General features: G+C 43.6%; 1 protein-coding gene across 8 annotated transcripts; it reads left to right on the top strand.

The window, feature by feature from the left end:
- The first annotated feature begins 4,375 nt into the window (after positions 1-4,375).
- Positions 4,376-47,283, top strand: pgpep1 (pyroglutamyl-peptidase I). Of its 8 annotated transcripts, none has more exons than XR_011883198.1 (6): positions 4,376-4,505; positions 13,712-13,764; positions 36,255-36,371; positions 39,770-40,002; positions 41,739-45,311; positions 46,732-47,283. XR_011883198.1 is itself a non-coding variant. In XM_072243872.1 (5 exons), exons 1-5 carry the CDS (start codon positions 4,472-4,474, stop codon positions 41,929-41,931), a joined length of 630 nt encoding a protein of 209 aa, XP_072099973.1. In that variant the 5' UTR covers positions 4,376-4,471; the 3' UTR covers positions 41,932-45,509. The 8 variants fall into 8 exon arrangements, 2 of the variants coding, with proteins under 2 accessions (XP_072099973.1, XP_072099974.1); XR_011883201.1 differs by having other exon boundaries at positions 41,739-42,505; positions 46,732-47,275; XR_011883202.1 differs by having other exon boundaries at positions 41,739-42,479; positions 46,732-47,275.
- Positions 47,284-72,089: the final 24,806 nt, after the last annotated feature.

A 72,089-nucleotide genomic window follows, 5' to 3' on the forward strand; every position in this document is an offset into this window, starting at 1 on the left:
TTCCAGGATTAGTCCCAGCAATGAGGAAGGATAATACATTTCCAAGTTGGACGAATATGCAACTTAGAGGACAGTTTTCTGGTATTGCATTCCTCAAGGAAAAAAAAGCCCTTACCATTTGAACATTAAAAAACTGTTGCTTTTCCAGAAAAAAATGCTGAACTTAAAAAAATAAAAATGAAGATAACAGATGAAAAATTGTGGAGGTTAGCTCAGCTCAGTCAGAATCCACCAGACAAAGTCAAATCAGTGGTATTGGTGGTGTGCTGGGGCACAGATGATGCCAACAGGCTCCATAAACCGTTTAGAAAGGCTGGCCCTGTTATAGGAGTCAAACTGGGCACACTGGAGGCTGTGGTTTGAACAAAGGACCTTACGGAAAGCCCTGGCAATTCTAGACAATGTTTCTCACCCTCTGCATGCATCCTTGGCTGAACAGAGGAGCACTTTCAGTAACAGACTAAGAGAACTGCACTGCTCCAAAGAGCGCTATATGAGGTCATTCTTACCCTCGGCCATTAGGCTCTATAATGAGTCAACCTATAGCCGAGGAAGTAATGACGTGTTATACTGCTTGTGGTAACTTTTTTTTATTCTTTCTACTTCTCTTCTAATATTTATATCTGAGCACTTGTAATGACACTAATTTCCTTTGGGATCAATAAAGTATCTATCTATCTAGTCGGGCAGAATCAGTGAGAGAGTGACAAAGAAATCTGCTTGATGTCCCAGCATTGTTCCTGAGTGTCTTTAGGGATTGTAACTTCAGCAGTTTATAAACCTCCGTAAGGTTGTTCCTCATTCTCCTACTTTCCAAGAAATCATGAGTTAGCCTGGCCAACCTTTCCCTATAACTCAGGCTCTCTAGTGCTGGCAACATCCTTGTAAATCTTTGCTGCACTGTTTCCAATTGAACCATGTCTTTCCTTTCACGGGGTGACCATAGTACACCAAGGGTGGCCTCATCAATAACTTTAGAACTGCAGCATGATGTCCTGACTCCTATACTCAGTGCCCCAAATAATGAAGGCCAGCGTGCTAAATTCCTTTTTCACCACCCTGTCTACCTATGACACTGCTTTCAATGAACTATGTAATTGTACTGTAATGTCCCTCTGTTGCACTCCCTAATGCCCTCCGGTTCATACTATAAGTCGTACACCGGTTTGACTTTTCATAATGCAGCACCCTACACTTAATTGTATTCAAATCCATTTGCCACTCCTTCGCCTACTTCCTTAATTGATCAAGATCCTGCTGAAATCCATGTGACCTTCTTCACTATTAATAACACCTCCTAATTTCATGTCATCTGCAAACTTACTGATCAAGCCCTGTGCATTCACATCCAAATAATTTATATAAATAGCAAATAACAATGCTGACCCTTGTGGCACATCACTAGTCACTGGCCTCCATTCCGAGAAACAAATTTTAAATGCCACTCTTCACTTCCGCGTCTGAGAGAATATTGAATCCACCTATTAGCTCTCCTTGGATTCCATGGCACCAAACCTTCCAGACCAGCCCACCATGCAGGGCCTTGTTTAAGGCCTTGCTAAGTCCAAATAGACAACATCCACTGCCCTATCATCACCTACCTCTTATAGTTACTTCTTCAAAAAACTCTAAATGTTTTGAGAGCCTGAACGTGTGCATTCTTGGACTTTGAGGGAGGCTAGAGAGGAAATTACGTAGGCCCTTGCGGAGATACTGCGTCACTGTCCTGGCGTCTTTTCTGTGGCCACAAAACATCCTGTCTGCCTATCGAGTTCCCTATCAGTCTTCTGGTTCCCTCTAGGTTGGTGGAAGCACAGCCACGCAGTAACTGAAATGCTCTTGTGCACATAACCTTTGTTGCCACGCAGCTGGACTTTTCTTTTATATAATGTTAATATAATGTTGAAGTTTATGTTGATATAACTGTGAAATACCTTGTAATTAATTATGTATTAATGATTATAATCCAAAAATTTCTAAATAATAAATGTACCTCAACCTTTACTTTGAAACATTTTAGAGCAGCGGTCCCCAACCACCGGGCCGTGGACCGGTACCGGGCCGCAAAGCATGTGCTACCGGGCCGCGAGGAAACCATATGATTTGGCGATAGGAGTCAGCTGCACCTTTCCTCATTCCCTGTCACGGCCACTGTGGAGCTTGAACGCATGCGAGGTCATTACCCACGTGTCATCCATGTCAGCGTGGCAAGGAGATCAACTCCTCGAGCTTGCAAATGACGATGGGCTGAAAAGTATGTTTGACACAACATCTCTGCCGGCATTCGGGATCAAAGTCAAGGCTAAATATCCTGAGATAGCCACGAAAGAACTGAAAACATTGCTTCCATTTCCAACATATTTCTGCAATGAATGTAACGAAAACTAAATTGCGGAATAGACTGGACATAAGGAAACCCCTTCGAGTATCGCTGTCTCCCATCACCCCTCGATGGGACCATCTTGCTGCAGGGAAACAAGCCCAGGGCTACCACTGATTCAGCAATATTGGTGTGTTGCAATGATTTTATATGTTCATACGGGGAAAATATATGCTGTGTGTTTAATATCCAAATGTTACTTAAAATGTTATGATGCTATTGACTTATAAGTGACTTATATAACCATATAACAATTACAGCACGAAAACAGGCCATCTCTGCCCTTCTAGTCCGTGCTGAACGCTACTCTCACCTAGTCCCACTGACCTGCACTCAGCCCATAACCCTTCATTCCTTTCCTGTCTATATATCTATCCAATTTTTCTTTAAATGATAATATCGAACCTGCCTCTACCACTTCTACTGGAAGTTCGTTCGACACTTGCTTCAAGCTCTCCTGTCCTCCCCTGATAATTGACTTATCACTATATTCATGCGAGGAAAATTTGCGCTGTGTCTTTAATATTAAATTTGTTAGATAAAGCCTTTTAGAAACGAAATTGAGTGTATTAGCCACCTATCACCCATATTCCGGTCGTGATTAACACCCCCCCCCCAAACAGAATCGCCAAAAACGATTTGTGGGAAAAAAAATCGGCACGTATACGCATGCGCACTGGTGCCTGCGCCAGGTTTCATGGTCATTGTAGTCTTTCTCGGGGTAAACACAACGTATTTGACTGCTACTCTTGTCCGTTGGCAACCCTAACCTCCCCCCAGCCCCACCGGTCAGCCGGTCCGCAAGAATATTGTCAATATTAAACCGGTCCGCAGTGTAAAAAAGGTTAGGAACCCCTGTTTTAGAGCTTCAACTTATTTACATTGTCAGTGTTTGAATTTACACCACTATTACAAATTGTAACAATAGACACAGAATGGAAGCCGGTAGCTCATTGTTAATAAGCTGCCGGCCCGCTGAACGCTGACATAGTCTAAGTTTCAAAGTTTATGAAAGGTGAAAGACTTTCTTTGTTGTATTGTATTTCATTATACCCTTCAATTAACAAATAAATCAAAAGTATGTGACTTTACAATTTTCATTCTAAACATTTATTGTATGCATGTTACAAAACATCTAAAGTGTTGCACAGTTTTCGGGCCATGTAACGCTTCCTACTCAGAGCAATGGTTCATCAGTGCAGCTGTTTAAAAAAAAAGGAATGTTGAAACTATGCTGTCTGACAGCACCCTTACTCTTTGAGACTCATAGCCAGTCACAGTGCCACACGTCTGACTACTGCTAGTTCTGATGGAAGATCTTCCTGATGTTCTGATGAAATGTCTTTGACCTCAAACATTTCCTGTTTCTCTTTCTCCCTTCATAGCTGCTGCCTGGCCTGCTGAGTTTTTTTTTATTGCAGACTTATAACATTTACAATTTTCTGACGTTAAATCCTTGCCAATTTTGTGATACCAATAAATCATGTCCCAGAGGTGCCGGATAGCAGCCAGCCACAGGGATTGATTCAGACGGCTTCTTTGCCTTCCCTCCGTGGTTGGCTGCCCCGATTTTGTAAGCCTTCAGAGACCACTACCCCACTTGAGGCTTTCAGCGATCGGCATGGGCGCAGGCGCAGGCGCTGCGTTGCTCAATTGGAAAGGAAATATTGGCCGCAGTTGTGTGGTCCTGGCTCCCAATTTGGGACCTCGCTATGAAATGGTCATCTTAAATTTGTTAACCTTTTAATTGGGTTATTGCATTTGGCACCTAGAAGACAGGACAGAGTGCCAGTGACCTATGAATTGCTGTTCAGGATATCGCCCGAAATCATAAAAGACACGCGAGGCCGAAGAAAGGGCAGACACCGGAATCTGAGCGGAGGACACCCGACCGGACTCCGGGTCGGGAGCGCCGGCGGGGGCGTGGCCGCTCGCGCGTTCGGCGTCGTCATGCCGTCGTCGCGACGTGCGTGGGATGTTGACGCAAAGGTGGGTCTGCTCAGTTGCCGACTGAGTGAGGAAGAGGAGAGGGGAAAGGAGGAAAAAGAAGTGGAGACGAGGAAAGGGAGGAGATTGCACTGAGTTGGGGAGATGGAGAGGAGCAGGAGCACGGTGGTGGTGACAGGTAACTGGGTTGGACGCGTTGCCACAGTGTCATCTCCACTTTTGTTATAGCAATTCGCAGCCAGCTGCTGCCGGGGACCTTCTGCCTCTGCGGCTCCCAGCAACTTGACTGAGAGTTTAAGGGTTGGGATACAGACCTCCTTCCCTCTCCTCTACCGAACACACTTCTTTGTGTGCATGTCGCAAGTTTTGGACTGCCTTTGACAGCTTTCATTTCCCTTGTGCATGTTTTTGAAAGATAGCGTTACCCTGCTTGTGTAAAAAGTTCTCCTTCAGCATGACGCCGGTGGTTTAAAGTTCAAATATAAACACCTGTTGCAATTGGTGTTAAATTTAAAATAATGCAAATTACAAAGCATTTTTAGTGACTTGCCACCAACAAACCGTCAACAACAACAAACTTTGTAATGGCTGCATTGTTAGGAAAGGTTACTAATGCTTAGCTCTTTGCGTATTGCCATAATAAAAGGAAGTTATAGTAATCTGAGAGAGAACAGTTCTTTGAGTCAGTGAGGAAAATAAACTGCAGAACGGGATGGAGAACGTTATAGTTTTTTTATTGCTGAGTCGGGGAGCTATTGTGCTAATTCTGCTGTACTGCATGTGATGCAGAGCTCTGCTAGACAAAGGGACAAGGGAGTTGGTCAGACAGGGGCCGAGACTGGGGCCAGACAGTTACATTAGGCAAATGAGACCAAGCATGAAAGGCTTGGGATTGTTGAGTGTCTGCGAGCTTGGAGTGTTGTGACGACTTGCCTGACTGCAAATAGTTAGGGAATACAGAGCCCTTAACTAGTTAAGAAAGTAAAATGGGTCGGGGGTGGGGTGGGGGGTTGCAAAGCGAGAGAGAAGGGCTCAGACTGAAAACAGACATTTGTGTTAAATTTAGTTTTAAAAGTTGGAGTTGACATTCTTTGAGTGATTGCAGTTATTTTTGTTTTTGAAAAAAGTTTACCTTTGCATTCTGGAAAAGTTTTTAAGTATCAATGAAATTGAGCATTTATTAGAATGTTGATGTTTGCATTTACCTATTATTTTGCACTGTCCTGTACTCTTAACGAGGAGAGGGGAGATTAATGGAGTAGCCAATGCAGGGACAAGAAAGTGAGCATAATCTGCAATTACAGCACCTATAGTTGTAACAAGGCTTTCTATTTTCTAAAATATCAGAAAAGAAACAAGGTTGTTTCAAGTTTTGGTTGTGTGACTTTTGGTGGCTCTTTTTATGGCCTTTAGGTGGCCCCATGCATTTTGCAGTCGCTGAAATGCTACTTGTGCAGTCGCTGTTGTAATGTAGCAAGCTGAAGAACATAGTAAACTCCCACAAGCAGGGAGGTGCTTATAACCAGATCATAATAACTGTTTTAATAATTGTTCTTTGAGAGAGAAGTTTAGGCCTGGGGACACCAGGAATTTGGGGCTGCATCACAGCTATACATACTTCCCACATAATGCCTGAAGTTGACACTGTACCTGAAATGAAATGCCTTCTTGGATTTTGGCAATAACCATCTTTTTTTTAAAAAAAAGTCTTTGAAGTATTTTATCGGAAACACTTGGTTAATTTACAAATATCAGAGGTGTAGTTGGATACATGCTTTGATAATAAATGAACCTTTAACCTTTTTAATTGTAAGTAACTTTGCAGGGTGTCAGTGATCTGTAAAGATTCTGGGATTTTAAGGGAAGGCAAGGGAGTGAGTGGAGGGACATTTTTGTGGGGTGGCTGTGGCCCAAAATTTAGCATGAATTTAAGAAATTTGAAATTACCTTTGACGACTGGTCACATATAAAACATTAAGCAAAGGTGTCATGAATATACAAAAATTCTTCCACTACCTCACAACATGGTGAACCTGGATTGTGTGGAGCTGAGCGTTCTTCCTTTATTCCTAAAGCAGCTTTTGTATTTAATCTGTAAAACAGAAATTCAAGAACATTATTTTTTTAAAAGCTACATATTCACGGGCAGGGAGGTGGAAAGCAGTAACTAAAGACGACAAAAAAAAAGTTTTGTATATAACAAATGGTTAATCAGTTACTTTGATTATAAAGTTCTTTTTCTGACATGCCTTAAAGTGCTAATAATAACCTTCACTTGTATTGTGTAAACTGTCTGAATAAGTATCCGCATCCGAGACATTTTGAACCAGTCACACATGTGAAGTGGTGTCATCACAATGTCACCAGCCTGCTGTGTTCACAGAATGACTAGAAGGGCATTCAGCCCATCATGCTCATACTGGTTCTTCAAAAAGAGCTCTCCAATGTATCTGAGTCATGTGCCCTTTCTGCATGATTATTCTTAGAAGCAGGTCACAATTGAGATGTCCGTTTATGTATATTTTAAAGTTGGGTCAGTTTGTTCCTCTCCTATTCTGGCTGGGGAAAGAGGACTGCTCAGGATTTGAGTAGCGCCCCAACCCCTCTGCAAGCTTCTTGGTGTGGCGACAGAAGCCCTGCTACCACACTAGGTGCCACATCCGTCCCTGCTGCTGCCCGTTGGGCAGCTCAGATAGTAGCTGTGGGTATCAGGCTGTGACCTGCACTGCCCTCCGCTCTCTTGAGTACGGGAAGAGCTGTGTCAAGTCAGGAAGCAGCCAGAGAATGACAGAGGGAGCTGATTTTGAAACCATCTTTCGCATCCTTACAATGACAGAAAGAGCCACACATCCAATGAAGTGATTTTTTTTCGAGGAAGGGCAGTTGCCCTTGTAGGAAATGCGGAAGACAATTTGTGTTGGGTATTTTGAGCGCATCGCAGGAAGCTTTCATAAACCACAGTACCATTATCGGATAAGAAGAGATGTACGCTTGTGGAAACTGAGGAACTCCCAGACTTAAGCTGTGGGATCTTGTGCATTTGAAAGGACTGCTGGAGCTTTGAGTTAATTTCATAATTGAGAGTATAATTTCTCGGAGCAGTTACGCACTCAAGTTGACCTTGCACTTTATGATCCAGTTTGAGCTGGCTCTTTTGAGGTGCCCATTTTCTTCAGATAGGAGTACCAGGCCATGTTCCAAAGTATATGCCTTAATAGATTAACTGTGAATTTATGAAATTTGTGGAAATTTGCTTTTGAATTCCTTGCACTACAAGAGTGAAAGCTCAAAGGGGTAATGAGGTGGAAAGGTGACTGATTAATTGGTCAACCAATATGTTCCCTTTCCTTTGAGCTTCTGTGTGGTTGAATAGTTCGTGGCACATTTCACAAATGCAGCTTATATGAAACTACCATCTACCTTGAGAATCATTTTCTTGCAGGTGTTTACTAAAAATTAATTTTAGAAAAATTATGCATAATCAAAGACTGGCGGCCAACGTGCCAAAAAAGATAAACTGCAGATTAAAAAACTACCGAGATAGTATCGAAGTTGCTGGTGAACGCAGCAGGCCAGGCAGCATCTGATAGAGATGCTGCCTGGCCTGCCGCGTTCACCAGCAACTTTGATGTGTGTTGCTTGATTTTCCAGCATCTGCAGAATTCCTGTTGTTTCTGAGATAGTATGTTGTGGAATTTGTTCAGGTGAGTGAAGAGTCCATACCAATTCAGGAGTCTGTTGTAAAATAATAATTGTTCCTGAACATATGGTAGTGTGGGACTTTACCTCCTGCCTGATCGTAAATGAAAGGGAGCATGGTTCAGATCGTGCAGGTTTTTTATGCTGCCTTTTTGTGGCAACACTCCCATGTAAATCAACTCAATGGTGAGGAGAGCTTTGCTTGTGATGGGCTAGACCAGGGCTCCCCAACCTTTTTTGCACCACGGGCCGGTTTAATATTGACAATATTCTTGTGGACCGGCCGACCGGGGTGGTGGGGGGGGTGTTCAAGTAGGGTTAAGCTCACCTCAACATGTCTTTTACAGTTAGGGTTTCCAACTTTCTCACTCCCAAATAAGGGACAAAGGTAGCAGTCAAATCCCAGGATACTTTGCCCCAGGAAAGACTACCAGGACCATGAAGCCTTGCGTGAGCACCTGTGTGCACATGCGTGACGTGCGCATGCGCGTACATGCCGAATTTTTTTCCCCACAAATCGGTTTTGCCTCCTTCTTCCCGACTATACTGTACATACATTATTTCTACTTTATATAGGCTGTGTATTTATCATATCATTCCTGCTGTTACTATATGTTAGTGTTATTCATTTTCGGTTTTATGTGTTATTTGGTATGATTTGTTAAGTTATTTTTTGGGTCTGGGAGTGCTCAAAAATTTTTCCCATATAAGTTAATGGTAATTGCTTCTTTGCTTCACACCATTTTGGCACGAAAGGTTTCATAGGGACGCTCTACCTTAGCGGGGGAAATACAGGACAAACCAATTTAGCCCAATATACGGGATATCCAGGCAAATACGGGACAGTTGGCAACCCTATGTTCAGGTTCAACAGTGTGTGACAGGGAATGAGGAAAGGTGCAGCTGACTCATATCATTTCCTCGCGGCCCGGTAGCGCATACTTTATGGCCCGGTGGTTGGGGACCGCTGGGCTAGACTGTAGCCGCCACATCCTGCTTCCATACTAGGCTGGGGTGCAGCCAATTAGGATGCCCTCTGGTTTCTGTAGAAGTTTGTCAGAGTTTTTGGTGACATGCTGAACCTACGCAAACTTGTAAGAAAAGAGTCGTTATCGTGCCTTCATTGAGATGGCACTTGTGTGCTGGATCCAGGACCGATCCTCTGAAGTGTTAACATCAAGTAGTTTAAAGCTTCTGACCCTCTCCACTTCTGATCCCCTTCTGAGGATTGACACCTGGACCTCTGGCTTCTTCCTTCTGCAGTCAATAATCAATTCTTTGGTTTTGCTCACGTTGAGTAAGAGGTTACTATTGTGACACCACTCAACCAGTTTTTCAGTCTCCTGCCTATATGCTCATTTGTCATTACCTTTAATTCAGCCAACAACAGTCGTGCTGTCAGCAAATTTAAATATGACACTGGAGCTGTAGCTAACCACACAATCATAGGTATAAAGCGGGGGCAAGCACACGGCCTTCTGGTGCACTTGTGCTGATGGCGATGTGGAGGAGGTGTTGTTGCCAATCCATACTGATTGGGGTCAGCCAGTGAGGAAATCGAGGATCCCGTTGCACAAGGAGGGTATCGATGCCAAGGTCTAGGAGCTCGGTGATTACTTTTGAGGGGACGATGGTGTTAGACGCTGAGCTGTAGTCAATGCAGGGCATCCGAACTTGTACCTGTTCATTGCCTAGGTATTCCAGAGCGGAGTGAAGAGCTACTGAAATGGCACCTGCCGTCGACCTGTAATGACAGTAGTCAAATTGGAGCAGATCCTAGAGCAGTAATTAGTGTGCTTCATGACCAACCTCTTGAAGCACTTCATCACAGTGAATGCAAGTACTACTGGATGATAGTCATTAAGGCAGATTGCCTTGTTCATCATGGGCACCAGTGTGATTGAACCCTGCAGGTGGGTGCCTGACACTGCTGAAGCAAGAGATTGAAGACATCCGTAAACACACCAGCCAGCTGATTAGCACAGGTCTTCACTTCTCGGCTGGGTACACCCACTGGGCCAGGTGCTTTCTGTGTGTTCACCACCCTGAGGGATGCTCTCACGTCCAGGGTCGTTGGGCTGTGAAGGTGCCTCTGTGTTCTGTTGGCAATGAGCATTAAAAGGTTGTGACCACGTGCTTGGAGGAAAATACACCTCCCCTCCCCCACCCTAACCCCAACACCAGGGCCTACTTGGTTAATTTACTTGGCCTGTTCAGCAGATTTGCATTCTTGTCCTTTGAATTCATAAACTTGAGAGTTCATCTATTCAGGACATTTAAAATAATCAAGCGACTTGACTGGGTTACACACCACCCAGATGTAGAAAGGCGATGCCTTTATTTCATTACTGGGTCTGAATTGGGGAACTCTCTTGCAGACGTCACTGGGAGCACCTTTACCACGCAGGCTACAGTGGCTCAAACGAGTTGTTTACCACCATCGCCTTGAGGACAGTGAATGGCCGTACATTAAAATAGAGGCCTCACCAGCAGCACCTATAACCTAAGAATGAATTGTAGAGCAAAGGACTAGATCAGTTCCGGAGCACGTCGCGACCGCGTGAACAAAACCTGTAGAAACGAAACATCTGGCAATGTTGAAAACCTGGGATACATGTTGTAAAATCAGTGCAAGCCTGCGAGTGCCCTGGGGTTGACAAGTCAGACAAACACTTAACTCTTTTAGTCCCATTATCAATCTTCTGAGTTTGTACTGCCTACTCTTTAAAAACCAATACATCCATGGCATGCCTTGAATTGAGTTGATTGTCTGATCAGAACTTTATACAACTATTGTGTCTTTGATACCATCTTTGATTGGTAGGTCGGTGAAATAATGTAGAATCATTAAATAATTACAGCATAAAAGGAGGACATTTATGTCACTTGAGTTTTGGTTTTTGCCTGAAACTGGGTGGACTGCATGATTTGATCTGGGTTGGCACGGGTTAAATCATCCACAAATCACTAAAAAATTTTACGACACATACCAGTGATAATAAAGCTGATTCTGAAAAGGAAAAGTCACCAATCAGATTTGTTTAAGCCAAAGTCAGAGACTAAAGGTCACTGGTCTGTTTTTCCCTTCTCTTTCCAATGTCTGATACATCCATATTGTAAACCCATATTTAATTTGTTTATCTTCTAGTTTCTGCGTTGTTAATCGATGTTGGGCGGGATCAGTTAAGGAGTGGTTTATTGAGGGGAGGGGTTTGGAAGGAACTGTTTTGTGGTTAGTGGAATCCCGGTGGGACTGCTGTTGATTGCAGACAACAGCAATAATTTGGATATGAATGCAGTGACAGAGTGCGCTAGCCAGAAATTGATGAGAGAGTAAATACTTCTGAAACTGAAGAAAACTGAATGATGATAGTGGCAGAAAAATAATGATTGGGCAATAGAGGTGAAATGTTGTGAATATTTAAATCAACTTTTTTAAGAGTTTTTCCAGTGGAAGAAAGTGTGGGTAGTGGGAGAATTAGGTGTTCAAACTGTGTTTTACATAAATAACAGCTTCATGTGTGGAAAGGGCTTTTTTTTTGTATAAAATGTTTTTTTGTATAAAAGTGACATATTTGGTTTTGTACTGTTTTGCATTGCACATGTCTTCAAGCAGAGAAATGGTCACTTGGCCCAACAAATTCATGCTGGTGTTGATGCTCGACACGGTCTTCTACTGGCCCTTCTTCCTCTCACCCCCCACCTCATTTTATCTGACAGCATTGCCAATTCAACTCGTCACTTAAATGTATCTGTGTTCCTGGTTTGAATCACACGCTGTGACATTGAATTCCACATTCACTCAAATGTTTGAACAAAAAAAATCTCCTGCACTTCCAATTAGAACCAACTTTAACGGTAGCCAGCCTTGATTTTTTTCCAAATCTCCTGCTCGATATGGAGAAGTCCATCAACACTTTGCTTATCAACCACTCCACATTCTAAAGACATTAAGTTGCCTCTCAGCCACCTTCTGAGCAATGGTAGTAGACAAATTCACCTTTCGAGATGTACACATTTATTTATTCCTGGTAGCATTGTAATAATGTTATTGTGTAACTGTGAATTCATTTAAAACCTTAGACAACACATTTAAAACCTTAGACGACAGATTGAAGTTGGGGCTCTTACGAATGTTTCTCAGAGCATCGATGATCTGGCCCATTGTGTGTGTGCCAGCTCTCAGATCAATCTCATTCAAAGTAAATTAGTTATTGATGTACATGTATGTCACCATATACAACCCTGAGGTTCATTTTCTTGCGGGCATTCATGGTAAATGTAGGAGGCACAATAGAATCAATGAAGTAGTGCGCAAAAGAGGGCGGACTAACAACCAATATGCAAAAGACAACAAACCGTGCAAATACGGAAAGAAAGAGGAAAAAACAAATAAATAATAAAGCAATTGATATCAAGACAATGAGATGAAGAGTCCTTGAAAGCGAGTCTATAAGTTGTGGGTACAGTTCAGTGATGGGGCAAGTGAAGTTATCCCCTCTGGTTCAAGAGCCTGATGGCTGAGGGGTGTTAACTGTTCCTGAACCTGGTGCTGTGGGTCCTGAGGTTCCAGTACCACCTCCCTGTTGGCAGCAGGGTAAAGAGGGCATGGTCTAGATGGTAGGGGACTTTGATGATGGATGCTGCTTTCTTGCTACAGTGATCTATGTAAATGTGCACAATGGTGGGGATGACTTTCAGTTGCATTTTCCCATTATTTCCCTGTAAGTATTCTCTAACATTCCCATCAGGTCTTTTCTGTCATCGCTGACATGAGAGGCAGTTTTAAAATGGTTATTTTTTTCTTAGCACCAGCATGTCTTTGGGATATGGGTGGTGACATTGGTGTTGACTGGAGCTCTTGGAGGAAATCCATGACATTTTGTTAGAATGTGAAAACTTCACCTCATTGGCACTCGAGGTCAGGATTGAACCCAAGTTCTGTAGCAACATTGCTACCTGTTTACCACTCTGCTGCCCTATTTCTGAATCTGAGATGCCAGGAAAGAACTTTAATATACTGTTGTTATGTTGTTCAGAGAAGATGTTCTTGGTTTACTACTTCAAATTTGCAGGAGGTAAGCCAGAATCCCACTGTTCCGAGTTTTTGAAGATGAAGAATGGCGATTAGCTGATTTTTAATTGTAGGATAGCAAACAGGAGAACTTTGAGGCTGTGCAGTAAGCGTTTGTACAGTGCCTTTCCTGACCTTGCACCATGCCAAAGCCAATTCAGTGCTCTTAATTTAGAATCAAGACAATCCAGATTGAATAAGGCAAATTCTTACAATCAATTATGTAATAAATGAATGGTTATTGTCTTTGTAATGTAAATTGATGCAAATGCACTGGCCCAGGAATTTGAGTTCCTTTATTAATCATTTGGATGAATATCATGGAGTCTTTTAGGCCTATGTAAGAGATCCTGATTTTAGGATCATGAGTACAGCACCTCTGGGAGTGCAGCATTCCTTCATGTTTCCATGAATTGGATCAAGCTGTGGAGTGGGAACTGAACCTGCAGCTCAGTGCATGGCTGATACTTAAACTGTGTAGGAAATAGGAAGCAAAGGTTTTAGTTCAAGTGTGTTGTCTGTATCACTAAGGTTCAGAGGCAGATTCTAAGTCAGGGTTATATTTCTGGTGTGTTTTTTTTAACTGATGTTGAATCTGTTCTATATTTAAGGTTTTGGCCCCTTTGGAGAACACACTACCAATGCGAGCTGGGTTGCTGTGCAGGTAAGATGACTTTTTCCCTTGTTTTAATCATTTGCTTTGCTGCCTGCCAGGTAATGTTACTGAAGAGCTTTGAGTCTTCAATTAATTATCTCTACGGGTGAAGAAATGTCGAAGTATGTAAGTAATGTGCGTAGGTTACACAGGTCTATCGAGTGTTCCCAGTACAGGTAAATAGAATGAAGCTACCTCCGGTCTATTTCTGAGGGCACAGACAGAGCCGGATATCCACAACCCGAGTTGCACTTGACTTGCTCTGTACCCTGTCCTCACACTTTGACCAGCACTCTATTTTCTTGTTTAAATGTGCTCCTGGTTGGACAGTGCACACTACAACTTTTTTTTTTGGCTAACCTGCATGTGTGAACACATGGCAGCATTTGTATTAATTGGCTTTGCCAGGATCGAAGGCCTTGCAGCTTTGGTAAATTCTTGCCCTTACCTGAGGCCCATCACATCTACCAGCTATGGAAATTGCTATTCAGGGATAGTTCTTTTCCGCGCAACTGTGCCAAGCTCGTCCTTCTGCTCCACATGTCTCTCTAACCCTTTTGGCACATACCGTTATTTCTTCCTGCTGAGCTAACTTAACTTCCCCTTCAACACTTCCATTCTATTCACCTTTTTCATGGCTCCTAATTGTGGACTGTTCAATTGGCAGCCTATCTCATCAAATCTTTAATTTAAAAACTGAAGTATTTATGTGGCGCCTTTCATATCCTTCTCAATATCCCAAACTCTCTTCAGTCAGTTACATATGGTTGAAATATACATGCTGCTGAAACATGGGAAATACAACTTCCAATTTTCTCATAGGAAGATCCCATAAATCAGCAGTATGACAGTGAGCAGATCACCTATTGTGTAAGTGATTGAGGACTAGATATTGACCCAAGAGAACTTCTGAACTATTTCTGTTGGCATTGGGAATTGGATGTACCCCGGAGAAGGCAGACGTGGCCAGGGTGAAGAAGGCCGGCTGAGTCTGCTACTTAATGACCTGGGAAAGTGGTATCAGCAGCTTGTTTGGACTTGCTTGGATGTCCTGTTCTTCCAGTTATGACATCTTCTTCCGTCCTATAGTTACCTTTTAGCACCTGGGACAAAAATCCCTTCTTAAGGTTCAAGAATGTTTAAATGTCATTTCCAGTAGACAAGTGCAAAGGAGAACAAGATAATTGTTACGCCAGATCTGATGCAGCACAAAAAAAAACCATAATAAAATAAAGAATGCAATAATGTTAAAAAAGCACAATAGCTATATATTGTATGTCCATAAAGTGACACTAAACACAGGAGTGCCTGCTCATAAGGTGAATGACAGGCAACGAGGTAGTGCTAGTTGTGGGGGGCGGGGGAGGTGGGTTAGTGGGTTGGAGGTGTTGATCAGCCTGTCTGCTTAGGGAAAAGTAACTGTTCTTGGTGGTCCTGGCATGAATTCTAAGTAGTCTCCTCCCTGAAAGGAATGGGACACGCAATCCATGAGCAGGCTAGGTAGGATCCTTCATGATGTTACTGGCCCTTTTCTGGCACCTGTTTCTATTTATGTCCTTGCTGGTGGGTAGGCTGGTGCCGGTGATGTGTTGGACAGTTTTGACTGTCTGTTGGGGAGCCCTCCTGTCCACCACAGAGCAGTTTCCATACCATGCAGTGATGCAGCATGTTAGGATGCTCTCTACTGCAAACTTGTACAATGGCATAAGTGTAGATGGGTTCATCAGCCACGTGTTTAGTCCAGGGAGCTCTGTAGTCAACACAGGCATGTATTAGAAGGTACATCAGGCGCTGTGGTATCTTGAGCTTGAATCGTTCCTGGAGATCCCTGGATTGTATAGGTTGGCACAACATTGGACAAGGTCAGTGCCAACCAAGTCGTGGGAGACTTCACTGAGTATTTGACTGGTACTCCCTGTGTGATCCAGTTTTTGTGGCGGTGTGCCACACGAAGTTAATTGGGGATAAATAACCAGAATTGTTAAGGATGAGGTCTCAGGGTACTTGGAGGCACATGATAAAATAGGCCATAGTCTACTTGGTTTCCTTGAGGGGAAAATCTTGCCTGACAAACCTGTTGGAATTCTTTGAAGAGTAACAAGCAGAATAGACAAAAGAGAATCGGTTGATGTTGTGTACTTGGATTTTCAGAAGGCCTTTGACAAGTTGCCACACGTGAGGCTGCTTAACAAGCTACGAGCCCATGGTATTGTGGGAAAGATTCTAGCATGGATAAAGCAGTGGCTGATTGGCAGGAGAGTTTGTATACACTATGAAGTAGAGAGGCTACAGAAGGGCTTAGACAGATTAGGAGAATGAGCAAAGAAATGGCAGATGGAATATAGTGTTGGGAGGTGTATGGTCATGCACTTTGGTAGAGGAAATTAAAGGGTTGACTGTTTTCTAAATGGAGAGAAAATGGGTGCAAAGGAAATTGGGAATCCTTGTGCAGGATTCCCCAAAGGTTAATCTGCAGGTTGAGTCTGTGGTGAGGAAGGCATTCATTTCAAGAAGACTGGAATATAAAAGTGAGGATGTGATGTTGAGACTTTATAAAGCACTGGCGAGGCCTCACTTGGAGTATTGTGAGCAGTTATGGGCCCATTATCTTAGAAAGGATGTACTGACACTGGAGAGGGTTCAAGGGGTTCTCAAAAATGATTCTAGGATTGAACAGAGTGTTTGATGGCTCTGGGCCTGTATTCACTAGAATACAGAAGATTGAGGGGTGACCTCATTGAAACAAATGAATGGTGAAAGGCCTTGATAGAGTGGATGTGGAGAGGATGTTTCCTATGGTGGGAGAGTCTGAGTCCAAGGGGGACAGCCTCAGAATAAAGGGCCGTCCTTTTAGAATGAGATGAGGAATTTCTTTTGCCAGAAAGTGATGAAACTGTGGAATTCATTGCCTAGGCAACTGCGGAGGCAAAGTCTTTATGTATATTTAAGGCAGGGGTTTGTTGACTGGTCGCAGCATGAAGGGATATGGGGAGAAAGCAGGAGATTGGGGATGAGAGGAAAATTGGATCAGCCATGATGAAATGGCGGAACAGACCCAAGGGGCTAAATGGCCTAATTTAACTCCTATAGTTTATGGTCTAAAATCTTGGTTTTTAAGAGATGATTTGGTGCAGGGGAAATTTGAAGTAGGCTATGTTCCCATGATTACATTTCAGGGATATTAGATTTGCTGCAAAGGGTTTGTACTTATCGGAATCTCAGGGCTAGCACAGATTACTTGCATTTTCCCAACTAAAACTTTTTCTAAAAATACCCTTACTGTGAGGAGCTTTTGCTTGTGACCTCTGGAGTAAAAATGTCATGAGCTCATTGCAACAGTGGTGCTATTGTCAGGTCGTAGGTCTGAACCTGATTTATGGACCAGGTGGAGCAGGATGATTTTGGTAGGACAAACAGATCTTTATTGAAGGCACAATACTATGCTTGCTTCCTAGGTGTTGGGTTGCTTTATGTATAAACTAAGAGTTTTAACTAGTTAGTTTGCCTTTGTTCAAATCAAAAGTAGGCTGTGTAAGCTTTAATATCAATTAACAGTATCAACACGAGGATTTTGAGTCTGATTTTAAAAAGTAGTTTCTGGCACAATGCAGGCAGATGTTACATTAACATCATCAGACTATTCCAATAAATACAGTGATGACTTGGGATTAATTACTGATGTGATTTTTATTTCAACCCCTTCCAAGTCTTCGTCTTCAACCACATACTCACACACATACTCACACACTTGTGTTATTAACACAATTCCAGACAGCAGGCAGCAGGAATGAACCAACACAAAGGCAAGTCACCAGACGTCTGTTCCCCACGGCAACAGCATCTGCATTTTAATCACAGGAGCATCAATCAGAAAGTTGCCTTTTAAAATCAGTCGCTTATGGAGTGGCTACATCTTTAAATGCACTTTGTCTGCGCCAGAAATGCCAGTCTAGGCAAAGCGTTACTTATTCCAAATCCCCTGCATTTATCAGTTGTCTTAAATTCTTATTTATAAAGGTAATTTAATTGGTTTGGTAGCTGTGCAACCTTCTTGGAAGATTGTTCTGCCAAAATATTTATGGAAGCAGAGATATTGTTGAGCAGGATTGTCCTGGAGCTAATAGAATTATAAAAAAAGGATGATTGTTGCTGCTTAGCCTCTGTTCTCCTTTCTGCATTTGATTAGAAATAACCTGATGCTCCATAGAATCGGTGGGATTGTGATGCTATCCGTTGATCTCTTCCAGAGGTGTTGGTTTTATTGATGTCTTCTATGCAGCAGAGCCCATTGCAGTCTGAGATGGTGCTTCCTCTCTTGCCTCCATCAGAAATTAATGTATTCAAGTGCCTCGGAAGAACAATACATACTTCAGAGAGTTTAGTGGGTATGTTGTTTTTTACCTAGACGTGTTATCTGTGGATGAAAATTTCCAGCCCAGGTTCCCCGCTGTGCCTCAGGTTGATGTGAAAGGTTCTAATACAGTATTTCGAAGAAGAAACCTGAACTTGGTCTCATGGGCAATATTTATCGTGGGAGCTTGCTGTGCATACTGCATCATTACCGATGCAGTATTTCAAATATACTTTATTAGCTTTTTTGTCAAATCATGCTTCCTCAAGGCTTTGAAAACCATGCCAGAATGCATTTGGTTGAGAATTCAGCTGATTAATAGGATTATGAAGTGGTTAATGGATATTTTGTGTAAACTGATGACTATTTTTCCTGTGTAGCTCTTAGAATGAAAAGGAGGGATTCTTACTAAAACTGGAGAGGTTTGGTAAGAGCACATCTGAAACACTACATAAAATTCAAGATCATGTGCATAAATAGACTCAGTGGCCACTTTATTAGGTACACCTCCTGTACCTAATGAAGTCATCACTGAGTATATGTTCACAGTCCTCTGCTGTGGTCCGTCCACTTCAAGGTTCAATGTATTGTGCATTCAGAGATGCTTTTCTGCACACTGCTGTTGCAACTTGTGGTCATTTGAGTTACTATTGCCTTCCTGTCAACTCAAACCAATCTGGCCATTCTACTGTCCTCTCTCATTTAAAAAGGTGTTTTCGCCCACAGAACTGCTGCTCACTGGATGATTCTTGTTTTGCACACCATTCTCTGTAAATCCAGAGACTGTTCCCATGAAATTCCCAAAAGATCGGCAGTTTCTGAGATACTCAAACCACCCATCTGGCACCAGCAATCATCCCATGATCAATGTCACTTCGATCACATCTATTCCCCATTCTATTTTGTCTGAACAGCTGAACCTCTTGACCATGTCTGCGTGCTTTTATGCATTGAGTTGCTGCCACATGATTGGCTGATTAGATATTTGCATTAATGAGTGTATAGTAAGGTATGGCTACAATGAAAGCTTACAGCAATACCACAGGCATTGAGGTTCAGACAACACAGAGCATAAGTTACACTCATTGAGCATGGCAGTGAAGAAACAAAAAGAATTCAAGATGACAATAGTGCCAAGTCTGGTCATGCAAGAGATGGTTCATATTTTGTTTTACTCATGGAATTGTGCAGGTCGATTAAGAACCTAATAGTTGTAGGGAGGTAGCTGTTCATGGGCGTGGTGCTGTGCCCAGTGGTAGCAGCAAGAAGAGGACATGACATAGAAGGTGGGGATCCTTGATAGATGCTGCCTTGTTGAGGCAGTCTCACGTGGGTTCTGTACCCACAATGGGCTGGGCTGCATTCGCTTCTCTCAGCTGCCTGAGTAAGTTGAGCCTTCGTGCACTGGAGTTCCGAGGAATGAGAGTTAATTTCCCATATACCAGGTGATTCTGAGGAGATTTGAAGGTAAATGCTATCTTTATGTCCCCTTCTGAGAGGGAATTAAGTAGGGAGCATTGTCTCAGGCCAAAGAGGCAATCATTGAAGGCTGAGTTAAAGAAGAATTTCTTTGCCTTGGTCTTGTGTGAGTCTTTGAGACTCTGCACCCACAATGGCCGAGATGTTGAGTTATGAAATAAGTTCAAGGCTGAAATAGATTTCTGGAGTTTTGGAGAGAGCATTTTGTGAATTGAACAAAAAACTTGGAGCTGAAGCCAACTATTTGCTCCAGCATGAGCCCGTCCCCTTCAGCACTACTCCCTTAGCACTTTGATAGCAAGCCTAGTTTTATGGTTTTGTGATCCAAATTTTTGCTGCGATATATTTTTCATGATATCATTGGTGAACTGTGGCTACAGGTTTTGCATTTATTATGCATATTGGCTATAGAATTTGAACTGGCTAGTTTTGAAGCTGCTACCCTTTCAGATGGACGGACTGGTGTTTAAGCTATATGCCGAAGTTGCACTAAAAATCAAACCAACAGAATCCATATCTATGGCAAACATTTAGAAATAATTAATTTTCATTGTGTCTGCCACTACCTTGGGTAATGTCAAAGCACTTCACTTTTAGACTATGGTTACTGAGTTAATGTAGGGACTTTTGCAGCTGAGCTCTGCAGTGCTAGTCTCCACCTACAACATTTTGACTGATAAAAGAAAAATCAATTGAGTGGTTTTGTTGATATGATGGGCAAGCCCTGTTTGCATTTGAAATATTGGTATAAGACCTTTCCCTGCTGCAAGCTGATAGGGTCTTTTGCATTTCATTCACTAGGCAACTGTAGACTGTTCAGATTGCTGCAGAGTTTAATTAGTATTCTTTCGTATGTATTGATCCTTTATACTGCTTCTCCCTGTCCTTCAGCTGTGAAATTAGTCTGCTGGACTTAAATTTTTAATAAGATGGAAAGACGCCCAGGCTGGTTCACACTCTGTACCTAACGATAACAGATTGCAAATTCTTGCCACCAAGCTAGGTTGTGAATGGTGTCTGCATTTAATTTGATTATTTCCATTGAAATCTTGCCCAGTAAACCACTGCTTCCTGTGTCTTGAATTTTTGCCGAACTCGCTGTTTCCCTCATCAATCGTGCCATGGGAATTGTATCTGAGCATCAGTTGTGATCAGCTTCAGAGAGAGTTAATGAGACCAATTTGTGCCTGGACTTAATTTCAGTTTTTAAGATCTATGCCCATCCCTAAACTGCCTCTGAAAGAGCTAGTCAACTTCCTTGAATGGCTGTAATCTTTCTGATTAACGGCTCTCGTATCGTGCTGTTGAGAAGGAAGTCTGAGGATTTAAATTGAGTGATGTGTCTTTAAATAAGGGTGTCTGGCAACTTGGGGGGGGCAACATTCAGTTGATGGTGTTGCTGTGTACCTGCTACCCTTCCCTATTCAATGATAGAGAGTTCCTGGCCTGCTGAGTTCCTCCAGCATTTTGTGCGCGTTGCTTGGATTTCCAGCATCTGCAGATTTTCTCTTGTCTGTGCAATGATAGAGAGCGCGAGGAGCTGGAGGGCAGAGTAGTCTAGAGAACGAACTGTGTAGATGGTGCACATCGCTGCCGCTGCATCAGTGACGGTGGGAATAAACAGCAAGGTTGGTTGGTGGTGCCAATAAATGGTCTTGAATTGTTCAGCGTCAGTTTTGTTGGCACTGTACTTACCCAAACAAGTGAGAAATAGTCCATCATGCTCCTGACTTGTGCCTTGTATTGGGGTTTGGGATGTCAATAGATAAATCTCCCAATGTAGGATAATCCAAACCTTGACCTGCTCTTGTTGCTCTGTCTGTTAGTTTCTGGTCAGTGGTGAACAACCCCCCCCCCCCCCCCAAGAAACCTCAATAAGAGGAATGTCGGTAGTGGGTGGTTCCACTCCCTTGTCGTCAATGGTCATTGCTGGGATTTTTGGGATTTCATTTGCCACTTATCAGCTCACGCCTGAACGTTACCAAATCTCCCTGCATCCAGACATGTGCTGCTTTATTTCCTGTGGAGTGGCAAATGAAATTGAACTTTATGTAGTCATCAGTGGCGTATCCTACTTCTGACCTTGGGGTAGAAGGAGGGTAATTGATTAAGCAACTGAAGGTGCTTTGGGCTGAGGAACTCCTGAACTGACGCCCTTGGACCCGGGATTATTGATTTCTAACATCACCGTCAAATGCTTGCTGACAAGACTTGTTTTTCCCTGCAGGGAGGTTGAAACCCATCAAACAAACCCCAGAGGCAGCAGGGGGAAGAAAATAGAATTGGGTATGAACCAGTGTTAAGTTGTTTCTGGAGGTGGAAAACTCTTTTCTTCCCAGGTCGGTGCTGGGGTCACTGATTTTCCCAATTTTTATTAATTATCGAGGTTCAAAGAACAATGTCTAAATCTGCAGTCAGCCTGTAACTTGGAAGTGCAGTAGATGGGCTGACATATGGAAGATGATATCTAATACACCAAAATGAAGCATTAGAAGTAACGAGATTGGCATCATGCACCAGTGGAGCATGTGTAATACCCTGAACTAGATGATGCGTTATTGTATAAATACAGTTATGCTGTGGGTATTTCATTTTCTGTAGATTTTCTCAATACAATGTGTTCCTTTAATTATACAATCAAGTAATTCAGTTGATTGATAAGTTAGGCTTGTTGAATTAGCCAATAGGATTGTCTTCTTAAGATTTGGCCAATAAGATCCCCAGATCGGGGGTAGCCATTATCTGGAGAGAGTGCAGGAATTTTTTTGATGGAGGAGGAGAAATAAGGAAAATGGAAATGGACATTAAACTTGGCAGAAGAACATGAACTCATTTGGAAGGACAGATACTGTTGTCTGAAAATCCTCATGCAGACAATGGCCTCATGGAGAATGTACAGATAACGTTTAATTAGTTATCGCACGTTCTTGGAGAAAGTATTTACCCAAGTCATATTTATCCTAAACATGTTTGTTTATTGGAAATGGTCTTCCCATTGTTACTTCCATGCATTGTTGAGTTATGTTCCTGTTAGTTTGTATTCACAGTAATAGCTAACTCATTACAAGCCTTCGGTGAGAGGATTACACATAAATACAATACTTATTTGCATTGGGAAGATGAGGGTATATAGGGTATAGTCTGACTGGGTATAGTTAGCATGGCCTTGTTCATGGAAGATTGTTCCTCATGAAGGTGAAAAAGTGATTAGAAGATTGATGAGAGCAAGGCATTGGACATTTCTTGCATGGATCTTGGCAAGGACTTTGAGAAGGTTCTGCATGGTGGGCTGATCCAGAAGGTGAGAAGATGTGGGTCCCAGGCAGAGGTAGCAGACTGGTTTTATAGTAGTAGTAGAAGAGGGTAGTGAAGGAAGTGTCTGGTATGTTTAACTTCATCAGCTGAGGCACTGAGTATAGGGATTGGGACATGGTGTTGTAGCTGTGCAAATTGCTATTAGGCTGTACTTGGAGTTTTCTTTGCAGTTCTAGTCACCACGCTATAGGAAGGACATGATTAGCTAGGGTGCCGAAAATATTCACGGTGCAGTAGCCCGGACTGCAGAGCTTATTAAGAGATTGGATAGCTAGACTGGAGTATTTTTCACTGCAGAGGAGGCTTAGTGGTGACCTCATAAAAATTTGAGGTGCTGAGATAGGGCAGATTGTCTTTTTACCAGGATAGGGAATCTAAAACTAGAGGCAGAGTTTTCAGAGGATCTGAGGAGTAGGTTTTTCACTAAAGGGTGGAAAGTTTGCGGAAAGAGCTGCCAGAGTCAGGTACACTTACTGCATTTATGAGACAATTGGACATGGGTAGGAAAGGTGTGAAGTCAAATGGGTCAAACAAGCTAATAGGATTACCATAGATGGGTAACTTGGTCAGCATGGGTGAGCTGGACAGGAGGGCCTTTTTTGGTGTTGTATAACTATGAATATTTGAATCTAAAATGTGAAGGTACAATTGTAGGAGTAATTTGGCAAAGGAGATCTGATGTATACACATAACTGAACAAGGCAGGGAGGTTGAGAAAGGGCTTAAAAGGACACTGGCTGAGAAATAATATAAAAGCCAAAGTGATGCTGAGCTCTTATAAAACAATATCCCGACTATAACTGGAATGTTGTTCCAACTCTGTTCAGCGTACTTTTGGAAGAACGTGACGGCCTTCGGGTGACCAACCAAGCGGTCAGAATGGTTCTGTGATTGAGGGATAAATTTGGAAGAGGTGATGGAGTTGCTGGATAGTCTTGACAGATGAATTACTCCCATGGCTGAGAGCACAATGAACCGGAGCACACAGGTTTAAGTTGGGTCAAGCAGCACCTGCTTTCGGGAGCACTCGGAGGGTTGAGTAGTCTGTCGTGCTGACAGCATTCAGGTTGTGCCTCATGATGTCTGGCATTCTCAAGATGGCAACGAGCTGTGACCTCTGTTGAGGTCACGGTGCAGTTTTAGTTGTTTTGGAGTGTATTCTATTTTGGTTTGTGGGGGTAGTTTTGGGGACAGAGAGGGAAGTTGGTGGTTAGGTCAAGGTTTTAAGGACAGGGATGTGTGGGGGGGGGCGGTGGGTGTGGAATTGCAGGAAAAGCTAAGAGTCTTGTGTCTCAGTCTCTGCTCCACATTCAAAGGATAGCAATGTTGATGTGGTACATCAGCAGACTGGGCTGGGATGTCTGGCCAACAGACCAGTGTGGGTGAAGGCTGGTGGTACCCCAGGTTCAGCGAGCTGTTGGCAGGTTCCAGAGTTGGAGTTTTATGCAGGCAGGAGGAACACGATCCAAAGGCCCCTGGGTTCACAAATCAGTGAGATCTGGTTTGCAGGGTCCCATCAACAGCAGGTCTGGAGTTCCAGTGAACAGTGGTTCCTGTGGTTAGTGCTAAGGACTGAAGTCCAGAGTCAGGTGTAGTATAGGTTGTGAAATTTGTTGTTTTGTGGCAGCAGTACATTGCAATACATAATAACATAAAATCTATAAAGTACTATCTGTGTGTGTTTATGTATATGAATGCAGAAATAAATTAAGCAGTGCCAAGGGAAAGGCAGTGAGGGAGTTTCATTGGGTTTATCGTCCATTCAGAAATCTGATGACAGAGGAAAGGGGCTGTTCTTGAACATTGAATGTGTGTCTCCAGACTCCTGAACTTCTTTCTTGATGGTAGTAATGAGAAGAGGGCATGTCCTGGGTGATGGGGTCTTTAATGATGGATGCTGCCTTTTTGAGGCATCACCTTTTGAAGGTGTCCATGATGCTGGGGAGACTGGTGCCCATGACGGGGCTGGCTGAGCTTGCAACTTCCTGCAGCTTTATCTGATCCTGTGCAGTGGCCCCTCCATACCAGATGGTGATGCAACCAGTTAGAATAGTCTCCATGGTACATCTGTAGAAATTGGTAAACATCATTAGTGACATACTGAGTCTCCTCAAACTGCTAATGAAATATGGCCACTTTCATGCCTCCTTCATAATTGCATCAATATGTTGGGCCCAGGAGAGATCTTCAGTGATGTTGACAGCCAGGAACTTGAAACTGTTCACGCTTTCCACTGCTGATCCCTCGATGAGGACAGGTGTGTGTTTCCTCGACATCCCCTTCCTGAAGTCCACAATCAATTCCTTGGTCTTACTGATGTTGAGTGTAAGGTGGTTGTTGTGACACCACTCAACCAGCTGATTTATCTTGCTCCTGTACACTGCCTCTTCACCTTTTGAAATTCTGCCAACAATAGTTGTATGGTTGTCACATTTCTGGATGACGTTTGAGCTGTGCCTAGCCACACAGTCATGGGTGTAGAGCAGTGGTCCTCAACCTCCGGGCCGCGGACCGATACTGGGACACGAAGCATGCAGGGGTGCAGTGGTAGCCGGGATGCACCCAGCACATCTTTAAGAGAAAAGCTGAAATAAACAAGCTAATTAATTAGGTGCCACCTGGCACATAATTAATTAGCTTGTTTATTTCATCTTTTTTCTTAAAGATCGCCTCTGATCTGGGCCGACATTTACGTGCCGGGTGGCACCGAATTAATTGGCTTGTTTATTGTATCGGTCCGCGGCCCGGAGGTTGGGTGGGGACCACTGGTGTCGAGAGAGTAGAGCTGTGGGCTAAGCATGCAGCCTCAAGGTGTGCTAGTGTTGATTGTCAGTGAGGCGATGTTATTTCCAATCCACACAGACTGGACTCTCTGTGAGGAAGTCAAGGGTCCAGTTAGAGGGGGATACAGAGCCCCAGGTTTTGGATCTTGTTGGTTAGAACTGAGGGGTGTGATGGTGTTGAACACTGCTGTAATCAATCAACAGTAGCCTGATGTAGGTATTACTATTTTCCAGGTGATCCAAGGCCATGTGGAGAACCAGTGAGATTGCATCTGCTGTAGGCTTATTGTGGTGATAGGCAAATTGCAGTGGGTCCTGGTCCTTGATTATTCAGTAATTAATTCTAGCCATAACCAAACTCTGAAAGCAGTTGAACACAGTAGATGTGAGTGCCACTGGACGACAGTTGTTGAGGTAGATCACCCTGCTCTTTTTGGGCACTGGTATGATTGTCACCCTTTTGAAGCAGGTGGGAACCTCCGACTGCAGCAGTGAGAGGTTGAAGATGTCCTTGAGAACTCCTGCCAGTTGGTTGGCACAGGTTTTCAGCGCCTTACCAGCTACCCATATAAATCCCTAGGGCCAGATGGTCTGCATCCCAGAGTGCTTAAGGAAGTAGCCCAGGAAATAGTGGATGCATTAGTGATAATTTTTCAAAACTCTTTAGATTCTGGATTCGTTCCCGAGGATTGGAGGATGGCTAATGTAACCCCGCTTTTTAACAAAGGAGGGAGAGAGAAACTGGGGAATTATAGACTGGTAAGCCTGACATTGGTGCTGGGAAAAATGCTAGAGTCAGTTATCAAAGATGTGATAACAGCACATTTGGAAAGCCGTGAAATCATCGGACAAAGTCAGCATGGATTTGTGAAAGGAAGATCATGTCTGACGAATCTCATAGAATTTTTTGAGGATGTAACTAGTAGAGTGGATAGGGGAGAACCAGTGGATGTGGTATATTTGGATTTTCAAAAGGCTTTTGACAAGGTTCCACACAGAAGATCAGTGTGCAAACTTAAAGCACACGGTATTGGGGGTATGGTATTGATGTGGATAGAGAATTGGTTGGCAGACAGGAAGCAAAGAGCGGGAATAAACAGGACCTTTTCAGAATGGCAGGCAGTGACTAGTGGGGTACTGCAAGGCTCAGTGCTGGGACCCCAGTTGTTTACAATATATATTAATGACCTAGACAAGGGAATTAAATGCAGCATCTCCAAGTTTGCGGATGACATGAAGCTGGGCGGCAGTGTCAGCTGTGAGGAGGATGCTAAGAGGATGCAGGGTGACTGGGATAGGTTAGGTGAGTGGGCAAATTCATGGCAGATGCAATTTAATGTGGATAAATGTGAGGTTATTCACCTTGGTGGCAAGAACAGGAAAACAGATTATTATCTGAATGGTGGCCGATTAGGAAAACGGGAGGAGAAAAGAGACCTGGGTGTCATTGTACACCAGTCATTGAAAGTGGGCATGCAGGTACAGCAGGCAGTGAAAAAGGCGAATGGTATGCTGGCATTCATAGCAAGAGGATTCGAGTACAGGAGCAGGGAGGTACTACTGCAGTTGTACAAGGCCTTGGTGAGACCACACCTAGAGTATTGTGTGCAGTTTTGGTCCCCTAATCTGAGGAAAGACATTCTTGCTATAGGTGGGGTACAAAGAAGGTTCACCAGATTGATTCCTGGGATGGCAGGACTTTCATATGATGAAAGACTGGATCGACTAGGCTTATACTCTCTGGAATTTAGAAGATTGAGCGGGGATCTGATTGAAACGTATAAAATTCTAAAGGGATTGGACAGGCTAGATGCAGGAAGATTGTTCCTGATGTTGGGGAAGTCCAGAACGAGGGGTCACAGTTTGAGGATAAAGGGGAAGCCTTTTACGACTGAGATGAGGAAAAACTTCTTCACACAGAGAGTGGTGAATCTGTGGAATTCTCTGCCGCAGGAAACAGTTGAGGCCAATTCATTGGTTATATTTAAGAGGGAGTTAGATATGGCCCTTGTGGCTAAAGGGATCAGGGGCTATGGAGAGAAGGCAGGTATAGGGTTCTGAGTTGGATGATCAGCTATGATCATACTGAATGGCGGTGCAGGCTTGAAGGGCCGAATGGCCTACTCCTGCACCTATTTTCTATGTTTCTATACCAGGCAGTGATACAGCCAGTCAGGATGCTCTCAATTGTGCCCCTGTAGAAAGTCCTTAGGATTTGGGGTCTCAAGCCGAACTTCTGAGGTCTGAGGTGAAAGAGGAGCTGTTGTGCTTTTTCACCACACAGCCGGTATGTATAGACCAAGTGAGGTCCTCGGTGATGTGTATGCCAAGGAACTTAAAGCTGTTCACACTCCCAGCCCCAGATTCACTGATGTCAATAAGGGTTAGCCTGTCTCCATTTCTCCTGGACCTTGATTTGACCCTCTAAGTCCAGAGGGTCTTTGAGTTTGTGGACTGGACAATATTCAGGGATTAATCTTCACATCTGAAAAATACACCTCAGATATCGCTGACTTCATCATGACCTGTGTGGATGAGTATGTGCCTTCAATTTACTTAACACCACTTCCCTACTAACATGTATTTCCCTCAGTTCCTCCATCTCACTAGACCCTCTGTCCCCTACTATTTCCGGAAGATTATTTATGTCCTCCTTAGTGAAGACAGAACCAAAGTAGTTATTCAATTGGTCAGCCGTGTCCTTGTTCCCCATGACCAATTCACCTGTTTCTGACTGTAAGGGACCTACATTTGTCTCAACCAAGTACAGTATGGGAACTGTACTTCCCTCAATCGCAGGGCTCTGCAGAGAGTGGTGCGGACAGCACAGCGCGTCAGTGGTTATGAACTTCCACTACTGAGGACATTTATATCATCATCGTTATAGCTTGTCACAGCAGACAGCCAGCCACTCTCGTGTTGTTTGGTTGATGTTGAGCAGGTCACTGTCAGCTAAATCAGGTGAGAGTGGGTAGTTGCGCAGAAGGTGTTCAATGTCCTGCACCCTTTCGCCACACTCACAGGATTCGCTGGTCTTTAAACCCCACTTCACCATATTGTGTCCCGTCCTACAAACCCCCGCTCTCGCTCTGAAGAGAGTGCACCACTTCCGTCTGTCAAGTGCCCGTCTGGCAACATTTCTGTGGGGTCTTGCACTGTGTTGTTTGGTGGGGTTCTGGCTTCTGTTTGTTGCCAGAGGTCAATCCTGTATGTTTGGGGGGACGTTCCGTGCGGTAGTTCCTCCAATGTAGCAAAGCTTTTCCTTGATTTTAGGCGGTTGGGCACTGGCACATGATGATGTAGTGGGTGCCGTGGATCCGAGTTCTGTTTACCTTTTTCAATTTTTGTTGTAGTGTGTCTTCGGATCTCTGGGGGAGCAATGCCTGCAAGTCTGTGAATGATGTTAGTGGGTGTGGGTGCAGTGTGCCCGTGATTATTGAGCAGGCTTCGTTAAGCAGCGGGTCTATTTTCTTCGCATGGGCTGATCTGCCCCACACAGGTGCACAGAATTCTGCAGGTACATAGCAGAGTGCTAGGGCAGTTGATCTAAGTGTGTGAGTATTAGCTCCCTATTTCGTGCCTGCTAATTTTTTCAAGAGAGAATTGCGAGAGGCAACTTTCCCTCGGAGTTTTTGGATGTGGGTGGCAAATGAGAGCGTCCTATCCAGTGTCACGCCCAGGTAAATTGGAGTTGGATAGTGTTCGAGCTCCTTCCCACACCAGAAGATCTTGAGTTTCCGAGCTGCTTCTCGATTCCTCAGCTGGAATGCACACACTTGAGTTTTTGATGGACTTGGGTTCAGAGACCATTTTTCATAATACTGCTTCATTGCTTTGAGGACTGCTTGTTAGTTGTACTTCAGTTTCTTGGAAGAAGTTAGTTTGTGTTGCTATGCACAGGTCGTCCGCATAGATAAACCTGCGTGTGTTAGGAAAGGTTGGTTGATCATTTGTGTAAACATTAAATAGTAGAGGTGCCAGGACTGATCCCTGTGGTAGTCTGTTCTTTTGTGGATGCCACCTACTCTCCAATTCCATTCATTTCTACATAAAATCTACAATTTTCTAGGAGGCTTCTTATTACTTTTTTAAAAAAAGGATAAAAGGACATTTATAGAGACAGGTGCTTAAAAAGGGCCCGAAGGATCCAAGTCACCCCAATCACAAACTGTGTTCCAGCTGGGAAACGGTACCGCAGCATTAAAGCCAGGCCCAACAGGCTCCAGGACAGCTTCTTCCAACAGGCCATCAGACTGATTAATTCACGCTGACACAATTGTATTTCTAAGCTATATTGACTGTTCTGTTGTAGATCTTACTGTACATACTATTTATTACAAATTACTATAATTTGCACATTCAGACGGAGTTGTAACATAAAGATTTTTACTCATGTATGTGAAGGATGTAAGAAATAGTTAATTCAATTCAAGTCGAGGCCCTTGGGACAGAGCTCTGGGTCTGGAAATCACTGTGAGTCTGCTGGGGTAGATGGAGGCCCAATGACTATGTGACCATGCCTGAATTCAGAGTTTGAATCCATGTTTACTGGAAGCTGAAGAATCTGGACTGTCGTGGGATTAGAGGAGTGTGTGGAAGGGAGCAACAGGGGCTTGTTTTGTTGCTTGTGTTCTATTTTGTTTTGCCGAGCATATGTTGGCACTGGGATGTGTGACGATACTTGGGGGCTGTCTCTAGCAGACGGATGAGTGTGTTGGTTGTTAACACAAGCGAGGCATCTCACTGTGTATGCCTCGATGTACATGTGACAGATAAACTTGGATCTTCATCTTGTTTGACCATGAGGGAAGATCTGCCCTTGGATTTCCCCTTCACCTCGTGTTGCCTCTCTCTGCTCCTCACTCAGTTCGTGTACTGAAACTGCATCCGCATCAGTAGGAGGCCTGGCCTGGCCTGGCCTGGGGTTGAAGGACTGTGTCTGTGCGTGGCTTGTTTTTGCTGCCATCTGTGTTCTGTGTTTTTTCTGCCGAGCTTTGTGGGCATGCAGTGTAGGTGCCACAACATGTGGCAATACCTGCGCGTTGCCTCCGGCACATCTTCGGGTGTGTTGGTTGTCAGTGTACATAATGCATTTCACTGTATGTTGTGACGTACACATGAGAAATAAACATGAATCTTGGATCTTTGTTACCATGATACAAATATTCCAATGATCTTCCAATGTTCTACCCTTTGAGCTCATCCAAGATTACTCTTGATAATATGCTCAGTGCCTTGCAGTAGTCCCCATCCACTGGTGCCTCAATTTTAAAATTGTCATTCCTGATTACCTAATATTTTGTGGTCTTATTTCTCCTCCTCGCAACAGTCTGATTTCTTTCAATCCTGGGTTGCCCACTAATCCCTAATTTTAATCTCCCTATTGTTGCTTTCACTTTCCTAACCTCCTAACTACCAGAATTCCCTCTATTTTAAAACAGTCTTTAAAACCTGCCTCTTTGAACAAGCTTCTGTTAACGTATCTTTTATGATCACACCAGGTGTCTCTGTGACCGAAAGCTGCATTGTTATAAGTCCTGAGGAACCCTGAGCATTTTGCTATGTTCAGTGTTCTATGGGAACAAACGCAAGTGGTTTCACTAAATGATTTTGAGGATCATCCTCTTTGATTGCATTTAACCTTTTCATTTATTGTAGGTGGCATGTTTTTGCCGCCTCCAATAAGTAGAAGGTTCCATCCCTCGAGACTTTATTGCTCAGTGTCAAATACCTGGTACAATCCTGACCTCAGGTGCTATCCCAGAGTGCAGCTAATTCTTCTACGCATTCCAAAAATGTGCTGGTAAGTCAATTAGAAACGTCCATCACTAATTGACATAGGTAAGTGGAAAAAAACTAATCGAAAGGGCAGTTAATAGACATGCATGGGAGGAGTACTTTGCATTGGTACAGGGAAATGAGGGAGTTAATCAGACAAACCAGGATTGCTCTCCTGACAACCAACATCTTTGGCATTATAAGTCTGATTTTAAAAAAAAATACATACATTTGCCAACAATTAATCAAATGCACATTAATATAAATCGCCAATATTACTGATGTTGGAAATCTGAAAAGAAAACAAAGTACTGGAAGCAGCCATCAAGTGAGATTACATCCAGGAACATTTCAGGTGTGAGACCCTTCAGAAATGGGCGAAGAAAACAAGTTAGTTTTCAGTCACTAGTTGAGGGAGGGTTGAGTGGAACAATTAATATCTCCGATGGGACAAGTTTATGCCGCAGTTTAAAACACACATCTTTGTCTTGTGTAGCATATTGTTAATAGCAAGGCTGTGAAAGATGCCCAGGAGACTAGACTAGACTAGCACAAAAAAAAAAGACCGGAGCTGAAAATAATTACAGGTATTACCTACTGCCCGTTGCACCACCAATGAAGGTCCTCCATCTCTGGTCGTGTTCAGGGCTTCCTTCATCATGTCAGTAGCTTCCCCTCAGTTTTCACTGTCAGTCACACATGTTCCAAATACTGTCACACTCAGATGTAGAAGGATTCTTCATTGTTGTTTCCGTAACAATTTTGTTTTACTGGTCAGTGTTGTTAGCTGAACCCCGAACCTGGAGGACCGGTGGGCCACTCTTTAGTCTGGCCTCTACCCTTTGACCTGTTTACCAAGAGCCAACCATAAAGCCTGGTCTCCAGCCAACATTGCTCTCCCTGTCTTTATGGCACGCAAGCCTCCAAACTCAGCAACAGCTTTGTGGTCCCCTTGGAGGACAGATATTAAGACAGTTATAATACAGACAGACAAAGATCGAGTTGCATAAATTTGGAGAATTCAGTGGTCCAGAGGTCTGTGACGTTCCCAGATAGAAAATGGGGAGTTGCTTTTCAACGTTGTGTTGAGCCATTTGCAACAATGCAGGAGGCCTCAAACAACTTGGCGTGTGATTGGGATGGACAATAAATGACAGTAATTTGAAGTTCTGAGTCACTCACTTGGACTGAATGCAGGTCCACTGCATACCAGCCGCTCAGTCTGTGTTCGGCTTCTCCAATACAGAAGTAATCACATTACGAGCACTAAGTGCAGTTCACTAGAATGAAAGAAGTGCATGCGAATTGGGTCCCTGGGTGGTGGGAAGGGGTGGAAGACAACTGTTGCATCCTCTGATTGCAGGGGAAAGTGATATAAGTTGGGAGTACAACCAGGTAGAGAGGAAAGACCAACCAGGGAGTTGTGAAAATGTTGAAAGGGAAGGTGACTGTGTGTCTTTTGGTGTGATGCAAGTTCAGACAATAAAATGTGTGTTGGTAGAATAGAAAGAAGGCCCTTGGACCCTCTTGAGGTGGATGGAAGTATAGAGTTATACATAATGGATGTAACACACACAAAAAGCTGCAGGAACTCAGCAGGCCAGGCAGCATCTATGGAAGAGAGTAAACAGCCGACGTTTCTGGCCGAGGCCGTTCATCAGGACTCACTCTCTTGTTTGTACGTAATCAAGATGATTCAGTTGGGACCAGGGAGTTGTGAACCATCAAAGTGGAGGAGGGCATCTGAGGTGCCACCAATCTAAGTGGGAAGGAACTAAACCAGGGCAGAAAGGATAGAATCATTGTAGGAAGAAGTAAGTTCACTGGGGCATGTTTCTTCCGACCTTGGGTCTGCCCAGCCATTTCTACTTGTGAATCTGGGACAAGAGGTAGAACTGGGGTACTACGTTGAAAATTACAGAGGGAAGATCTAAAGAATTGATTGTGTGACGATGGGGGAGACAGTTGCTGCACCTGAATTCATTATCCTAAGTTAGAATTGCATTCTGCTGTGTCAGTTTCTGGCCTATCCTGACAATTATCATTATCCCGTGTAATGATGAGTTAGTGCATTTTATTTTAGAATAAAATATATATTTTATACTGAACGATGTTCATTTAGGCTTCTGTGCTTTAGCTTGGTATTGTATGGTTTTTGTTTGTAATGAAGGCCAGTTTTATATTTGTTGGGTTTGGTTCCTTGCAATTTATTAATATCCTTGTTCTAGCTGCCCCCTTGGGCTTAGCTGAAGGTATTACACACAATTCCCAGACACGCTGACTGGTGGGAGAAATGGTTGGCCAAACGTTGAGTACAGCTGTGAGTTTATTTGGCTTTGGTGAGGGAGGGTAGGTCAGACAGAGTTGAGACACTCGTATGACAGAAAATGGCACAATTCATGTCATCAGCCTGAATGATTGTTATTAAGAAACAACAAAGACTTTCATTGTCAAGATTTGAGGCATTCCACCATCCCACTGTTGCGATGTTTTATGGACTGTGTTAGAGCAGATGGGCTGTTCTGTTTAAATATGATAGTGCAGGCTGTCCTCATTTGTGCAGTTTGAGATGGGCTGTTCATGGGCATGTACACCATTTAAGTCAGGCTGTAGCTATTGGTGGCAGCTGTCTCTTAAAAATTAACACACACTCAAACAATTCATGCATTCATCAACTACAGATGCACTAAATCTTGCAGCCTTTGATTTAGCACTATGTAGTTATGTAAATGATTAAGACGTGATCATTTTCATTTGGTAGTTTCTTTTAATCTGTAGGTTTTTAAAATAATGTTCAGTTTAATCATTCTTTGCATGATTTCCATTACAAAATCTTGCTCATTACTCTAGATTGTACCATTCCAGTGCATGTCCGGCTGGACTCCCTTGTCTGTTGTGTGTAAATACCAGTATATCCAAATCATTGTCCATGCTGTAACCTGCCCATCATCATGTGTGCTCTGACCCCTGCCCTGCTCCTCCTTGCCCTTGTGTGCTCCGCCCTCTCCACATTTGCCTTTGACTCTTTATCTATCACCTTGTACTTGCAGAACTCACACCAGTTTCCAGCGAAGTACAGATTTCGTTTTTAAATTCTCAGCCTTGGTTTTCAAATTTCTGCCTAATCTTGACTTTCCCTACCTCTGAATTTTATTCCAGTCTTCTGATTTCTTTCAAAAACAAGAGAAAATCTGTAGATGCTGGAAATCCAAGCAACACACACACACGCACACAATGCTGGAGGAAATCAGCAGACCAGGCAGCATCTATAGGAAAGGGTACAATCGATGTTTCGAGACCCTCCAGCAGGGTCCTGCTGAAGGACTTCAGCCCGAAACATCGACTGTACTCTTTTCTATAGATGCTGCCTGGCCTGCCGAGTTCCTCCAGCATTGTGTGCCTGTCTGATTTCTTCACTGCCTTTATTCCAGCCTGTTGTTTTAGATCATTTTGCCTTGCTGCATCATTGGTGGCTCTGCCTTCTGCTGTTGGGTTCCTGTCCCTAATCTACTCTCTTCCAAGGAACTCTTTAAATCGACAATTTTGACCAAGTTTTTAGTCATCAGTCTTAATATTAGGGCTTGACATTAAATTTAGTTTGATTACAACCAATGCAAAGTAACTTGGGGGTCATATTTTCCCTGCTATTCCAGTTCCTGTTATTTCACAAGCTCCACATCCAATATCCTTTTTCTCATTCATAACAAATTGTTTTGGTGTCATGCCTTTACATAGTAAATACCAAAGTATTAGAATGCAATTCAATGAATGGGTAATTGACAAACAGAACTTGACTTGGAGCTACAAAAGTCTTTGTTAATAATATAGGGTTTAATGAGCAGCGAAGGAAGAGAGTAGACAGGGACTTTCCAATTGAAGGCAAACCATTACTGGTAGAGTGATGGAAACAAATGATGTGCAAGAGGCAAGAATTGAAGGAACTTGGTTATCCTTTAGAGTAGATTAGCGATGATAAAGAGTGAGGCCGTGGAGAGATGGTATCAGCTTGGAAAATGCTCTCTCGCAGGCCACCAGGTCTACAGAATCCCATCATGGCAAGTAATTGAGCAGGAATCATCAGCCTCAATTCGTACTAAGTTACCTGGACTTGACAGATTAACTATGCTAATTATAACTTTTTAATACTCTGTATTGCTAGCAACTCCTGTATTTATTGTCCTGAACTTCAGAGTACATCACATCAGTGGGTCTGGAATCACGTAGAAGTTGGACCAGATAAAGATTAGATTAGATTATGAGGACACTCAGTCCTCGTTTATTGTCATTTAGAAATGCATGCCTTAAAAAATGATACAACATTCCACCAGAATGATATCACAAGGAAGGCACAGGACAAACCAAGACTAAAACTGGCAAAACCACATATATAACATATAGTTACAACAGTGGAAAGCAATACCATAATTTGATAAAGAACAGACCATGGGCGCGGTAAAAAAAAGATATTAGTAAACTGGATATGTTTTTGGGAACGGTAGTTTTATGGCTACCTTCTATTATTCATTTTATGTAATTCCTAACTTTATTTAATTCCTGGAATTTTCTAAACTTTCTGCAACAGTCATGGTAGAATTTGGGCTAATAAATGTAGAGATGTGAATCAGAACTCCAGCAGTTGGCCCAGTAATTTGACTGTTGTTACAGTCTCTACTGTAAATGGTTCAGGATACCCCCCTCATTAGCACTGAGTATTCTAAGCCCACTGTTTCCAAAGACAAGTAGCTTCTGCTTAACACCATTGTGCTATCTTTTACTTTCTGACTCTATTGCAGGAATTACAGAAGCTTGGGTTGGGTGATGAAGTCAATCTATATGTGTACGAGATTCCAGTGGAGTACCAGAAGGTCCTGGATTTAATCCCTTCTCTATGGAAACGCCATAATCCAGAGGTTAGACACATTCTTCCTGCATAATATAACTTAACTTCAATTATTTTATCTGCAAAATGCAAGCCAGAAAGGAAAAGATTGGGTAATTCCATTGCCAATCAAACTTGGTGATCTTGCTGATGTAAGTGATTGAAGTCCATGAGAATAGTGATCTAACACGAAAGTAAAACTGAAAAGCATGTGAGCAGATCAATGTGATTGTATTGAATGATGGAGCAGACTTGAGCTACATAGCTGATTCTACTCTTGGGTTCCTGTTCTATTTGCTCACTTGGCCAGTACTGGCCAACACTTGGTTCAACGGAACACACATAAAAGTTGCTGGTGAACGCAACAGGCCAGGCAGCATCTCTAGGAAGAGGTGCAGTCGACGTTTCAGGCCGAGACCCTTCATCAGTATGGGTCCTAGCTATGCCTGCCTTTTTGTTTGCGTATGGGTCCTAGCTATGCCTACCTTTTTGTTGGCGTATGGGTCCTAGCTATGCCTGCCTTTTTGTTGGCAAACTAAAGGTGTAGCTATGGGTACCCGTATGGGTCCTAGCTATGCCTGCCTTTTTGTTGGCAAACTAAAGGTGTAGCTATGGGCACCCGTATGGGTCTTAGCTATGCCTGCCTTTTTGTTGGCGTATGGGTCCTAGCCATGCCTGCCTTTTTGTTGGTGTATGGGTCCTAGCTATGCCTGCCTTTTTGTTGGCATATGGGTCCTAGCTATGCCTGCCTTTTTGTTGGCTTTGTGGAACAATCTATGTTCCGTGCCTATTCTGGTATCTGTCCCCCACTTTTCCTTAAAAACTGACGAAGGGTCTCGGCCTGAAACGTCGACTGCACCTCTTCCTAGAGATGCTGCCTGGCCTGCTGCGTTCACCAGCAACTTTTATGTGTGTTGCTTGAATTTCCAGCATCTGCAGAATTCCTGTTATTTGGTTCAATGGTTCCATTTAACATTAGAGAATGTTTACAGTATACAGCCTGAAATTCTTACTCTTCACAGACATCCTTGAAAATGAGAACCCCAATGAATGACAGGAAAAACATTTGAACCCCAAAGCCCGTCTGCCCCCGCTCGCGCACAAACAACTGCAAAGCGTTACCCCTCCCCAACTTATTTCAGCAGGAATCATCAGCACCCAGCACCCACCAAGCAAGCAATAAAAAAGCCTCCGAAAAAGAGACCATGATCTGCACCAACGACAACTAATTGTTCACTCAACAATTCAACATGCCACAGGATTGATCTCTCTATAACAAGGGACAGAGAGGTGTCGGTGTCGTCACCACAGCACACTGATTACGATGTTACAGGCTGCTGCGTCACTTTCATTCTGTGCTTCTCCAACTTGAGAATTGGCAGCAAACTCCCCCGTCATCGAGAGAGAGGGAGCGAGCGATCGCTCAAGTACAAAGGCTTCTGACAGCCAATACACTGCTTGCGATGTTCCGTTTCTCCTGCGACTCCTGTTGGTGACACTGACATGGAATTGGCTGGTCCACGGGGCCACCCCCTGAAGGTGTGTGTCTTCCAGGCAGCACTTTGGGATATCTCAAAATTAGCTGGTCAGTGAACTCTGGGAGTGGAAACCACCACTGTAAAGAACCACAGTTTGAATGCAGCTGTAGATCATGGACTCCACCAGAACCCCATCCACCTTGCAAAGGAAAAAACGGAGACATTAAAGAGAAGGAATTAAAGCTGTTTCACAGATGAGCTCCAAGAAACAACCCTCTGATGACATCTTTGGATCTAATTTAAACCATTGTGTTGTGATTAGAAAGTTGCCTCCAACATTAGACTATTGTTTAGCCACCATAATTGAATTTTTGCCCAATATCTTCATTTTTGTCTGACCAATTATTTATTTCTCCAAGAATGTTCATTATTAATTCTCAAGGATGTTTGTAGAAATTTAAATTTGCTGGCTTTTGGAAAAGTAAGCACAGTCATCTCAGTTGTTTGGCATTTTTTTTTGTATAATTGGAGGAGATGCGTTTGAAGTAGGGGCAGGAGTCCACATCATCTGGTTCAGCGTCAGGCTCCTGAACCAACATAGATAACTTAACTCAACCCTAAACTGATTCGACAACCTATGGACTCACTTTCAAGGACTCTACAACTCAGGTTATCTGTATTTTTAATTTATTTTTATTTACACTTTGCTTGTTTGTCAGTTTTGTGCGCAAATTTTCATTGATTGTATTTTGTGTGCTACTATGAATTCCTCCATGAAAATGGATCTCAAGGTAGTATATGGTGACATTATATGTACTTGTATAATCAGTTTACTTTGAACTTTTTAACTTTGAAGTAAGCCTTAAGATCTATATATCTGAACGCAGTCCCTTGAGTTTTCATACTGCTTTGGTTTCCATTACCTCCTACCTAGATGTGGTCCCTCTCACTCTACCTTGGTAGAGAGACCAAGTGAACTTCATGCCCAACCAGGAAGAAACAAAAATTACTGGAGTTGTGAAGAGTGTATTCTTTGATTGTAGAAATCAAAGGTGTTTTCACATCCCTCCTTGGCCTTGCTGTTCCCTGTCTCTTTAATTTCCTCTGTCTTTCAAAGATTTCTGGTCATCTCCACCTTGGGCCAATGTGTACATGTTAATTGCTCCTCTGTTGACAGGCAAGCTTTCAGCTGCGAAGACCCTAAACTCTGAAAGTCCCTTACCCCTCTCTTAACAAGGTTTATCTAAAACCTGCCATTAATTGGTCAAGTTTTTGTGTGCTGAAACTTTATGTGGCTTGGTGTTAAATTCCTTGTTGGGCCTTTGAGTACTTTGGGCCATTGACTGTACAAATGAACAGAGGTTACAAGTGTGCTAAATTATGTGCTGACTATGATTGGGTAGGGAAATGAGTAGAAGGAATAGAGTGAGGAGCGAATTGTTAAATATATACGTACTGCAAGAAAAACAGATTTGGAGAATGAATTTCAGAGAGAAACAACAAAAGGTGGGAGGGAGGGATAAAATTATATTGAGTAGAAAATCTGGTGTTGGATGGGTAGAGAAGAGCTGCTCTATTTTTGTCTGTAGCAATGTCCCAGGACATCCACTGGTTTAAAAAAAAACTCTTAGGAGGAGGGCTTGAGCAAAAGCTTGGCAGAACATCATAGACTGAAAGTTAAGTTAGGCAGAGGAAAGCCTCCATTTCAAAAGTTAAGTTTCGCTGTAGATGGTGACGAGAAAACAAGTGTCTAAGTAGACAATATGTCGATTTATAGCAGTGAAGTAAGAGTCAAAAGTAGTGATAGGAAGCATTGTATTGGGGACCTGGAAAAAGTTCATAGCAGGACATGGGAATGGAAAGAAGATCATAGGGATTGAGGAAGAAAGTTTGGGCCTTTTCGGAACTGCTTCTGTCCAAATAATCCTTGTATATATTGTTACTTTTTCAGTTATTCATCCACGTCGGAGTTTCAGGAATGGCCACCACTGTGACATTGGAGAAATGTGGTCACAACCAGGGCTACAAAGGGCTGGACAATTGCTGCTACTGCCCAGATAGCCACTGCTGTGTTCAGGGAGGACCAGACTGCCTTGAATCCATTGTCGACATGGATGTTGTCTGCAATAAAATTACGGATCCACAACTAGACGTGGTTATTTCGGTGTCAAAGGATGCAGGAAGGTAGGGAAAACCAGTGGAGCATTGCTCTGGGATTTGCTGGATATGGTCTTGTACCACTCTTTATTTTGGCCCTCCCAGCAGCAGGAAAGCTAGAGCAAGAAAAGGGGTGAATTGGGTACATAAAGACAAATAAGCAGGGCATATTAAAGGGGGAGGAATGATTCAGTCAGGAAAAGTAGGGGGTGGGGTTAGGTGTGTTGTAGATATTAGATAAAGGGAATTGTACACTTTTAGTCTATAGACCCTTTAATCTATGTTCGTTACTCTTACATCACAAGAGTTGATCAAATACTGTTTAAATAATTGCCTTTAATGAAGGCTCTTGATTAATAACAGGGTGGTTGAAGGATATTGAGAAAGTGAGTCTCAGATTGTAGAGACATTGTGTCACCTGAGACCAAACAATCAAAGTATAATATGGAGTGTGAGATAGGGATATGGGAAGTAAATGATCACATATTAAACCCTTTTGAATCTGTGTATCTTTGTGATATTCCAGATTTGTTTCACTACTTGAATTTAAATATTCCTGTTGCTGTGTGAGATTCAAATTTGTGTTGTTTGATCAGTGTTTCGGGACTTTGGCTGCTAAACCAGAAACTTAACCACCACGTCTCCATACTCTTCATGACATTCCTCAGTTCTATTCTGCCTCAGCTCACCGGCCACACATTCCAGTCTGTGCCTCTGTTTCTTCTTGATACGATTGTCCCATCTGATACTATGAATAAAACTGTGTCTATCGAGCTCTATCCATTTGTGGCTTGCGCTGTACTTGTTCTTGCTCCCTTCTGGTCCAAAGTCACCAGAGCAATTTAAAGTAGATTTTAGATCAACCTTTAAAGGGGAATTGTGGGTTATCTGAAATGGACACAGAAGAGTTCGGATCTGGAGCAGATCAGACAGGCTTGAGGGTCCAAGTAGTTTATTCCAACTATAGTCTTGTGTGTATATTTTGGTCCTCCCTCTTGTTTTCAAGAGGCTTCCATGGACCTCTTCTTCAGCTTTATGTGCAACTTAATGCAGCTGTACATCTCTGCGGTCTTCTTCTGATGGCCACCTGCTACTAATTTTATTTGCTTCACTGGTATCAATTTCTTCAGCTCTGGGTACTCTAAGCTGCAGAGCTCTTTCCATAACCTCCCCTGCCTCTCTGTTCCTTTAAACCCCTTAATACTGTGCCTCTGTCTGAATAAATAGTTGGTGATCAGTCCTGGTACCTGTCCGCCTTGGTGGGGGAAAAAAAATTTGACAACTTGCTACAAGAATACTAAAAAGGGCAAAAATTTTAATATTAAAGTCATCAATATTCTGTGTAATCAAACATGAAATTGAGTTCCCTCTTTAATGCTATGAGGTATTTCACTACACACTGCTTTTGAGGGTGTCACATGACAACCAAAACTAGAAATTCTGACGACAGTTAGAACCTAGCCGGGCAGAATTAAGAAAATCTCGAGAAAGGTTTATAATTGTTTGAATAAAGTAAATCAGTTTTTATTGGTGTGTGTGTGTAACAATAGGGCATGGACTAAATGAAATTGGGAAAGGATTGTGTTGTGGAAGTGTATTCAATGGGGATGATCGCAAAAGAGAGATCTGTGTTGTGGGTTACAAGTGTCAATTAGGGAGTTCTGCTGAGGGAGTAAGCAACAGCACAGGGACAGTGATCTGAAAAGTTGCTTCCCGCACCACTTACTAAATGATTGATCGTAGACTTGTCTCTGTCCACCCAGGTACCTCTGTGATTTTACCTACTATACCTCTCTGCATCTGAGCCACGGGAGATCAGCCTTCATACATGTCCCTCCGCTGGGAAAGCCTTACACAGCTGAGCAGTTGGGAAGGGCTCTTCAAACCATTATCGGGGTGATGTTGGGCATGCTCCAACATTCCAACGCCAAGATGAACTGCCTGGTGGAGCACTGAGGTTTCAGAAGCTGACAAAGGCGCAAGAGGACCCAAAATCATAACTTATCTTTCCAACCAGTTTTGGGGAACTTCCCTGGTCCCAGCTGCCATTGTAAAGTTCACCTGTTTAGGAGTGGGGAGGGGCAATTGAGTGAAGCCTGCAACATGGTAATTATTGTATCTTTAGGGGTGGAGGAAAAGTACAAATCTCATTCGGAGCTTGAAGCCCCAAGAGCCAAGTCAGGGCTAAAATGTTGAGTAACCATTTCTTGGGCTTCTGTAAACTATATGATGCACATAATGCTGTGTTCACTCTGTGTATGTTTTAAAGTTGTTTTCCAGTTAGCAATTTTAATCTGAGCCCAGGACAGCACGAATATTTTTGGCCTTATATTATTTTTTGATAATTGTTTTGTCTTGTGTCTCTGACAGATGATCACAGGAACTAAACTTTGAGCACTCTGCTGAACGTCACCCCAGAGTCTAAAATATTTCAACTCCTAAGGATGGATGCACTTGGGCACTTAGAGATATTATAACTACATAAAGACGTGCTCTCAGCCTATGTATGCAACGTTTGCTATGTACTTCAGTGAGTCTTGCCTAGATTTAGTATTAAGTAAGGTGTAAATCAAAAACTAACCATAGCTTAAGTACTTTGAACTAGGTTGACATAATCCATGTGTAATAACTTTTAGTTTAATTCAGCTACTCAAACCTTTATGTTTTTGCGTTTGTGGATTTTGAGTGTCCGAGTAAAACTCATTATAAAATCTTAGCTCACTTCCCTCAAGTGCTGTTAAGTATTGCCTCATTCCCCATCCCTTCTCAATGTTTTTAAGGAACTCCCTACGGCCACATTATTAGCAGAGTATTATTGGAGTTCAGAGCTATTTCTAAAAGCTGCCCATCTGTCACTTGCTAAGGAATAGGATCTCCCCTTGGGACAATATTCTGCAAAAAAAGCCTTTTACCATCTGTCTGTTGCAGCTCTCCAGCAACGGATGTTCTCCACTGTGTACATGTTTCTCTATGTTCACCTGGGTTAGATACTACAGGGGAGCTTTAGCTGATTGAGCCTTTCCTTCAGAAGGAATTTGTTTAGCACTGAGCACCTACGAAATGAGCCTTCCTCTTTCTTTTTCTTCTCACTATCCTTCCTGCCAGAGAAAGTTCCCGATCCCATACCTCAATCGATGTTGCACGTGAGCGGGGACGGTGGGTGCGCCTTTTTGTAACTGGTTCCACATCTGAAACTTGTTCAAACTGGCTTAGCATCAGAGCTTTCCGGCAGGTGCAAAGGTTCCTCAGCTGGTTTGTCATCTGAGGTGGCTGCTGCTTATAGTGAATGCTCAATCTTGGGCAGAACTGGTCCACTCAAGGGGTGATTGAATTGAGAGGAGTGCGAATATTGGTGGACTTTCAAAAGGCTGCCGTAGACGTGATCCAAACGAGTCTCTCAAAAGCCAGCCAACTTGGCATCATGACCGGAGTTGAAATGTCCCCGTCCAGATGAGGGGTCCTGACCCAGAATATCACCGGTTAGTTACCCTCCGCAGATCCTGCCTGACCCACTGATATTCTCCAGCAGTTTGTTTCTTTTTGCTCGAGAGAGATCCTGATATGTTTCCTGAGAAGAAACAGAAAATGTGGGGATGGACTTTAAAGAGTGTGGTGAGAAGAGGTCATGACTGATGACCCTTCCAGTTTTATGGAGCTTCCCAATGATGAACTTAGGTATTTTGAGCTAAGACTCCAATCTAAGATTTTGGAAGCAAATTGGTCCTGCAAGGATTTTGATTGTAATTAACTGATTTAAAGAATATTAGATTTCTGATACTAGGAATGCATATTTTTTAAGGAATTTCCTTTTATTTTAGAAATATATTTACATGTATCTAGTGATATTATTATAGATATTGAAGTGCTTCATAGAAGTATTATAGACAATGTAACAGAGCAACATAGGATGAAGGGACAAGTGACCGAAAGCTTGATTGATAGAGTGGGTTTAACAAAATGCGTTTTACAGCTCGTTTTAAAAGGAGGGGTGGGTGGGGGAGGACAGGGGGACAGACAGATGCAATGAGGAAAGTCCAGAGTTCATTGCCTCGACAGTTGTCGCTTGGCTATCACTGATGGATGAAAGGAAATTTACGGCTAATAAAAGAAAAAACAGATTTAGATGAAGGCAAAAATTTGTGGGTTGTAGGAGTGGGTAAAGAAGATGGAGAAAAAAGTTAAAATACTTTAATATGCTTAGGCCTCCCAGATGTGCTTAGAAACTCCTGCATTGGACATGGCAAACCTCTGATTATATGTTAACCTCCAAGAATTTAAAATGTTTTCAACTGCATTTGATGTGTAATTAAGTTGATGTAATCAATCTGTGTATGACAACCTCAGGCCCCCACGTTAACTTCTATGCCTTGATGAAACTTGTTCGTGACCACATCTGTTTATATGAACTGGAGAAAGGATGTTATGTGAGAATAGTGATGTTAATTGTTCTGTACATGGGAAAGAGTAAATAATTTCTATGTTTTGCTTGTTTTGACCTCCAAGGGACTACATCGTATCATTCATTAATTTGTCATATTTTTAAATTTCTATTTTCATAGAAAAGCAATTGCTTGTGGTCTGGGTTTCAGTGAATGAAGACTAATGTTAACTTGGATCACATTCTGGGTCCCACACTCAGCTCCTTGTTAAAGGGCATGGGAATTGTTAGACAATGAAAGATCAGGGTCCATATAATTTACAGTCCACCATCTTAGTGTTCACTAGTGACTTGGCTCAGTGATCAGTGTCCATTTCAAATACTTTAAGATAGTTCCAAAGAGGAATTTGTTATATCTGTATGCAGATTATTTGCGGGGAAGGAACAGAGTAGGGTGTGAAGTGGGATTAGACAATTGATCTTTTGAGAATCTGTACAGATGCCATCTCAGATTTCTTCTAAATGTTTCCCAAAAGTGCTTTATGAATCAACAATTAAGTGCTTCCAACATCTCCCAAGGGGGGTCTCTTGCCTTGTTTCTGGATTATGTCTACAGTTTCTATTGAGTTTCCAGATTTGTGGTTGCATAACACAATCTTAGAAAGAGCTGCCATGGAAGATTGAGGTGAGAGGGAATATTTACTGGAGGGATATTGCTGAGGACCATGAATGTCCAAGCCTCCATAGAGCAGATTTTTGGCCAGCAAGGAATTGCTTACAGGGATTGGGCAGGAATGTGGAGTCGAAACTGACAGGTGGAGAATGGTTCAGTGAGTTGAACTTCCTTCCAATTAAGGCTGTCTTTGGATTATGAGGCCCTGCCAACACCAAATGTGCTGGATCAGAAGGAATTGTTAAAGATGGCTCGGGGAGAAGCAGAGTGTTCCCTATATTCTGGGTAAGATTACTCAACTTGATGCTCTCTGGGGTCCAAAGTGTCTGTCAGAGTTCAGTTCAATGCAGATTTGAGTCCAGATGAAGGATCTCGACCCGAAATGTTGACTCTCCATTTCCCTCCATAGATCCTGCCTGACTCAGTGAGTTCCTCCAGCATTCATGTGCACTCTGGATCCCAGCTTCCGCAGTCTCTTGTTCTCCACCATCTCAGTCCAGCGACTGGTTGTACTTCAAATTAACTTGCATTGCGTGCAGGTCTTTTAGTAATTCATCACAAATGAATTACGTAAAGTGTAACAACATTCTTCTTTTACATTGTTGATTCTCTGAAAAAACTTTACAACTAGTACTATATTTTTGAAGTGCATCATTCCCAAGAGAGCAAAAATATGTTGGATTACTAAAAGAAAAGTATTGGAAGTACTCAGCTAGTCAGGCAGCACCTTTGGACTGAGGATTGGACATGATGTTTCGGGCTAGATCCTTTGTCAAAGGTTTGTGAAGGAATGGGTGTATTAAGTTGCAGAGACTGGAAAGGGTGGAGAGAAAAGAGGGGATGTCTGTTGTTGTGTAGATAAAAATTGGCAAGACAATAATTATTTTAAAAGCAATCAGGAAAACCCACAGTTTAGATGTTTCTTTGTTCCTCATCTCAAACTACCACCTTTGAAGTAAGTAATCTCACCAATTTTAATCTGGATCCAGCATGAAGTTTCCCCTATTCTTTCCTCCCCCCCCCCCCCCCCCACCCCCAATCACCATTCCTCCCTCTTTGTGTATTAACATGACTTATTTGCTATTTTCTCTCTTTCCCTGTTCTGATGAAAAGTTCTTGACCTGAAACATCAGCTCCTCTCCGTGCAAGTGCTACCTGATCTGCTGAGCCCTGCAATATTTTGTTTGCTTTGGATTTTCAGCATCTGCAGTTGTTTTGGTTCAAAGACCCATTAGTTCAGACTGGATTCTAAACTGCTGACTCTGGGGGTGGGGGGGGGGGGGAAAGAGGATGACAGTGAGCCCCTTACCCCCCTCCTCCCACATGATCTCCAGTGATTAGAGGACAATATGTTTGAAGTTACAGAACTGCTATATTTGGAAGCCCTTGTTATTTCTGGCAAGATGTAGAGAAAGCAAAGTTCTATTTTGTTTTAATATTATAAAGCTTCGGGGAAGGATTGAGGACCAATGTTCAGAGACACGAGATCAATGGCGCTGAATTTTGAGCCGTAAAGCATAGAACATATAGTAGTAAGATTCCGGCCCACTGTCAACCAACCACCAGTTTATATTTGTCCTACTTTTAATTGTTTCCTTTAATATACACTACATACTCACCCCCCCTCCACTCTATTCCATTACTCTCTCATGCCCCAGAGGTAACTAGAGTGCCCAGTTAACCTGCTGTCTTTGTTACCTGACAGGAAACCTAGTTGAACTTTGCTCTCTGTCTACTCGATGCTGCCTCCTACAGACTTGCTGGAGTATTGAAGGGGTTGCCACTCTGTATCTAATTCCCTGCCAGTGGGGCTAGTGCAGAGGGGGCCTTGTCCGGCCAGTGCCGTCCCTGTTGTGCTGGCTCTTCAGTGGGAATACCGAACAGTGTGAGTCACCTCAATTTCTCAGGTTGCAGCTTTGTGAGGAGTCACTACTCTCGAGTCAGTGCAGAACCATCCCGTGGTGTTAGTCTACTCAACTGGAGCGGATCCCAAAAGGATCAGGAAACTTCCTGTATGTTCGTGCCTATCCCGAATCATCAACTTGAAGCTTTCGTGACACATAATATACTTCTGAAAATGTACTGTGATATCTTTTATTAACCCTGTGAAGTTACTTGGGTTTAGTGTCCTATGGAAGAGTTTTTGTAAATTTAGTTTTGAAGTAAACATTATTCAAATACTAATCTAGCTTGAAAGAAAGTGAAGATTTTGCTTGGAAAATAAAAATGTTTTTTAATACAATTTAATAAGCAGTTGTGTATATGTTAAATAACTGTGGAATCCCTCAGGGGATTGCCTGTGTTCGATTGACACAGGATCCCACTGAGTAAGTTACAGGTCTGGTATCTAATAAACTGGATGTGCAAGTTCAAGGACCCTACTTCAGCTGGGGAATTTGAATTCAATTAAATCAATCTGGAACAAAAGAATAGTATTAGTAATGTCTGAAACCAAATCCTTCACCCCAAACTGTGGCCTCTATTCTTTCATCGTCTGAACTCCAAATCCTCTGCCCACTCGCCCTCCTGCCCTCCTGATCTATTCATCACTGACTAATGACAACATGGTCAGTATCACAGATTCTCCACTGCCTGTGCTCTAATCTACCTCCCTTTGAAACTTGCAGGGCTCTGTTCACCAGAGACTGAACCTAGTGCTCTGACACCTTCTCAGACCTCTTTGTGGACCGTAATTCTACCAGGACATTGTCTCCTTGACAGTCAGCAATCTCTCTGCCACAGCCTTGTAATACCCCAACCAGTTAGAGTTTGCTTCTATCATCGGTGATAAAAATCCATAAGTGGGAATATCCTGGGATTAGAGAGATGAATTTTATGGGTGGGGTGAGAGTGAGAGCCCTTAATATGAGGGCATCATTTGACTGTGGCTTCAAAGAGCGCCGGTAAACTGCACAATGGGGTTATGTGGGGGAGGGGTGCAAGGCAGAGATTATTCCTGTTACTTTATACAAAGGAAGTAACTAATTCTTGGGAGATCAATCAGCCCCACATCGCTCACTGCAGGAGCAGGTATCTGACATCTAACCATCTTCAACTGATTCATCAAGAACTGACCTTTTCTCAAGGTCAGAAGTGGGAATATCAGCAAATGAATCACTTCACGTCGACGTGCAGCAAGGCCCAGGCGACATTGGCTGATAGCACTTGACGGCAAAGATTTTGCTTCCTGAATACATTTGGGTGTTGCTTATGGATTCTGGGCTGCTGATCATGAAAATCACCATGAAATTTCCCTATCATGCACCATGTTTTTGAAATGGCCTATATTTGTTATTCCAATTCATAATTCAATTGAAATGTTGCCCATAATGTAAGCTGAAAAGTTTCCTATTTTGTCTGGGCATGTCTGAATGTGTTTAGGCAGGGCAGGATTTAGAGAGTCCATAAGTTTACGTGAAAGATTTCAATATTTCCCCGAGTAACTAATGCCAAGATTGGGGAAGGCATTTTTGTTGGTCCACAAATCAAGCAGGTCACCAATGACAGACAATTTGAAGAACTTCTAGTGGGCCCAGAGAAGATCGCATGGAAGGCATTCAAAGATGATGTTGAAAATTTTCTTGGCAACTACAAAGCACCCAACTACACGTGCATCTGATTGACAACATGCTTCAAGCATACAAAACTGAAGTGCAACATGTCACTAAAGGTTCATTTTCCACATTCCCAGACTTCTTCCCTGCAAACCTTAGCACTGCCAGTGATGAGCATGGTGAAAGGTTTCACCAGGACATTGCTGTCATGGAGAAACGGTGTCAGGGCAACTGGAATCCATCAATGCTGGCTGATTATTGTTGGACACTTAAGTGAGAAGCCTCAGACACTGAGTACAAACAAAAATCATCAAAAGATTTTTAGCCGAGTTGAACTATTGCAAAGCATCAACACAGTTATGCAACTAAATGCATTGTATTCAATAAAAGTTAATTTATTGTTTCTCCAAATTCCTACGTGATACATGCGGTTGGAAATTTGTGTTCAGTTTCAACCGGTCTTATAGACAAAAAAAAAATCCTGAGGAAGCAACACTTTCGAAAAAAATTTGTTGTCCAGTGTAAATGACGAGCAACCAAAGTACCCAGTAATGGCCACCACCAAGTTGCCCACCATTACTGTCCTAGCTATCTGCAGTGACTTCACGGGACTAAATGAATAAGTGCCTTGCAAAAGTAGGCCAGAGGCTTAATACCTTGCAGTGAGTGACTCACCCCCTGATGCCTTGAAGCCTTTTAGAACACGCAACAGGAGTGTAATGAAATTCTCTGCTGGGTGAGGACAACTCCTGTCTGGAAACTGCACATGATCCAGGGCAAATTAGCCCTCAAGCTTGACACCCTATCCACCCAGGTACACAATGGCTGCACTGTTGGCATTTACAAAGCTGCTCCAACAACAACAACTAAGCTCACGGCCTCTGCCACCAAGAAGAAGAGTTTCAGTGTCACCTACAGGTCCTCTCCAAGTCTTAACGTTGTCCTGGTTTGGAAAAATTGTAACGCTCTCTACTCAGCAGCACTGGGAACACATTTCCCAGAGGACTGCAGTGGTCAGAAGACAGCTTGCTATACCTCCTCCCCATCTTGTGGACAAGTCAAAAACAGAAACATAGAAAACCTACAGCACAATACAGGCCCTTCGGCCCACAAAGTTGTGCCGAACATGTCTCTACCTTAGAAATTACCAGGCTTACCCACAGCCCTCTATTTTTCTAAGCTCCATGTACGTATCCAAAAGTCTCTTAAAAGACCCTATCGTATCCGCCTCCACCACAATTGCTGGCAGCCCGTTCCACGCACTCACCACTCTCTGTGTTAATTAAAAAAAAAACTTGCCCCTGACATCTCCTCTGTACCTACTCCCCAGCACCTTAAACCTGTGTCCTCTTGTGGCAACCATTTCAGCCCTGGGAAAAAGCCTCTGACTATCCATACGCTCAATGCCTCTCATCATTTTACAATTATTATAAAGTAGGGAAAACACTATTGTCCTTGTCAGTATGGCACAGTTACCAGAGGGGGAGAAAGTTGCTGTTGGCTGCACGTAGAATTTGGGAACAGGAGAAAATCCGCAGATGCTGGAAATCCAAGCGACACACACAAAATGCTGGAGGGAGGGAGCATTTCTTCCCCCCCCGCCCATAGATGCTGCCTGGACTGCTGAGTTCCCCCAGCATTTTGTGTGTGTGGCATAGAATTTGGGAGCTGAGTTTTAGATCTGGGGATATCATAAACCAAAATGAAACCTGCAGTTTGTAGAATTATTTTACTCTTTAGATTTTTTTGTTGATTTGCTTAATGTAAAGTGGGTTCAGAATCAAGAGCTTAGTGAATGAATTTGCAAGTTAGGTGTTTATTTTGGAATAAAAGAGTAACATTGTTCTGGTCTTGTTGGAGTATTTTCTTTTGTACATTGTTCTTTGCATGTGAGTTACTCCCGTCCCGCTTGTCTGTATTCCCAGTTCTGTCACCTGTTACTCCTATCCCTCTTCTCTCTCCAGAAGTCTTTGACAGCAGGTTGGGTCACCATTGACTGTGGACTGGTTGCACTGGGTTTGACCAAGTCAGTTTGGGACTGGCTAAGGCTGAAGCAGTGCAGAAGGATCTCGGGCCGAAATGTTGACTCTTTATTCCTTTCCATAAATGCTTCCTGACCTGTTGAGTTCCTCCAGCATTTTGTGTGAGTTGCAGATGCTGGCCATCCAGAGTAGACTTTCTCATGTTTAAGGTTGGATCAAGTTGTGATTGGGTATAATTGGGTTTGGATCAGGCTGAGATTAACCATGATGAGATTGGGTTGGAATTGGCTGTGCTTGGGTCAGATTAATTGTAATTTTATACCACACAAACCTTGTGGATGTAGAATGTCCTTAGAGCGGCAGGAGGTGAGGCATTTGTTACAAGTACACAGCCTATAACTTGCTGTGGTATATTTATATTTAAAGTCATAACACCCAATACAATCTGAGAATTAGAGTGAAACTCTAGAAAATCTTTAAATGATGTTAAAAACTGTGGCCACTTAACCTCTAATAGCTGTAGATACTGAGGTATATCAGTTTATGATGCATGTGGGGGAACCTGACATAAGAAATAAAGAAATGAGTATAAATGTTGTCCACTTGGACCCCAGGCCTGCTTCATCACTGAATCATGACTGATCTGAACCTGGCTTCAGCTCTATGTTCCTGCCCTCTCTGGATAACACTTTCTTCCCCAAGAGTCCAAAAATCTTTTTATCTCCATCTTGAATATATTCAATGCCTTGGCCTTCACAGTCTTTTGGATTAGAGATCCCTAAAGCTTAATATTTCACTGAGACAAGAAATTCCACCTCATCTCTGTCCTGAAAGTATGTGCTCCCTATACAGAAAACATTGTTGAAGTATGTCAAGCTCCCTCCGATTCTTATATGCTTCAATTAAATCATCTCTTACTCTTCTAAATTGCACTGTGTACAGGCCTGGCCTTTCCTCTTAAAGCCCCTCCATCCAAGAAGGCAACCTTAAGTACTTTCACTGCATTTCCCCCAATGGAAGTATGTTCCCCTTAGCTAAGAACATCAAACCATTAACAGGGCTCCAGGTGTGAATAGGCAAAAACGTTCAAATTTCAGGGTCCACATTAGGAAAAGTATCAAGGACCCATTGTCTTTGTTTAATGAAATGGCTCCTGGGATTTGCTTGATGCTCAAAATTGTCTCTGGTTATTAAAAGGGCAAATTGACAGACAAGAAGGTACCTACCTCTAATTGAGCAGTAACATGAAGCAGAACATGGAGAGAACAATCCAACAACTGTGGACCCTGTGCACAGTGCTCAGGTTCAAAGCAGGTAGCTGAGCTTCACATTTTTTTCTGTAAATAAGAAATTTTAAATATTTATAATATATACCTAGTTTCATTGCATTGTAAGGTATAGTCCTTCAGCTCATCATCTATACCAACTCTGAGCAATCTCATTTCCCACTTCCCTGCAATCTGTTCTCTCACATGACATGAACAACCCCCTATTCTCCGAATGTTCATTCACACCAGGGATAAATTACAACATGTCCTTGGCATGTGTGAGGGAACCAGAGCTCCTGAGGGAAACAAACAAACACTCACACTCACACTCAAGGAAGAACATACAAACTTCACAAAGGCAACACCAGAGATCAGAGCTGGAGCTGGCTTACTGGAGCTTGAGACGGCAGCATTACCTGCTTCAGTACAGTTCAGCTCATTGTTAGAAATCAGTGAGCAGGTTATTGGATTTGCAATGTGTAAAGACACATGGGAGAAAAGAAGCAACATTAGCATTTCCATGAAGCGTTGGGTGGGGGGGGACTTACCCCAGAGAATGGTGGGAGCGGCCTCTGGTAAACAACATGGTGAAAATGATCTGTGTCCGTCCTTAATGAGTTCTAGTGTTGGGGCATACCTTTGTCGAGTGGTTCTCTGGGTCATTGTGAAGCATGCAGGCCAGTCCTCACACTGTGTCTCTTTGAAAGGAGCTGTGGTTCAGGGCTACCATTCTACATCAGAAGTCGCAGCCCAGAAACCTAAGCACAAACGTCTATGCTGAGCTGCAGGAGTGCTGAACTGTCAAAACTGTGCCTTTTGCACAAGATGTTTAAACCCATCTACTCTCTCTGTTGGGCCTAATAAATCCAGAAGCACTGCACTATTCTAAGAAGAACATCTTTCCTGGGCCAATAATTATCACTTGTTCAGTGCAATTAAAACATAGATTAGGTCATTTAACATTGCTGTTTGTGGGAGTTTGCCGTGCATAAACTGATTATCATTTTCCCTAGATTTCAAAAGTTCTTTAGGATTGGAAAGATGATAAAGAAATATAATCAATTCTTGTATAGCCCTGAATAATTTTCTTTTTCAATATCTATTAAGTCACAACCAAATCTACTCTGGGGGTGCCTTTATTCTGATTCCAATTCACCTTCTACCTTCACCTCCCCAAGCTCCAATTCACTCTTTATAGAACTCTCACATTCTGAGAATCCTACCATTCCCCATTCTCTCTGCGTAGAAGTCGAATCATTACCTCGACACTGAAGACTGAGCTCTCTTGTAGGTTCTGGGGTTTGGCTTAATCTGTATTATGGATGACCACCTCTACTTCTGTCAACCCAGACCCCACCATCCCAAAGTCCTCCCAACTGGCCTTCACAGATCTCTGCGGCCCATGTTCAAGCTTTCACCAAGTTGAGTCCTCATCAGTCTGGGTGCCTTGATCTATACTGGCTCCAGTACCTCATTGCCTGAGTTTGAAAGTTCCCACCACATTTTTATGAATCACCAACATGGTCAGTACATTCCACCCCCCCCCCACCCACTCCTGCCACGTATACACAAACACTGCGTTTGGCTTGCTCAACAACTCTCTGAACTTGCATCTCACTGTTCCCTAACACCCCAAATTAATTGTTGCACCATTGGGCTTGTGGGGGAACAATTCTTCCCTTAGGCCCTCCATTTCTTCCTCCTCCGCCCAGCCTCACTATTTATCACCTGTCTTTGTATGTCCTCTTCTGGACCACAATCAGATCACACTTGATAATGCTTTGCCAAAGTCTAGAACATTTTACCACCATTGCATCCCCTATATTAAATCAGCCCTTGCCAACTTACCATCCAGGCATGAGCTTAAAAATGGCAGGTAACATTCACACTGCCAAAGCGCCAGGTAATCAGCAACTCCAACAAAACAACCTATCTTATTTCATGGCATTATCACAGTCAAGACCCAACCATTAATAGCCTGGGGCTCACTATGACCAAGGACTCATAATGCCTATGGGCCAGGCACATAATCACTACAAACAGGTCAGAGGCTGGATATCCAGCAGCAAGTGACTAGGTTCCTGACACCCCACACCCTATCCATCATTTGTGAGCAACAAACCAGAAGCATGATGGGATACTCAATTTTTGTCTGCATGATTTAGAACATAGAGCATAGAATAGTACAGCACATTACAGGTCCTTCGGCCCACAATGTTGTGCCGACCCTCAAACCCTGCCTCCCATATAACCCCCCACCTTAAATTCCTCCATATACTTGTCTAGTAGTCTCTTAAATTTCACTAGTGTATCTGCCTCCACCACTGACTCAGGCAGTGCATTCCACGCACCAACCACTCTCTGAGTAAAAAACCTTCTTCTAATATTCCCCTTGAACTTCCCTCCCTTTACCTTAAAGCCATGTCCTCTTGTATTGAGCAGTGATGCCCTGGGGAAGACGCGCTGGCTATCCACTCTATCTATTCCTCTTATTATCTTGTACACCTCTATCATGTCTCCTCTCATCCTCCTTCTCTCCAAAGAGTAAAGCCCTAGCTCCCTTAATCTCTGATCATAATGCATACTTTCTAAACCAGGCAGCATCCTGGTAAATCTCCTCTGTACCCTTTCCAATGCTTCCACATCCTTCCTATAGTGAGGTGACCAGAACTGGACACAGTACTCCAAATGTGGCCTAACCAGGGTTTTTTAGAGCTGCATCATTACATCGCGACTCTTAAACTCTATCCCTCGACTTATGAAAGCTAACACCCCATAAGCTTTCTTAACTACCCTATCTACCTGCGAGACAACTTTCAGGGATCTGTGGACATGTACCCCCAGATCCCTCTGCTCCTCCACACTACCAAGTATCCTGCCATTTACTTTGTACTCTGCCTTGGAGTTTGTCCTTCCAAAGTGTACCACCTCACACTTCTCCCGGTTGAACTCCATCTGCCACTTCTCAGCCCACTTCTGCATCCTATCAATATCTCTCTGCAATCTTCGACAATCCTCTACACTATCTACAACACCACCAACCTTTGTGTCGTCTGCAAACTTGCCAACCCACCCTTCTACCCCCACATCCAGGTCGCTAATAAAAATCACGAAAAGTAGAGGTCCCAGAACAGGTCCTTGTGGGACACCACTAGTCACAATCCTCCAATCTGAATGTACTCCCTCCACCACCACCCTCTGCCTTCTGCAGGCAAGCCAATTCTGAATCCACCTGGCCAAACTTCCCTGGATCCCATGCCTTCTGACTTTCTGAATAAGCCTACCGTGTGGAACCAGCAACTCTCAAGACACTCAGCAAAGCAGTTACCTGCTTGGCACTCCAAGCACATGCCAGACATTTAATTCTCTTCACCACAGGGCACACGATGGATACGGTGTTTACCTTGTACAAAATGTACAGCAGTTACTCGCTCAGGCTACTCTGACAACACTTCCCAGACAGGCAGACTCTATCACCAGGAAAGGCACGGAGGCAGCACCACTTGCAGCTTTCCTTCCGGGTCGCACATCATCCTGACCTGGAAGGATATCGCTGGTCCTTCAATGCCATTGGACTGAGACCAAACAGCACAGACCTGCCTCCCCCCAGGGTGACTGCTGCAGTTGGAAGGCAGCTGATCACCAGTTCCCATGGGTATTTAGAGATGGGAAGATTGCAGTTCCTGTCAGATCCAGAAAATGAACTAAGGTTCAAAGAACACAATAAAAGTTGCTGGTGAACGCAGCAGGCCAGGCAGCTTCTATAGGAAGAGGTACAGTCGACGTTTCGGGCCGAGACCCTTCATCAGGACTAACTGAAAAAGGTGCTCCTCTTGCAAACTGGGAGGTTGCAAGCCTAAATTCTTTGATCACTGGAGTAACCAGTGTCCAGAACCAGAGCTACTCTTAACTCAGGAGGAGTTGAAGCTACTAGTACAGCTAAGAGATAACAGTGGTGCAAAATTTAACATTAGAGTACAGAAATGGATATAAAATAGTGAGAAAGCACTAGCTACAGCAGAGGATATTGGAGCAGACAACATCCCAGCTGTAGGACAGAAGGTCTGTACTCCAGAAATGGGTGCAACTCCAGCCAAACTGTTCTAGTACACTCACAGCATTGGCACCCACCCTATACAATGGAAAATTGCCCAGATAGGTCCTGTTTAGAAAGTAGGACAAATACACCCTGGGTAATTGCTGCTCAATTCTCTCAGTCATTGGCAAAGTGCTGGAAGGCGTTGGTGACTGCACTACCATGCATCATTTACGCAGCAACAATCTGCCCAGCATCTTCCTGAGAGGAAGAATGATAATGTTGTCAAGGTTACCAGAATATAGAACATTACAGCACAGTGCAGGCCCTTCAGCCCACAATGTTGTGCTAGCCTTTTCATTTACACTAAAATCAATCTAATCCTTCCCGCCTACATAACCCTCCATTTTTCTATCATCCACGTGCCTATCTAAGAGTTTCTGAAATGTCTCTAGAGTATCAGCCTCTACCATTACCCCTGGCAGGACATTCCAAACACCCACCACTCTCTGTGTAGAAAAACTTACTTCTGACACCCCCTATACTTTCCTCCAGTCACTTTACACTTACAGCCCTTCAAATTAGCCCTATCCTTGCATAACAAGAAGTGATGCAAATGTAGTCAAAAATAAAAAGTAAACATACATAGGGCTTCGAAAGCTGCTATCAGACGAGACCTTTGAGGGATATACAGTAAAGGAAACAGGAGAGAATTTGAACAATGTCCTTGCCTTCACTGGTTGGGGTGTTCAGTATAAAAGTCAGGTTGACATGTTGTGGGCGTATCAAACTTCGGCTGGACCACTTTTGGAGTACTATGTGCATTTCTGGTCACCACATTATAGAAATGTTGTAGAAACTATGGGGAGGGTGCAGAAGAGGTGCACCAGGGTTAGAGGGCATTAGCTATAAGGAAAGATTAAACCAAGTTGGATTGTTTTCTCTGGAGTGTTCCAGGCCGAGGAGAGACCTGACAGAGAGTGAGAGGTGCAGGTGCCCGGAACATGCTGCTTGAGGAAGTCGTTTAGAGTAACGTTTAAGAGACAGGCACGTGAACAGGCAGGGATTGGAGGGATGCAGACCATGTACGAGCAGATGGATTTGGCATCATAGACAGCACAAGCATCATGTGACAAAGGCTTTCCCCTCTGCTGCATTATGCTGTGTTCTTTGTTCGATGCTCAGCATGGAAAAAAATCACTGCAGTTCCTCACCCAAATCACACCATCAGCACCTCCTAAACGTCGAATTGAAAATACACATGGACTAAGATGTTAACTGTCCTGTGCTATCACCAGTGGGATCATCAGTTGATCTGCCACCTGTCTTCAGGAGTTTCGGCCCGCTTATGTTCAAGACTCCCTCGAGGTGGTGGGCCAGCAGTGCTAAAGCACCACCTCCCACTGGTGAGCTTAAAAACTTGGCATCTGCCTCTATCAGTCACTTCCATCCCAAATAATCTACTCTTCAGGTGTCTATGCAACTACTGGAGGGTTTGCACTGTCTGACTATCTGCCCCTCTGGACGTACTTGGTCCACACCCATGCTGATCCTGTCTCTGCTGCCTCAGCTACAGCCCTGCTGGTTGACTTGATCTCTCTTCTAGTGAAGCCAAGGTCACGCAGCCACTTCTGGAAGGTGAACGCAATAAACCCACGGCAGCCTAATTCGAATGGATAGCATGAGACCTTCCACCCTCTGTCTCTGCACTCTGATCTTAATTCTAACAGTACGGCTTCTACCAGTAAGAAAGACAAGGGCAGTAGGCATATGGGAACACCACCAACAGCAGGTTCCCATCCTGATTTGGAAATATGTTATTGTACGTTCATCACTAGTTGGTCTACATCCTACATCACTGTAAGAATATCTTTGTTTGTAAAATTCAGAGTTGAATGTAGATAATACGCATTGAGGACCACTTTCAAATCCCATGTAATGGATGCTATTGTTGTTACTTACCTCTTCACTTGACATTGTGTCAACTCCTCTGTCAGCTGTTTCTTGGTTCTGGTCAGGTTGACTTTACACTCATTGAACTGAGTTTGATATTTTGTAACTGTAGCTGTCAAACATAAACATTTATTTTAATGTAGACATCGGATAAATGCAGCAAAAGAGAAAGTTTTAAAATCTTCATCACTTTTGAATACGGATAAACCACCAAGCGTGGGTCAAATCTATCCTAGCTGTTTGACGAAGCAAGGGAGGGAATTCTGGAACCTCTCCTCATAATATTTCAATCTCCATAAGACATAGGAGCAGAATTAGACCATACAGCCCATCGAGTTTGACCTGCTATTCCATCATGGCTGATTTAATACCTTCTCAAACCCATTCCACTGCCTTCTCCCCATAGCCTTTGACACCCTTACTAATCAAGGACCTATCAATCTTCACTTTTAATATACCCAATGACTTGGCAAGGAACACCACAGATTCACCATCCCCCGGCTAAAAAAAATTCCTCCTTATCTCTTTTCCAAAGGGATGTCTTTTGATTCTGAGGTTGAGCCTTCTGGTGCTAGACTCCCCCACCATAGGAAACATCTTCTCCGCGTTCACTCTATCAATATTCAAATTGGTCTCAATGAGATTCTCCCCTCATTCTTCTAAACTCCAGCGAGTACAGGCCCAGAGCCATCAAACACTCCCTCATACATTAACCCTTTCATCCACAGGATCATTCTCATGAGCCTCAGAATAGAAGGGTATCTCTTCATCTCTTCAGAACAGAGATGAGGAGGGATTTCTATAGCCAGAGGGTGGAGAATCTGTGGAATTCATTGCCACAGACAGCGGTGGCAGTGAAGCCATTCGATATACTTAAAGCAGAGGTTGATAGATTCAAGATTGTTTAAAGTCATTTCCAGTACAAGTGTAAAGGTAATAAAGTAATTATTACACCATATCTGAAGCAGCACCAAAAAAAACCCCACAACAAAATGAAGAACATGATGATAAAATAAACACAAAAATATAAATACATAGGATAACTTATATACATAGATTGATTGTATGTCCGTAAAGTGTCGCTAGACACAGGAACGTCTGTACATAAGGTGACTGATAGAAAAAGATAAAGCAATGGTTGTGAGAGGTGTAGAGGGTTGGGTTAGTGATTGGAGGTGTTGATCAGCCTTAGTGTTTGGGGAAAGTAGTTATTTTTGAGTCGGATAATTTTGGCACGGATGCTATTTAGCTTCCTCCCTGATGGGAGTAGGTCAAACAGTCCATGAGCAGGGTGGGTAGGATCCTTCATAATGTTGCAGGCCATTTCCTGGCACCTTTCTGTAAATATGTTGTGGTAGAAATGGTTAAAATTGGTGTCTGATGAGATACTTGACCATCCTGGAACAGCTGGGCCTAAGACTGCTGACGTGTGTCGAGAATAACTTTGGATGATAAGTGCAGTACCAGAAACTCCTATTAATAAGATACTAGGCCCCTCGAACCAGGTGGGAGGATGCATCTGGGGGTAAATTATGAGCCCCGATAATAGGGAACAAAGGGACTGTTAGACTCGTGCTGAGAGATAATTGACATGTCTTTTAAACGATTGATCGTGTACTGACCGTGGGACGCCAAACAAAGTTATGTGAAGTCGTTTGTCTTGCTGTATAAATATGAGCTTTGTACAACCTAAAATCGGAGTTCTGGTGATGGTGGAGACTGCTGCAGACTCCCCATGATATCATATTAATAAACTCTTAAAACAAAACTTGAAGCCACTCTGGTGTTCTTAGTTAGCGTTTCCACGACACATGTCCTTGCTAGCAGGTAGGCTGGTGCTGGTGATGCGTTGGGCAGTTTTGACGACCCACTATAGAGCCTTCCTGTCTACTGCAATGCAGTTTCTGTACCATGCAGTGATGCAACTCGTTAGGATGCTCCCTATTGCACATCTGTAGAAAGACATGCTACAGGCCATTCAACGCACCAAGAACATACCAACAATCAAGCACCCACTTAAATCCTGCACTAATCCTATTTTAATTCCACTTCCCATTCCCATTCTGAAATGTCCATCCATGGCCTCCTCCACTGTCAAGATGAGGCCACACTTAGGGTGGAGGAACATCACATATTCCGTTTGGGTAGCCTCCAACCTGCTGGCATGAACATCGATTTCTCAAACTTTCAGTAATGCCTCCCCCCCATTCACCATTTCTCGTCCTCTTGTCCTTCTCTCATGTTATCTTCTTGCCCACCCATCGCCTCCCTCTACTGCTCCTCCCCCCTTTTACTTTCTCCCATGGCCTTCTGTCTCACCTATTGCCTGGTGTTTCTCTCCCCTCCTCCCCTCCCCTCCCCCACCTTTCAAATCTATGCCTCAGCTTTTTTTCTCCAGTCCTGCCGAAGGGTCTCGGCCCAAAATGTCAACTGTACTTCTTTCCATAGATGCTGCCTGGCCTGCTGAGTTCTCCCTGTGGAACGAGCAGCTCTACTCCAGTGATTTTATAACTTGCCAGCCCCCCTCTGACTGCCAACGACATCGTAGGGTATATAAACTGCAAGACACAGACATAATGCTGGAGGAATTCAGCAGCCATCGAGGGAAATGAAGAATTGACGTTTCAGGCTGAGATGCTTCATCAGAACCAGAGATAAAAATCTTCTTTATACAAATCTTCCACTCCACTTTCCCCACTTACAAATGTTGTGGGAAAAATTTTCCAGCTTCTCCCGGCTCCAGCCTCCAACATACATTTTACACTGCACTGAACTGCTCCCAGTGTGCTCTCTGCTCTGGAACAGATGGAGGGGCCTCTCCCCCATCATCGTCCTGTGTCATTTTGAGGAATGTGTATTCCATACTATCCCTACCCTGGGAGGTTGTTTTCCTTTAGGCTTAGACCTCCGCTTGTGTCTGCTTTCTCCTTTAGAAAGCATTCGTCAGACTGCCCTTGGAGTATTGTGAGCACTTTTGGGCCCTTTATCTAAGAAAAGATGTGTTGGCATTGGAGAGAGTCCAGAGGAGGCTCACAGGAATGATTCCAGGACTGAAGGGGTTGAGGTATGAAGAGCATTTGATGGCTCTAGGTCTGTAATTGCTGGAATTTAGAAGATTGAAACCAATTGAAGCGACACAACAGACTTTTAACATCATAAACCAGCAAGTTGTATGTTATGTCTCCCCTCTTTTTCCCTTATTAGGGGGAAGAGAGAGCCTGTAGTATGTCGAATTAATGGGTGAAGGAGTAGTCTATGGGGTACTGTAATTCTGTGACCTTACTGATGCTTTGCTGCCGGCTTTAGTGCTCAGGGGAGGGCACTGATGCTTTTTTGCTGGTGGGGGAGGGGAGGTCATTGCCTTGCTGCTGCTTGTGCGTGGGAGGGGGGAGCTCGGGGGGGGGCTTTAACTGTCATTCATTCTTTGGGACACTCCTCTGTTTTTGTGGATGGTTGCAAAGAAAAAGAATTTCAGGATGTATGTTGTATACATTTGACAATAAATGCACCCATTAAATCTACTGAAAGGCCTATATAGTGTGGATACGGAGAGGGTGCTTCCTATAGTACGGGAGTCTACGACCAGAGGGCACAGCCTCAGAATACAAGAGATAAGGAGGAATTTCTTTAGCCAGAGTGTGGTGAATCTGTAGAATTCACTGCTTCAGGCAGCGGTGGATACCAAGTCATGGGGATATTTAAAGCAGAAGTTGATAGTTCCTTGATTAGTAAGGGTGTCAAAAGTTACAGGAAGAAGATTAGAGTAATAGAGAAGTACAGATGTCAAATGCTTAGCTAAAGTTCATGTAGACCACATCCACTGCTTTGCTTTCATGCACTTTCCTGGTAACTTCCTCAAAAATCTCTATCAGGTTGGTTAGACATGACCTACCTAGTATGAAGCCATACTGACGATCCTTAATCAGTCCGTGTCTATCCAGATACTTACAGTATATATCCAATAACTTTCCCACAGCTGATGTCAGATTCACCAGCCTATAATTTCTTTGTTTCTGTTTAGAGCCTTTTTTAAACAGCAGAACAACATAGTCTATCCTACAACTCTCTGGTATTGCTCTTGTGTCCAAGGATGTTTCAAAAGAGAGTGGTGAAGATTTGATGTGCTGAATGGCCTAATTCAGTCCTATGGTTTTACAGGTATGACTGCAGCAGGTCAATCATCGATGAATGTATGGGTAGACTCTCCCAGATATTTGTAAAGAAGATATTGCTAGGTCATCCGGGCTGAGAGTACCTAAAGCTGGAACCTGGATTGGTACAGGTTTTTCCCTCTGGTTGTATTTTAATGTTATGTTTTGATACACCTGAGTGTCTTGCGGAGTCTTTGCAGCTGCTGGCTCAGAAAGAGTTACATTTCTATGGATATGAAGTCAAGAGAAGGCCAAGGAAGGAGGAAGACTTTCCTTCCTAAAGGGCAGTAATGAAACAGATCAAGTTTTTCAACAACGCAAACAACATTTTGGATCTCCCCCTCCCCCTCCAACTTTCAAATCCCTTACTCACTCTTCCCTCAGCTAATCCTGACGAAGGGTCTCGGCCTGAAACGTTGACTGCACCTCTTCCTAGAGATGCTGCCTGGCCTGCTGCGTTCACCAGCAACTTTTATGTGTGTTGCAAGTTTTTCAACAATCTGGTTCACTGATTAATATTTTAATATAACTAGCCCTTTTTTAAAAATCAAATTCCAGCACTGCATCTGTTGAACCAAATTCAATATCCACGCCTGACAAGGGTAGGATTTGACTCAATCTCTGGTTTTTTAGGCCAAATCTCTAAATTACTACTTTATGTATTTGGCTGATCTGCCACTGGAAGCCACGGCTCTCACAATCCTGAAATGAACCTGAAGACTTTCTGAGAACGGAGTCCCAAGCTCCACCAGGCAGCAGTGGCAGCAGAGTCTCACTGCTCCAGCGATCAGTTTCAGTTTGTGATTTCCAGTGTTATCTGATGGCATGAACATCGATTTCCCAAACTTCCAGTAATGGCCTGCACCACATCCCCCCCGCCCCACAACCACTGCCCTCTCCTTCCCTATTCCCCATCCCCTTTCCCCTCTCTCACCTTATCTCCTTTCCCGCCCATCGCCTCCCTCTGGTGCTCCTCCCTCCTTTTTTCTCCCTTCCATGGCCTTCTGTTCTTTTCTAACAGTCTCCCCTTCTCCAACCCTGTATCTCTTTCACCAATCAACTTCCCAGCTCTTTACTTCACTCCCACCCCTCTTGGTTTCACCTGTCACCTTGTGTTTCTCTTTCTCCTCCCTCCACCTTTTAAATCTACTCCTCATTTTTTTTCCCCCAGTCCTACTGAAGGGTCTCGGCCTGATACGTCGACTGTACTCTTTTTCATTGATGCTGCTGGCCACCTTGTGTGTTGCTCAGATTTCCAGCATCTGCAGATTTTCTCTTGTCCAGTGTTATCTGTGTGAATTTTCACCTCCTCCCTGCGACCACATGGGCTTTCTCCAGACACTCTGTCTCCTCCCACGTCTCAAAGACCTGCTAGTTGATAGATTAGTTGGCCACTGACATTGTCCCTAGTGTGTAGATGAGTGGTAAAATCTGGGGACAGTATCGGGAATGTGGGGTAAATGAGATTACGGTAGGATTCGCACAAATGAGCAATTTATCTAACAGTCAGAATCTCATGATTACTTCGCATGAAGCAACCCAGCCAGTGGTTAGAACTGCAGCCTCACAGCCTCAGGGACAATGGTTTGATCCTAACCTCAGCTGCTACCCACAACCACGTGCCAGGTGTTCCAGTTTCCTATGTTACGTTACTCCTCAGTGTGAGTGAGTGGCAACCCACCAACCAGGAGCTGATGGCCGTATGTGAGAAAATGAATGGGAGGGCCATGGGAAAAATAAGCAGAGGGGCAATGGGACTGATGGGAGCTAGCATGGACTGAATGGATCGAATGGCCTGAATGGCGTGAATGACGATGCTACAAACAAGCTGCTCTTGCTTACCAGTTAAGTTGGGAATTTGTAATCGAAGCTGGTTCAATTGGTCATTTTCCTGCGATATCTAGAACAAAACATGACATGTTATGGGTGATCGATGAATGCGGCAGTCAGGCTTATTATCAGTAACATATCATGAAATTTGTTCTTTTGCAATCGTAGTACAGTATAACAAAATGACAGTAAGGTCTAATATGATATATAAAAATATATAATTAAGTAGTTCAAAATGAATGCAAAGTAGTAAGCTAGTGTTCATGGATCATTCACAAATCCGATGGTGGAGGGGAAGAAGCTGTTGCTAAAATGTTGAGTGTGTGTCTCCAGGTGCCTGTACCTCCTCCTCGATGGTAGCAATGAGCAGAGGATATGTTCCAGATGGCGATGGTCCTCACGACAGACGCTGCCTTTGGAAGACGTCCTTGATGGCTGGAAGGTGAGTGCCCATGATGGAAGTTCCTGAGTCTGCAACCTGCTGCAGCTTCTTCTGATCGTGTGCAGTGGCCCCTCCATACCAGTCAGTGATACAGAGTTCAAAGTAAATTTAATTATCGGGGTACATATATATCACCATATACAACCCGGAGATTCATTTTCTTGCAGGCATACTCAGCACATCTTCAGAGGAGCAACTAGAACAGAATTAATGAAAGACCGCCCAACTAGGGCAATCAACCAGAGTGCAGAAGACAACAAATTGTGCAAATACAGAATGAAGAAACAATAATTTAAATAAATAAGCAATTAATATCAAGAACATGAGATGAAGAGCCCTTGAAAGTGAGTCCATTGGTTCTGGGAACATTTCAATGATGAGGCGAGTGAAGTTATCCCCTTTGTTCAAGAGTCTGATGATTGAGGGGTGATAACTTAAACCTGGTGGGGTGAGTCCCGAGGCTCTTGTACCTTCTTCCTGATGGCAGTGGTGAGAAGAGAGCATGATCTGGGTGGTGGGGGTCCCTGACAATGGATGCTGCTTTCCTGCAACAACATTTTGTGTAGATGTGCTCAACGGTGGGGAGGGATTTACCAGTGATGGACAGGACCATATCCATGACTTTTTGTAGGATTTTCACTTTAAGAGCATTGGTGTTTCCATACCAGGCTGTGGTACGGCCAGGCAATATAATCGCCATTACACGTCAGTTTTAGATGTCATGCCGAATCTCCACACACTCCTAAGGAAGTAGCTGTGCTTTCTTTGTAATTACACTTGTGTGCTGGGTCCAGGACATGTCCTCCAAAGTAATAACACTGAAGAATTTAAAGTTGCTGGGCCATTTCATCTCCGATCCCCTGATGAGGCTCACAGACCTCTGATTTCCTTTGCCTGTTCCTTGGTCTTGCTGACGTTGAGTGAGATGGTTGTTATGACACCACTCAGCCAGAATTTCAACCTTCCTCCTATATGCTGATTCATCACCTTTGATTCAGGCTACAATGGTGGTGTCATCAGCAAACTTGAATACGGCATTGGAGCCGTGCTTAGTCACACAGTCATAAATGTAATGCCAGTAGAGCAGAGGGATAAGCACACAGCTTTGTGGTGTACCTGTACTGATAGAGATCATGGAGGAGATGTTGATGCCAATTCAAACTGACTGGGGTCTACAAGCAAGGAAATCAAAGATCCAATTGCACGACGAGGTATTAAGGCCAAGATTATGGAGCATATTGATTAGTTTTGAGGGGATGATGGTATTGAATGCTGAGCTGTAGTCAATAAAGAGCATCCTGTTGTAGGCACCTTTGCTGCCCAGATGCTCCAAGGTTGAGTGAAGAGCCAATGAGATGGCATCTGGTGTGGACCTGTTGCTCAGGAAGAAAATTGGAGTGGATCTAAGTTGCTTCTTGGGCAAACTCTCAAAACACTTCATCACTGTGGATGTAAGTGCCACAAGGCAATAGTCATTGAGGCAGGTCAACATGCTCTTCTTGGGCACCTGTGCCAGCTTGAAGCAGGTGGGTACTCATACTGCTGAAGTGAAAGGTTAAAGATCTTAGTGAACACACCAGCTAGTTGATCAGTACAGGTCTTTTTTGTGGGTTCACCCTCATGAAGTTCGTACGTCTGCTTCAGACTGAAAACATAGGAACATTGGTGGAAGTGGGAGTTCGTGACGGTTTCTCCATGCTTTGATGGTCTAATCTACATAGAAGTGTCACGGTCCGGTCCGTGAAGTCCGTATTCCAGTTCACGGTCCGGTCCATCAACCCTTGCTCCAGGTTTTCCTGTCTACCCTGTTTCTGTTCTTGTTGAGCTCTAATTGAGTCAGCTGATGCTCGTTGGGGCTGGCTGCATAAATACCTTCAGAGACCAGGGCGTGGCTGCTGGATTTTTCTTGTCCTTACTCCTTGTATCCCTTCCTCTGCCTTCTGTTTCCTCGCCCGAAGCCCTGCCTTGTCTTGCCGGTAACTCTCGCCTCGCCTGAAGCTCTCGTCTCGCCTTGCATTGCCTGAAACATTGCCTTGTCTTGCTGGCAACTCACCTCATCTCACCTGCAGTCTTGTCCTGGAGCCACCCTGTACCTAGCTCCCTTCCTGTCCCTTGCCTCCGCCCAGGTAAGCCAGGCCGTCTTGCCATTACCTGCAGTTGGTTCTGTCCCTTCCTGTCACTTGGCTCCGTCGGGTAAGCCAGGCTGTCTTGCTGTTAACTGGGGTTGGTTCTGTCCCTTCCTGTCCCATGCCTCCATTGGGTAAGCCAGGCTGTCTTGCCATTACCTGCGGTTGGTTCTGTCCCTTCCTGTCCCATGCCTCCATCGGGTGGTAATCCGCACCCTGCCCAGGTGAACCATGCCCTGCCCAGGAGGAGCCTGCCAAGCCTCACCTCCAGCCTCCTGCCAAGCCTCACCTCAAGCCTCCTGCCGAGCCTCGCCTCACCTCAAGCCTCTAGCCTGAAGACTCCAGCCTCCTGCCTCGCCTTGTCTCCAGCCTCTAGCTTCAAGCCTGAAGACTCCAGCATTCTGCCTCCTGCCAAGCCTCGCCTCAAGTCTCTAGCCTCTAGCCTCAAGCCTGAAGACTCCAGCCTCGTCCTGCCTGCCTGCCAAGCCTTGTTCTTGCCTGGTTCTGGGGTCCGAGCCAGAGGCAAGACCCAGGTACTGGGTCCTTGTCTTGGAGTCCAAGCCCGGGCTCCTAGCTCTCTTGTCCAGTCCTGTTCCAGGTTCCCGGTTTTCGTGTCCATGTCCTTGCCCTCACCCTGTATCCTAGTCCTGTCCCTAGTACTTCAGTGTCTGTGTCTTGCACTTGGGTCCATTCCCAGCCGCTGCCTTATGACAAGAAGTCATTAACCTCATCTGGAAGCAAAGCCCTACCGTCTTCCATGTTGCTTGATTTAACTTTACAAGAGTTGAAGGTATCCAAGCCCTGCCACAACTGCCGAGCATCCTTTGTTGATTCAAGTTTGGTCCGGAACTGCCACTTCGCCCATGAGATGGCTTTTTGGAGATCATACCAGGACCTCTTGTAACTTTCTTGGTCACCAGACTTGAATGCCTCTGATCTGGCTCTCAACAGACTTCAGACCCCATGGTTCATCAGACTCCTGACTGGGAAAGACCCTGAATGATTTAGTGGGGACACACTCATCTTCAGCTGTTTTAATAAAAGTCCGTTACAACCATTCATTCAGATCCCTAGACGAGCCCTTGGACACAGCCCAGTCCACTGACTGGCAGAAATCCTGCAGCTGCCCCTCTGCCTCCTGTGACCATCTCATTGTTGTCCTAATCTTGGGAGCCCTGCTTTTTTAGCCTCTGCCTGCATGCAGTAGGAAAAGGACAGAAAGTGATCTGATTTACCAAAATATGATCTGGACAAGAAACGGTAGAGATTCCTTATCTTAAAATAACAGTGTTTGAGTGCATTGGGACCTCTGGTATTACAGGTTATATGCCAATTGTTGGTAATTGGAAGGTTTTCTTCAAACAAGCCTGGTTGAAGTTTTCAACTATGATTTGCAACAGGATGGACTGTGTTATGTGCCCCATAACTGGGTTGCCAAACCAGCAGAAATGGACCACTCAGTTGGAGTCTGGATTACTGGAACTAAGAAAGTTTTATTAAAGAAATAAGCAACACAGTACTCTAATCAAAAGGATAATAAATGCAACAGTTCAGCAATGATAAATACACATGTACACAGAACTAGGATAGTAGGATCAATCAAGCTCTATCGTCGTCTAGGGGTAAATGACCGGTTTCAAAGTGACGCAAAGTTCAGTTCAATTGAGCTCAGTTCAATTCACAGTAATCACTGCTGTGCCGATGGATGGGGATGGGGGGGGGGGGAAGGAGAGAGAGAGCGAAAGCGAATGAATATTCAAAACGGCTTCCACACAGACCTTCGATATTCCTCGCAGTCAGCTTTTGGGCGAGCCCTTTGTAATGTCTTCTGAGGTCACCGACTGTGACCCCTCCATTTCAGATATGATCGTTCCTCCGTGGTGAACCCAGCACCCAGGCAAGGGTGGACACACACCAGGTTCCCGCCGATCGTGCTTTTCCACCCTGTGCGTCTCTGGCTGGTCCCGCGACCAGACCTCCAACAACTCCCACCGACTTGTGGGAGGCGCACCGCTTCCAGGGTCTTGTTACCTCATGGTGTCGTGTGTGTCCTACCTTAGCGAACCTGTCCCTTTTTATCCCCCTGCTGGGGTATCGCCTGTCCATCACACTTCAAACAGTTCAGGGTTCAAAAAGGAGCCGATCTTGACAATTCTCAGACCGATGTCTCCTTCCGTTAAACTCTCTCGTCTCTTTATTAACATTTCCAAATGCTGCTCCATTGTCTTCCTTATCTCTCTTTCTCCTGAAGATAGGTGGCAGATCAACTGCTGATCCCACTGGTGCCAGCACAGGACAGTTAACATCTTAGTCTATGTGTACTTTTTGTAACCCTCTTTCGTCACAACTGTTTCTTGTTTGGAGACGGCATTATGCAGTATCACCAGTGCTTGATTCTAGTCAACTGCTTATGATATGTAAACTGCATTCAGGATCACTGAGAACTCCCTGGTAAATGGAATGGACGGCATTTGACAGTTAGGTGTTCAAAGTCGGGGGAACATGATTTCGACAAAACCGCCATATTGAAGCACCGATGACAGTTTTTCATAAAACATGCACCTCCACCTTTTGTCTTTCCTGAATCAGTAGTTCAGTCTAGTCTGTAAATTGAGAAGCCTGTTTGATGGCTGTATCTAGCGCGCCCAGAGTAAGCCATATTTCAACCAAGTACATAATCAAACAGGCTCTCAGTTCTCAGCTCAGTCTTGCCCTTGGGTGCTCAGGTTTGTTCTCCAGTGACTGTACATTTTCCAGCAAGATGCTGGGCAGAGGAGACCTCATCCCTCTGTGTATCAGACTGTCTGGGAGCCTCTCATTCCTGCCTCACTCTCAGGCATGGCAATGAACCTTCAACCTCTTAGAGGTGCTGTGCCTCCCTGGATCGCCGAGTCCCTCAGATGGTCGAGAGATCTGAAGACCATTCAGTTGATTTAAAAGTCCATTGCTAAAGGGAAGCTACAGATTGCCGAATGCATCGAGAGTAAATCAAAAGAGGTATATTTAAAAAAAACTTTTTGGAACAATTTTCTGCAGCTCACAGGACATCACCGATGATCATCAGTACCATCTTGACCACAACCAGTCAGAATGCTCAACATTTCCTGGAGTTTTTGGTGACATATCAAATCTCTTCAAACTCTTAGTGAAATATAACCATTGCCGTGCCATCTTCATAATTACATCAATATGTTGGGCCCAGGATAAATCTTCAGAGCGGTTGACATCTAAGAACTTTATGTTGCTCATTCTTTCCATTACTGATCCCTTGACTCCTGACTTCCCCTTCCTGAAGTTCACAATCAATTCCTTGGTCTTACTAACATTGAGTGCAACTTGGTTGTTGTGACAGCAGCCGATCGATCTCACTTCCTCATCACCATGCGAGATTCTGCCGATAATAGTTGTGGCATTGGTGATTTGATTGATGGAATTTGAGCTGTGCCCGGCCCCACTGTCATGAGTGTAGAGAGAGTAGAGTGTTGAGCTAAGCTCTCATCCTTGAGGTGTGCCTGCGTTGATTGTCAGCAAAGAAGAATGCGTCAAGGATACCTCATGGGTCATAGATACATCATGTGTTTGTTTCAGTTTGAAGCTGACATCAGGCTGTGGGATGTTAGGGTGACAAATGAAATTATTTCATAGCAGCAGTAGCTCTCATTACTGTAGTGACTTTAAGGTGGGAAAGCATCTCAAGGCATTTCATTGAAGTATTTATCAATCAAAATTTGTTGCTGAGTTGCATGCAGAGATATTATGGATAAAGGTGAAGGTTTTAAAGACTGAAAGGCAGAGAGGTTTAAGGAGGGAAGTCTAAAGCTTAGGGCCCAGGCCATCTATCCTGAAAGGACAGAATATTTGGATGATTAAGTGGCCACGATTGGAGAGGTTCTCTTGGAGGCGGTGAATTTGGGAATTCATGTTGTTGAACTGCCACTAAACACAAAGACTCTGCGGATTAGATACAGAGTGAAACTCTCCGAAGGCAGGGTCAGCATGGGCTAGACACAGAATAAAAATGCCTCAACACTCTCCCATGAAGCATCCCAGGTCGCGTACGATAATATTCCAAAAAATAAAATGATCCAATAAAGAATAAAGCTCTCTTTACAACACATCATCCAACATCCCTAGATGCAGATGTACTACTAATGCGAGAGACTGTGATATATAGTCTGTGTTGGTATTTGTGCAAAATGTTAAACATGTTGTTCTGAGGGGCTAAAAGTGGGACATTTGGTTGACACGTTAGTAAATTCCTACACTAATATGAACATTGGTATCTTGTGATGTAAATACTTTGCTGCAAGAAATGTGTTTCATTACGAGTACACTGAAGTATTTTGCTCTGTCTCCTTCAAAACTTTGATATTATGTATTGCTTGACAGAAAGAAATGACGTTTTACCACTGATGCTCAGTTTTGACAAGTGATCTAACTGTACTGGAACAGTTTGGCTAGAAGCACCACTTTCAGAACCCTGGGCAGTAGTGCATCTGGTCCAGGTGATTTACCTATCTTCAGTTCTTTCAGTTCCCCAAGCACCTTCTCCTTAGTAATGGCGACTAAACTCACTCTGCCCCTTGACAGCTAAGTAATGAAAAGATCAAGAGAAGAAAGAGGAAACCAGGTGGCTCAGCACTTCTGACGGTTTAATAAAGAAATGGGTAAGGAGGTGACACTGAGTTCAACATTGTGTTCGAGGAACAAATTTTATGTCTTTAATGACCAGAGGGTCTGAGGAATTTCACCATTCTCTTTTCCAGCAGAGATGCTCATATCTCACGTAGTTTGTCATATTCTTGGTCACTAGTCTATCCCCTGCAAAGAGTCAGAGATAGATTATAGAAAAGTAAACTCAGGGCAGGTGCTTTCAGCTGTGCCGATGAATCTCTGAGTCTGAGAATGATCAGGAAGCAGCACCTCCACTGTCGCGGATATACCAGATACCAGAAAAACAGCTCCGGCCTCTTTTACCACAATGATTTCAATAAATTAACCAAAGTTAAAGCAATTAAACCACAATTTTAATCCGACCATGAAGATAAACCACACTGCCTCACTGCTGTAGACAGCAAGAACCAATGCAGCTGCTCAGCTATGCTATCACAGTTCTGCAGATCTGTCAGCAGATTTATTTTTAACCCTCAGTCTGACACACGAGAACAACGTTCAGCCCTGGGAACTTCCCTACTGACACTGACATGGGAACTACAACACTAATCTCTTTGTTTTCCGGCTCACACTGAGCCTGTGCCATTCATGCCATTATCCAGATGGGAAATACCCAGCAAGTACAGGCAGCATCTACTGAGAGAGAATCAGAGCCAATACCCAAGGTCATTGACCTTAAGTGCAATTGTTTTTTTCACCGAGGCTGCCTGACATTTAGGTTCTTAGTAAAGTCCCATTCAGGAGGTTGGCGAGATTTTGGAGGATACAGAACTGGGGTTAATATACTAACATTGAGAATAAAAAGCAAAGAGAAGGAATAAACAGATTTTCCTCAGTACGGCAGGCTGTGACGAGTGGGTTATGACAGGGATCACTGCTTCAGACGCAGCTAATCACAGTTTATGTCAATGACTCAGCTGAAGGCACTAAATGTCACATTTCCAAAATTTGCTGGGCACACAAAGCTGGGTAGGAATTAGAGTAGAAAGGAAGATATTCAGTGGGGGGGGGCTTCAAGGAGTATAAACAAGCTGAATGAACGTGCAA

Source organism: Mobula birostris, chromosome 26 (assembly GCF_030028105.1).
Source record: "Mobula birostris isolate sMobBir1 chromosome 26, sMobBir1.hap1, whole genome shotgun sequence".
In the NCBI taxonomy this organism is placed as follows: Eukaryota; Metazoa; Chordata; class Chondrichthyes; order Myliobatiformes; family Myliobatidae; genus Mobula; species Mobula birostris.

What these genes read in the sequence shown, in the direction of transcription:
- pgpep1 (XM_072243872.1), top strand. Translation starts at nt 4,472, where the DNA reads ATGGAGAGGAGCAGGAGCACGGTGGTGGTGACAG. An exon ending in CGAGCTGGGTTGCTGTGCAG is followed by an intron (nt 13,765 to 36,254) that starts GTAAGATGACTT and finishes ACTCTATTGCAG; the next exon opens with GAATTACAGAAGCTTGGGTT. An exon ending in GTGTCAAAGGATGCAGGAAG is followed by an intron (nt 40,003 to 41,738) that starts GTAGGGAAAACC and finishes CTGTCCACCCAG; the next exon opens with GTACCTCTGTGATTTTACCT.